The 61095-nt window shown below is 39.0% G+C and overlaps 1 protein-coding gene and 2 long non-coding RNA genes across 7 annotated transcripts; all 3 read left to right on the forward strand.

Moving 5' to 3' along the window:
• The first annotated feature begins 1069 nt into the window (after positions 1-1069).
• On the forward strand, positions 1070-4142 carry LOC133154834 (uncharacterized). Its single transcript, XR_009714547.1, has 5 exons — positions 1070-1274; positions 1714-1857; positions 2251-2378; positions 2550-3307; positions 3810-4142. It is a non-coding gene; the product is annotated as an uncharacterized LOC133154834 (long non-coding RNA).
• Positions 4143-51753: 47611 nt separating this feature from the next.
• LOC133154285 (uncharacterized) lies at positions 51754-54417 on the forward strand. Of its 4 annotated transcripts, none has more exons than XM_061278876.1 (4): positions 51754-51974; positions 52036-52139; positions 52380-53372; positions 53569-54417. In XM_061278876.1, exons 2-4 carry the CDS (start codon positions 52057-52059, stop codon positions 53624-53626), a joined length of 1134 nt encoding a protein of 377 aa, XP_061134860.1. In that variant the 5' UTR covers positions 51754-51974; positions 52036-52056; the 3' UTR covers positions 53627-54417. The 4 variants fall into 4 exon arrangements, with proteins under 4 accessions (XP_061134860.1, XP_061134861.1, XP_061134859.1 ...); XM_061278877.1 differs by having other exon boundaries at positions 52036-52243; positions 53569-54410; XM_061278875.1 differs by lacking the exon at positions 51754-51974 and having other exon boundaries at positions 51990-52139.
• A 232-nt stretch (positions 54418-54649) lies between these two features.
• LOC133154346 (uncharacterized) lies at positions 54650-56321 on the forward strand. 2 transcript variants are annotated; one of them, XR_009714458.1, is made up of 6 exons: positions 54650-54857; positions 54942-55530; positions 55618-55707; positions 55798-55895; positions 55986-56083; positions 56167-56321. It is a non-coding gene; the product is annotated as an uncharacterized LOC133154346 (long non-coding RNA). The 2 variants fall into 2 exon arrangements; XR_009714459.1 differs by having other exon boundaries at positions 55991-56083.
• Positions 56322-61095: the final 4774 nt, after the last annotated feature.

Raw genomic sequence — 61095 nt, forward strand, 5'->3', positions numbered from 1 at the left:
ATTGTTTATTTTTTTTATTAAATTGAATTAATTCAGGTCGGCTTGGTGGCGCACTGGGTAGCACGTCCGCCTCATAGTCAGGAGGGTGTGGGTTCGATTTCACCTCCGGCCCTCCCTGTGTGGACTTTACATGTTCTCCCCGGGCCCGCGTGGGTTTTCTCCAGCTACTCCGGTTTCCTCCTACATCCCAAAAACCTGCTTGGTAGGCCGATTGAAGACACCAAAATGTCCCTAGGTGTGAGTGCGAATGGTTGTTTGTCTCTGTGTGCCCTGCGATCGGCTGGCAACCGGTTCAGGGTGTCCCCCTCCTACTGCCCGATGACAACTGGGATAGGCTCCAGCACTCCCATGACCCCCGTGGGGACTAAGCGGTTCAGAAAATGGATGGATGAATTAATTTATTCTAAATTATGAAAATATATATCACCACTTAGTTATATTTAGTTGTCCGTGTATAAATTGTGTGTTGAGTCATTATAATAAATGTATTAGTTGTATCAATTCAATAGATGCTTTCCTTTTTTTTCTCCCCATATTTTTCCAACTATTTTTTAAAATTATGATAAATTATTATTGACAATTGCTACACCAAAATACAACTTACATATTTAGTTGTCCTTTCATGGTCTGGCTTGATAACCACATAAACTACAACAAAACCAGGAAAAAAGTAACTAGGTTTTTACTAAACATTGCTAAATGTGCACTATATTGGCACTATATTCCGTCCGCGTATTTAAGTGACCTAGTTTTATTATATTTCTATTGCAAATACTATCTTGATTCAGTCGCTCGACACTGACACTTAGTGGCTGTATAAAATAATTACAAGCAAAGTCTTCCGTGGATTTAAGTTTTATTAAATTACCGTATTTATTCCAATTATCACCCATTATTGTCCGATTGCCAAGGGGCACTGAAAAGGGCGATAATATGTATATTTTCCTTATGTAGTATCTCACTGGTGTTCTTAACACGAGGACAGCGGCTGTTTTGAGCTACCTCTAACAGCGGGGTGCGTCAATTGACGCCGCCATCGATGCGACACGCTACCGTCGCACATCACGTGTTGTACACGTCATATTAACGCGATCGTCTTGTTCGAGCCCATGCACCGAGAACGTAATTGTGTGAGGATATTGTTGCGGAGTGACGAGTGTAATTGTATCATAGTTTATGGAGAAAAACAAATTAAAAGGGACGTTCAACGCGCTGTCAAATCAGTCATATTTAAACTTGCGCAAAGACGTCGGCATGTGGTCGCGGAGGAAAACGTAAGTTTTGGGGGGAATTTTTTAGCAGCATGGGCGATAATTAGAGGTATCAGTGTTTTATTTATGCTATCGCTAACACACACAGGGCGGTTATTAGAATATGGGCGATAATTATTAGAATAATTACGGTATTGCAAATACAATTGCAAAGAAACAATTGGTTGAGGAGCAGTTTTATAGCAGATTTTTGTTGTTGTATTGCGATAGCGTATTGCTAATGCTAATCTGTTGATTGTGGAGAGAGAGAGAGAGAGAGAGAGAGAGAGAGAGAGAGAGAGAGAGAGAGAGAGAGAGAGAGAGAGAGAGAGAGAGAGAGAGTCTCAGTAAAGATATCTGTCACACTCTCATTTCACCTGAGTAAGGTCCCTTAGGGCATCATGTTGCCTTAGCCTAGATCTACATTTCAACAACTAATACTAATTTGTCATTTTCATTACAGGATCAAAGAGAAATTAAGGTCCTCACATGGCGCGAAACCAACTTTTTCCATGTCAAACTTGGACAGCGGCTGTCCATGACACACATGACAACATCATCTTCTAGTGGCGTAGAGCTCCACTCCACAGAAAATACTGTAATAAAGGTACCTAAAGCAAGCAGTTTTTTATGTGTATAAACAAAGGTGTTCTCAATTGAATCAATACTGTTATTTACTTGGGATGCACTGCTATCAGTGGCTCACCATCATTAAGGTTGAAGTCAGATTCATGCTTTAGGAGTTTTCTCAAAATCTGGATCACCAACTTTGTAGGATATTGTCTCAGATACAGCTGTCTGTCTGTCTATCTGTCTGTCTTTCTGTTTATATATCTATATCTAACCAAGCTACATACCTACCTACCCAACCCCATCCATCCATCCATCCATCCATCCATCCATCCATCCATCCATCCATCCATCCATCCATCCATCCATCCATCATGTTTTCTCGTGGTGTTTCAAACATAATAAATTGTCATGAAATTTCTTTGCGCAGGAACTGGAAGAAGAGCCCTTTCGCTTTGTGGCCTTTAAAATCAATGGTGAATTTGAACAAGGAGTTTGTGGACGCCACCAATGCCACCAGAATGTTTCCATTAGAGGAGTGGAAGAGGGGTTTTTGTGGTAATTTTTTTTTTTTGTTCTGTTGTTTGTATTTTGTGTTACTTGTTTGTTCTGGTTAAAATGTTCTACTATTAAAGTTTAAAGTTAAATGCACAAAATAATTTATTTTATTCATTTTTATTAAATTATGATAATATATTTAACCACTTCATCAACATTTGCCCCCTATAGAGACCACCCTCAGAGGCCGGCCTCTTCGACCTGCGACCAGAGATGCTGGTGTGGCTCCACGACACCAAGTTGGAGAGAGAGAGAGAGAGAGAGGCAACGTCATATGCCGATTTAGGTGACCCAGTTTATTATTTTGTTTATAGCAAATACAGTCGCAAATATATTGTTTCAATGTGTAGTTAATGGTATTAATGTATTGTATAGTATATGATTTCAATCTATTTTAATCTATAGTAATGGTATTTTACCCATGTCTTATTTTGGGATATTTGTAACTTCAGCTGTCTTTATTTTAGTATTCTGGAATACTATGGTTTATTTTGAAAATGTTGCTCAGATGTCGCATGTATTCCCATTCTAGATTGATAGATAGAATTTACGGTAGCGTTCTTTGGCCTGCTGTCCAAAGAACATAGAAAACAATACGGAATGCGATCATCTCATGTGCGGTGGCACCACAAAGTAGATTGCAGAAGTTAACTCAGCAGCATGGACGCGTTCCAGGCAGTTACTGCGACCGCAAGGGGGTAAGTATTACTAAAAAGAAGCACACAAGTTTCAAACTTGCCGAGTGGACAGTGAAGCAGAAAATAGATTTGTCAAAAAGTGTGAGGAAAATATGCACTGTCTGCCGACTCACATTTTCCATAGTCCATGTGGAACTGACTCACCTTAAGCAACACTGTGGACACGAACGAAAAAACGCACAACTAAGGAAGGGGGAACCTGGACAGATCCATCAGGCAACGACAAAGATGGTACGTAAATATTTTTTTAAACCCTCTCAAGGTTAATATGAGAATGTACAATGGATGTCTATCGTATAGAAAAAGCTATATTTGCTTTTGGGTGTAATAAACGGCCAGGTAAATGGATAGATAATACATAAAAACCATTCGTTTACATACATTGATAAATAAAAGATCAACATTATGTGGCACTTGCCTCCCCAGAACTTTTGGTTTATAGGAAGGTTTGTTTTCTATTTAGAGGAAGAAACGCATGCGCCCAAGTGCAATATGTATTTTTGCCAGTAGAGGACGCTGAAACTAAATATGTTGCATAGCGGATGAGCTGTCTTAATCATTTCTGTCTGTAACAATTGCACACACAGCCTTACATTTGTAACAAGTTTCAAGAGATGTGCATATTTTTTCATTAGACATGCAATGTAATTCTGTCAACTTTTAAATACACTATGTTATTTTACTTTTAATGTGGATAGAGGATTTATTTTTGGTGTTTTTGATTTTACTGCAGATTATCCAGACATCCCCAACGTCAAAGCAACACGTCTTTGGCCTCAGCATCCTTATTTTCCAATGGGATTTGTGGACAGGAATGTCTTTTTCGACATGTTCCAACTTTAAACTGTTCATCTCATGCTTAATAACTGTCACTCAGCACTGACACCTGGTGGACGTTATGTTGTCATGCAGATTTCGTTATGCCTAATAAGAACAGATTCAGATTTGATTCTTAGTAGTTACCTTGCTGACTGTTTCTTGTTGACTAATACTTCTTGCGTATGTACTGTTTTTACTCGCTTATTGGTTTTCTTGCTTACTGCTTTTTCTAAAATGTACATATTCACCTGCAGTTTCCAAATGTTTTTAACCTATTTGTATTGTCCCAACATCAACAGGTTCAGCTAAATCCCACTTCATGTATACGTCATTCAGTGTCATTTAACAGCGTTTTTCCTTTCTAACTTATTCATTTTGCCACCAATTCAACCCGTTTCAACATTTAGCTCATGCATTTTATGCCTAACTATTCCACAACTTCTCACTTACCAATAATTCGAAATTCTCTAAAATTTGGTTTTTCTACTCTAATTTCTACCATTTTCAACCGATTCTACCTAGTCCAACTTTCAACTGTTCATCTTTTGCCTACCTATTCCACAACTTCCCACTTACCAAAATTCCAAACTTGAAATTCAACCAAATTCTCCAAAATTTCATTTTTCTATTCTAATTTCTACATTTTTCAACCGATTCAACCCATTCCAATTTTCAACTGTTCATCTTTTGCATACCTATTCCACAACTTCCCACTTACCAAATATTCCAAACTTTCAATTTTGAAATTCACCACAAATTCTCCAAATTTTCTCAAGTAATTCAACACGTTTCAACATCGTTCGGCAGCATTCCCCGAAAAAGTTATTCATACATTTCGCCTTCACACGCAATTTCTCCAGAAATTGCAAAATTCTAGTTGTGTGAAGGCGAAGGCCTTCACACATTGATATTGTACTTTATTATTAAACAACTTATTCCTCCCACTTTTTTGACATCTAACTACTCCCACATGCTTCAACCCATTCACCTCGTTCAAACTTTCACACATTCCAAAAATTCATGGCACGCTTGCCAGTATTTTCCGCGTTCATAACATTTACCGTTTTTAAGTAATTAGCAAATTTGTGCCTTTTATTTCCCCATTCATTCTTAATGGCAATGTCAACCCGAGCCAGTTTCCTGTAGTGGGTTCGATTCCCACATTGGGCGTCATTAATTATTTTACTCTTTATTCTTCCCGCTTATCATTTTCAACGCTTATCATTTGTAACTAACATTCGCATTCAACATTCATTACATTAAGCAATTTCCACCACTTTGATTACGTATTCGCATTCAACAAACACATTCATTACATTAACCAAATTCAACCAGTATGTAGACAGGGACACAATTAGCTCGTGGGAAACACAAGTGATTCCAGTACACGAGCATCTTTCCCGAGTGGTATCAAATCCCGCGTCAGTTCGATTCCCACATTGGGCGTCATTATGTATTTTACTCTTTATCCTTCCCCTTATCATTTTCAACGCTTATCATTTGTACCTTTTTTGTAACATTTGTAACATTTCATTTTTAACGCTTATCATTTGTACCTTTTTGTAACATGTATTTGTAACATTTTCCCATTTATTTCACAATTATTTCTTTCCCTTTTCATTCTTCCCGCTCATCATTTTTAACGCTTAACGTTTCTAAATTAACATCTGCCTTCGCCTTCACACGCAATTTCTTCCGAAATTGCAATTCTAGTTGTGTGAAGGCGAAGGCCTTCACACATTGATATTGTACTTTATTATTAAACAACTTATTCCTCCCACTTTTTTGACATCTAACTACTCCCACATGCTTCAACCGATTCACCTCGTTCAACCTTTCACACGTTCCAAAAATTCATGGCACGCTTGCCAGTATTTGTCGCGTTCATAACATTTACCGTTTTTAAGTAATTAGCAAATTTGTGCCTTTTATTTCCCCATTCATTGTTAATGGCAATGTCAACCCGAGCCAGTTTCCTGTAGTGGGTTCGATTCCCACATTGGGCGTCATTAATTATTTTACTCTTTATTCTTCCCGCTTATCATTTTCAACGCTTATCATTTGTAACTAACATTCGCATTCAACATTCATTACATTAAGCAATTTCCACCACTTTGATTACGTATTCGCATTCAACAAACACATTCATTACATTAACCAATTGCAACCACGACATAGTAAGGGACTCAATTAGCTCGTGGGAAACACAAGTGATTCCAGTACACGAGCATCATTCCCGAGTGGTATCAAAACCCGCGTCAGTTCGATTCCCACATTGGGCGTCATTATTTATTTTACTCTTTATCCTTCCCGGTTATCATTTTCAACGGTTATCATTTGTAACTTTTGTCATTCGCATCCAACATTCATTACATTAAGCAATTTCCACCACTTTGATTACGCATTCGCATTCAACAAACACATTCATTACATTAACCAAATTCAACCAGCAAGAAGGAAGGATCCTCATTAGCTCAGTCGGAAACACAATGGAAATGTCAACCCGAGCCAGTTTCCTGTAGTGGGTTCGATTCCCACATTGGGAGTCATAAATTATTTTACTCTTTATTCTTCCCCCTTATCATTTTCAACGCTTATCATTTGTACCTTTTTTGTAACATTTGTAACGTTTCATTTTTAAAGCTTATCATTTGTACCTTTTTGTAACATGTATTTGTAACATTTTCCCATTTATTTCACAATTATCTATTTTCCCTTTGTATTCTTCCCGCTCATCATTTTTAACGCTTAACGTTTGTAACTTAACATCTGCCTTCGCCTTCACACGCAATTTCTTCCGAAATTGCAATTCTAGTTGTGTGAAGGCGAAGGCCTTCACACATATGTTATTCTACACCATTCTCTATTATTATTATTATTATTATTCTCTACGTTTCTCCACACTTTTTTGACACGTTTCATCTTCCACATAATTCATCCGATTCACTCCATTCCACTTTTCACGTATTCCAAATATTCACGCGACGAGCGCTTGTATTTTGCTCGTTCCGAAAATTTTCCGATTCCGCAAAATTCCCAAAATTCCGACAAATTTTTCCCCATTCATTCTTAATGGCACATTCGACATTTCACATTTACGTCGTTCCAATTTGAAATTCACATCATTCAGCACATTCTAATCACATTCGGAAGGATTCTCGACATTCCCAAAATTCCCAAATTCGAAAATTTCACGTTTTCACGTTAAAAATTCCGACAAATTTTCACAAAATTTCGTTTTTCACCTCTAACTTCTACATTTTTCAACCGATTCAACTCGTTCCAACTTTCAACTGTTCATCTTTTGCCTACCTATTCCACAACGTCCCACTTACCAAAAACTTCACATCTTTTATTTTGAAATTCAACCAAAATTCTCTAAAATTTCGTTTTTCTACTCTAATTTCTACATTTTTCAACCGATTCAACCCATTCCAACTTTCAACTGTTCATTATTTTTCTACTGATTCCACAACTTCCCACTTACCAAAAGCTTCACATCTTTTATTTTGAAATTCACACCCAATTCCTTTTCCCTTCTCATTTCTACATTTTTCAACCGATTCAACCCATTCCAACTTTCAACTGTTCATCATTTTTCTACCTATTCCACAACTTCCCACTTACCAAAAACTTCACATCTTTTATTTTGAAATTCACACCCAATTCTCCAATATTTCCGTTTCTCCTTCTCATTTCTACATTTTTCAACCGATTCAACCCATTCCAACTTTCAACTGTTCATCATTTTTCTACCTATTCCACAACTTCCCACTTACCAAAAACTTCACATCTTTTATTTTGAAATTCACACCCAATTCCTTTTTCCCTTCTCATTTCTACATTTTTCAACCGATTCAACCCATTCCAAATTTATTCACTTAATTCACCTTATTCTTCCCACATTCACTCCCATTCACCCCCACTTCCACTATGCTTACACAATTCAACCCTTGACCCCCAATTCCAGTGTGGCGGCCATCTTGGATGACCCTGAAGTGCCACCAATGAACCCAGAATGAACCGGAAGTGGCCCAAATCAAACCGAAAGTGACCCCAAATAGACCGGAAGTGACCTCAGGTAAACCGGAAGTGACCCCAAATCAAACCGGAAGTGACCCCAAATGTACCGGAAGTGACCTTTTTAGACCGGAAATGACCCCTAATAAACCGGAAGTGACCCAAATTAAACCGGAAGTGACCCCAGATAGACCGGAAGTGACCCCAAATAGACCGGAAGTGACCTCTGGTAAACCGGAAGTGACCCCAAATCAAACCGGAAGTGACCCCAAATGAACTGGAAGTGACCTTTTTAGACCGGAAATGACCCCAAATAAACCGGAAGTGACCTCAGCTAAACCGGAAGTGACCTGTTTTAAACCGGAAGTGACCCAAATAAACCGGAAGTGACCCAAACTAGACCGGAAGTGACCCGAATCAAACCGGAAGTGACCTTATTTCAACACTGAGTTGCCCAAATAGCTACATTTGCGCTAACTTTTTCGTTTTTTGTCTGATTTAACCCGTTTCAACTTTCAACTGTACATCTTTTGCCTACCTATTCCACAACTTCCCACTTACCAAAAATTCCAAATTCGAAATTCAACCAAATTCTCCAAAATTTCGTTTTTCTACTCTAATTTCTACATTTTTCAACCGATTCAACCCATTCCAACTTTCAACTGTTCATCTTTTGCCTACCTATTCCACAACTTCCCACTTACAAAATATTCCAAACTTTCAATTTTGAAATTCACCACAAATTCTCCAAATATTCTACATTTCTCAAGTAATTCAACACGTTTCAACATCGTTCGGCAGCATTCCCCGAAAAAGTTATTCATACATTTCGCCTTCACACGCAATTTCTCCAGAAATTGCAAAATTCTAGTTATTATTATTATTCTATTTTATTCTCCACACTTTTTTGACACGTTTCATCTTCCACATAATTCATCCGATTCACTCCATTCCACTTTTCACGTATTCCAAATATTCACGACATGAGCGCTTGTATTTTTCTCGTTCCGAAAATTTTCCGATTCCGCAAAATTCCCAAAATTCCGACAAATTTTTCCCCATCCATTCTTAATGGCACATTCGACATTTCACAAAATTTCGTTTTTCACCTCTAATTTCTACATTTTTCAACCGATTCAACCCATTCCAACTTTCAACTGTTCATCTTTTGCCTACCTATTCCACAACTTCCCACTTACCAAAAATTCCAAATTTTCAAATTTGAAATTCAACCAAAATTCTCTAAAATTCCGTTTTTCCACTCTAATTTCTACATTTTTCAACCGATTCAACCCATTCCAACTTTCAACTGTTCATCTTTTGCCTACCTATTCCACAACTTCCCACTTACCAAAAATTCCACATTTTCAAATTTGAAATTCAACCAAAATTCTCTAAAATTCCGTTTTTCTACTCTAATTTCTACATTTTTCAACCGATTCAACCCATTCCAACTTTCAACTGTTCATCTTTTGCCTACCTATTCCACAACTTCCCACTTACCAAAAATTCCACATGTTCAAATTTGAAATTCAACCAAAATTCTCTAAAATTCAGTTTTTCTACTCTCATTTCTACATTTTTCGACCGATTCAACCCATTCCACATTTATTCCCCTTATTCACCTTATGCTTACCACATTCACTCCCATTCACCCCCACTTCCACTATGCTTCCCACATTCACTCCCATTCACCCCCACTTCCACTATGCTTACACAATTCAACCCTTGACCCCCAATTCCAGTGTGGCAGCCATCTTGGATGACCCTGAAGTGCCACCAATGAACCCAGAATGAACCGGAAGTGCCCCAAATCAAACCGAAAGTGACCCCAAATAGACCGGAAGTGACCTCAGGTAAACCGGAAGTGACCCCAAATCAAACCGGAAGTGACCCCAAATGTACCGGAAGTGACCTTTTTAGACCAGAAATGACCCCTAATAAACCGGAAGTGACCTCAGACGAACCGGAAGTGACCCAAATTAAACCGGAAGTGACCCAAATAAACCGGAAGTGACCCCAAATAGACCGGAAGTGACCCCAAATAGACCGGAAGTGACCTCTGGTAAACCGGAAGTGACCCCAAATCAAACCGGAAGTGACCCCAAATGAACCGGAAGTGACCTTTTTACACCGGAAATGACCCCAAATAAACCGGAAGTGACCTCAGCTAAACCGGAAGTGACCTGTTTTAAACCGGAAGTGACCCAAATAAACCGGAAGTGACCCAAACTAGACCGGAAGTGACCCGAATCAAACCGGAAGTGACCTTATTTCAACACTGAGTGCCCCAAATAGCTACATTTGCGCTAACGTCTTTGTTTTTTGTCCGATTTAACCCGTTTCAACATTTTTACCCCAAAAGTGAACCTCCTGAGGCCGTTTTTTTTTGTTTTGTTCCAAATTTAGAAAGATTTTGGCGCAATTGCTTTTTTTTATTTTCCCATTCATTCTCTATGGGGATTCAACATTTGCTCTAACTTCTACATTTTTTAACTGATTCAACCCGTTCCAACTTTCAACTGTACATCTTTTGCCTACCTATTCCACAACTTCCCACTTACCAAAAATTCGAAATTTGAAATTCAACCAAATTCTCCAAAATTTAATTTTTCTACTCTAATTTCTACATTTTTCAACCGATTCAACCCATTCCAACTTTCAGCTGTTCATCTTTTGCCTACCTATTCCACAACTTCCCACTTACCAAATATTCCAAACTTTCAATTTTGAAATTCACCACAAATTCTCCAAATATTCTACATTTCTCAAGTAATTCAACACGTTTCAACATCGTTCGGCAGCATTCCCCGAAAAAGTTATTCATACATTTCGCCTTCACACGCAATTTCTCCAGAAATTGCAAAATTCTAGTTATTGTGTGAAGGCGAAGGCCTTCACACATATGTTATTCTACACCATTCTCTATTATTATTATTGTGTGAAGGCGAAGGCCTTCACACATATGTTATTCTACACCATTCTCTATTATTATTATTATTGTGTGAAGGCGAAGGCCTTCACACATATGTTATTCTACACCATTCTCTATTATTGTGTGAAGGCGAAGGCCTTCACACATATGTTATTCTACACCATTCTCTATTATTATTGTGTGAAGGCGAAGGCCTTCACACATATGTTATTCTACACCATTCTCTATTATTATTATTATTATTATTATTCTCTTTTATTCTCCACACTTTTTTGTCCACTTTCATCTTCCACATAATTCATCCGATTCACTCCATTCCACTTTCCACGTATTCCAAATATTCACGCGATGAGCGCTTCCATTTTTCTCGTTCCGAAAATTTTCCGATTCCGCAAAATTCCCAAAATTCCGACAAATTTTTCCCCATCCATTCTTAATGGCACATTCGACATTTCACAAAATTTCGTTTTTCACCTCTAACTTCTACATTTTTCAACCGATTCAACCCATTCCAACTTTCAACTGTTCATCTTTTGCCTACCTATTCCACAACTTCCCACTTACCAAAAATTCCAAATTTTCAAATTTGAAATTCAACCAAAATTCTCTCAAATTCCGTTTTTCTAATCTAATTTCTACATTTTTCAACCGATTCAACCCATTCCAACTTTCAACTGTTCATCTTTTGCCTACCTATTCCACAACTTCCCACTTACCAAAAATTCCAAATTTTCAAATTTGAAATTCAACCAAAATTCTCTCAAATTCCGTTTTTCTAATCTAATTTCTACATTTTTCAACCGATTCAACCCATTCCAACTTTCAACTGTTCATCTTTTGCCTACCTATTCCACAACTTCCCACTTACCAAAAATTCCAAATTTTCAAATTTGAAATTCAACCAAAATTCTCCAAAATTCAGTTTTTCCACTCTAATTTCTACATTTTTCAACCGATTCAACCCATTCCAACTTTCAACTGTTCATCTTTTGCCTACCTATTCCACAACTTCCCACTTACCAAAAATTCCGAACTTTCACATTTGAAATTCAACCAAATTCTCCAAAATTTCGTTTTTCCACTCTAATTTCTACATTTTTCGACCGATTCAACCCATTCCACATTTATTCCCTTTATTCATCTTATGCTTACCACATTCACTCCCATTCACCCCCACTTCCACTACGCTTACACATTCAACCCTTGACCCCCAATTCCAGTGTGGCGGCCATCTTGGATTGACCCTCAAGTGCCCCCAATGAACCCAAAATGAACCGGAAGTGCCCCAAATCAAACCGAAAGTGACCCCAAATAGACCGGAAGTGACCTCAGGTAAACCGGAAGTGACCCCAAATCAAACCGGAAGTGACCCCAAACGTACCGGAAGTGACCTTTTTAGACCGGAAATGACCCCTAATAAACAGGAAGTGACCTCAGACGAACCGGAAGTGACCCAAATTAAACCGGAAGTGACCCAAATAAACCGGAAGTGACCCCAAATAGACCGGAAGTGACCTCTGGTAAACCGGAAGTGACCCTAAATCAAACCGGAAGTGACCCCAAATGAACCGGAAGTGCCCTTTTTAGACCGGAAGTGACCCCAAATAAACCGGAAGTGACCTCAGCTAAACCGGAAGTGACCTGTTTTAAACCGGAAGTGACCCAAATAAACCGGAAGTGACCCAAACTAGACCGGAAGTGACCCGAATCAAACCGGAAGTGACCTTATTTCAACACTGAGTGGCCCAAATAGCTACATTTGCGCTAACTTTTTCGTTTTTTGTCTGATTTAACCCCTTTCAACATTTTTACCCCAAAAGTGAATCTCCTGAGGCCGTTTTTTTTGTTTTGTTCCAAATTTAGAAAGATTTTGGCGCAATTGCTTTTTTTATTTTCCCATTCATTCTCTATGGGGATTCAACATTTGCTCTAACTTCTACATTTTTTAACTGATTCAACCCGTTCCAACTTTCAACTGTACATCTTTTGCCTACCTATTCCACAACTTCCCACTTACCAAAAATTCCAAATTCGAAATTCAACCAAATTCTCCAAAATTTCGTTTTTCTACTCTAAATTCTACATTTTTCAACCGATTCAACCCATTCCAACTTTCAACTGTTCATCTTTTGCCTACCTATTCCACAACTTCCCACTTACCAAATATTCCAAACTTTCAATTTTGAAATTCACCACAAATTCTCCAAATATTCTACATTTCTCAAGTAATTCAACACGTTTCAACATCGTTCGGCAGCATTCCCCGAAAAAGTTATTCATACATTTCGCCTTCACACGCAATTTCTCCAGAAATTGCAAAATTCTAGTTATTATTCTCTTTTATTCTCCACACTTTTTTGACACGTTTCATCTTCCACATAATTCATCCGATTCACTCCATTCCACTTTTCACGTATTCCAAATATTCACGCGACGAGCGCTTGTATTTTTCTCGTTCCGAAAATTTTCCGATTCCGCAAAATTCCCAAAATTCCGACAAATTTTTCCCCATTCATTCTTAATGGCACATTCGACATTTCACATTTACGTCGTTCCAATTTGAAATTCACATCATTCAGCACATTCTAATCACATTCGGAAGGATTCTCGACATTCCCAAAATTCCCAAATTCGAAAATTTCACGTTTTCACGTTAAAAATTCCGACAAATTTTCACAAAATTTCGTTTTTCACCTCTAACTTCTACATTTTTCAACCGATTCAACTCGTTCCAACTTTCAACTGTTCATCTTTTGCCTACCTATTCCACAACGTCCCACTTACCAAAAACTTCACATCTTTTATTTTGAAATTCAACCAAAATTCTCTAAAATTTCGTTTTTCTACTCTAATTTCTACATTTTTCAACCGATTCAACCCATTCCAACTTTCAACTGTTCATTATTTTTCTACTGATTCCACAACTTCCCACTTACCAAAAGCTTCACATCTTTTATTTTGAAATTCACACCCAATTCCTTTTCCCTTCTCATTTCTACATTTTTCAACCGATTCAACCCATTCCAACTTTCAACTGTTCATCATTTTTCTACCTATTCCACAACTTCCCACTTACCAAAAACTTCACATCTTTTATTTTGAAATTCACACCCAATTTCCTTTTCCCTTCTCATTTCTACATTTTTCAACCGATTCAACCCATTCCAACTTTCAACTGTTCACTATTTTTCTACCGATTCCACAACTTCCCACTTACCAAAAGCTTCACGTCTTTTATTTTGAAATTCACACCCAATTCCTTTTCCCTTCTCATTTCTACATTTTTCAACCGATTCAACCCATTCCAACTTTCAACTGTTCATCATTTTTCTACCTATTCCACAACTTCCCACTTACCAAAAACTTCACATCTTTTATTTTGAAATTCACACCCAATTTCCTTTCCCCTTCTCATTTCTACATTTTTCAACCGATTCAACCCATTCCAACTTTCAACTGTTCATTATTTTTCTACCGATTCCACAACTTCCCACTTACCAAAAGCTTCACGTCTTTTATTTTGAAATTCACACCCAATTCCTTTTCCCTTCTCATTTCTACATTTTTCAACCGATTCAACCCATTCCAACTTTCAACTGTTCATCATTTTTCTACCTATTCCACAACTTCCCACTTACCAAAAACTTCACATCTTTTATTTTGAAATTCACACCCAATTTCCTTTTCCCTTCTCATTTCTACATTTTTCAACCGATTCAACCCATTCCAACTTTCAACTGTTCATCATTTTTCTACCTATTCCACAACTTCCCACTTACCAAAAACTTCACATCTTTTATTTTGAAATTCAACCAAAATTCTCTCAAATTCCGTTTTTGTACTCTAATTTCTACATTTTTCAACCGATTCAACCCATTCCAACTTTCAACTGTTCATCATTTTTCTACCTATTCCACAACTTCCCAAATACTTCACATCTTTTATTTTGAAATTCACACCCAATTCCCTTTTCCCTTCTCATTTCTACATTTTTCAACCGATTCAACCCATTCCAACTTTCAACTGTTCATCATTTTTCTACCTATTCCACAACTTCCCACTTACCAAAAACTTCACATCTTTTATTTTGAAATTCACACTCAATTCCCTTTTCCCTTCTCCTTTCTACATTTTTCAACCGATTCAACCCATTCCAACTTTCAACTGTTCATCATTTTTCTACCTATTCCACAACTTCCCACTTACCAAAAACTTCACATCTTTTATTTTGAAATTCACACCCAATTCCCTTTTCCCTTCTCATTTCTACATTTTTCAACCGATTCAACCCATTCCAACTTTCAACTGTTCATCATTTTTCGACCTATTCCACAACTTCCCAAAACCTTCACATCTTTTATTTTGAAATTCACACCCAATTCCTTTTTCCCTTCTCATTTCTACATTTTTCAACCGATTCAACCCATTCCAACTTTCAACTGTTCATCATTTTTCAACCTATTCCACAACTTCCCACTTACCAAAAACTTCACATCTTTTATTTTGAAATTCGCCACAAATTCTCCAAATATTCTACATTTCTCAAGTAATTCAACACGTTTCAACATCGTTCGGCAGCATTCCCCGAAAAAGTTATTCATACATTTCGCCTTCACACGCAATTTCTCCAGAAATTGCAAAATTCTAGTTATTATTATTCTTCTATTTTATTCTCCACACTTTTTTGACACGTTTCATCTTCCACATAATTCATCCGATTCACTCCATTCCACTTTTCACGTATTCCAAATATTCACGACATGAGCGCTTATATTTTTCTCGTTCCGAAAATTTTCCGATTCCGCAAAATTCCCAAAATTCCGACAAATTTTTCCCCATTCATTCTTAATGGCACATTCGACATTTCACATTTACGTCGTTCCAATTTGAAATTCACATCATTCAGCACATTCTAATCACATTCGGAAGGATTCTCGACATTCCCAAAATTCCCAAATTCGAAAATTTCTCGTTTTCACGTTAAGAATTCCGACAAATTTTCACAAAATTTCGTTTTTCACCTCTAACTTCTACATTTTTCAACCGATTCAACTCGTTCCAACTTTCAACTGTTCATCTTTTGCCTACCTATTCCACAACGTCCCACTTACCAAAAACTTCACATCTTTTATTTTGAAATTCAACCAAAATTCTCTAAAATTTAATTTTTCTACTCTAATTTCTACATTTTTCAACCGATTCAACCCATTCCAACTTTCAACTGTTCATCATTTTTCTACCGATTCCACAACTTCCCACTTACCAAAAGCTTCACATCTTTTATTTTGAAATTTACACCCAATTCCTTTTCCCTTCTCATTTCTACATTTTTCAACCGATTCAACCCATTCCAACTTTCAACTGTTCATCATTTTTCTACCTATTCCACAACTTTCCACTTACCAAAAACTTCACATCTTTTATTTTGAAATTCACACCCAATTTCCTTTTCCTTTCTCATTTCTACATTTTTCAACCGATTCAACCCATTCCAACTTTCAACTGTTCATCATTTTTCTACCGATTCCACAACTTCCCACTTACCAAAAGCTTCACATCTTTTATTTTGAAATTCACACCCAATTCCTTTTCCCTTCTCATTTCTACATTTTTCAACCGATTCAACCCATTCCAACTTTCAACTGTTCATCATTTTTCGACCTATTCCACAAATTCCCACTTACCAAAAACTTCACATCTTTTATTTTGAAATTCACACCCAATTTCCTTTTCCCTTCTCATTTCTACATTTTTCAACCGATTCAACCCATTCCAACTTTCAACTGTTCATAATTTTTCTACCTATTCCACAACTTCCCACTTACCAAAAACTTCACATATTTTATTTTGAAATTCAACCAAAATTCTCTCAAATTCCGTTTTTGTACTCTAATTTCTACATTTTTCAACCGATTCAACCCATTCCAACTTTTAACTGTTCATCATTTTTCTACCTATTCCACAACTTCCCAAATACTTCACATCTTTTATTTTGAAATTCACACCCAATTCCTTTTTCCCTTCTCATTTCTACATTTTTCAACCGATTCAACCCATTCCAACTTTCAACTGTTCATCATTTTTCTACCGATTCCACAACTTCCCACTTACCAAAAGCTTCACATCTTTTATTTTGAAATTCACACCCAATTCCTTTTCCCTTCTCATTTCTACATTTTTCAACCGATTCAACCCATTCCAACTTTCAACTGTTCATCATTTTTCTACCTATTCCACAACTTCCCACTTACCAAAAACTTCACATCTTTTATTTTGAAATTCACACCCAATTTCTTTTTCCCTTCTCATTTCTACATTTTTCAACCGATTCAACCCATTCCAACTTTCAACTGTTTATCATTTTACTACCTATTCCACAACTTCCCACTTACCAAAAACTTCACATATTTTATTTTGAAATTCAACCAAAATTCTCTCAAATTCCGTTTTTGTACTCTAATTTCTACATTTTTCAACCGATTCAACCCATTCCAACTTTCAACTGTTCATCATTTTTCTACCTATTCCACAACTTCCCAAATACTTCACATCTTTTATTTTGAAATTCACACCCAATTCCTTTTTCCCTTCTCATTTCTACATTTTTCAACCGATTCAACCCATTCCAACTTTCAACTGTTCATCATTTTTCTACCTATTCCACAACTTCCCACTTACCAAAAACTTCACATCTTTTATTTTGAAATTCACACCCAATTCCCTTTTCCCTTCTCATTTCTACATTTTTCAACCGATTCAACCCATTCCAACTTTCAACTGTTCATCATTTTTCTACCTATTCCACAACTTCCCACTTACCAAAAACTTCACATATTTTATTTTGAAATTCACACTCAATTCCCTTTTACCTTCTCATTTCTACATTTTTCAACCAATTCAACCCATTCCAACTTTCAACTGTTCATCATTTTTCTACCTATTCCACAACTTCCCACTTACCAAAAACTTCACATCTTTTATTTTGAAATTCACACCCAATTCCCTTTTCCCTTCTCATTTCTACATTTTTCAACCGATTCAACCCATTCCAACTTTCAACTGTTCATCATTTTTCGACCTATTCCACAACTTCCCAAAACCTTCACATCTTTTATTTTGAAATTCACACCCAATTCCTTTTTACCTTCTCATTTCTACATTTTTCAACCGATTCAACCCATTCCAACTTTCAACTGTTCATCATTTTTCGAGCTATTCCAAAACTTCCCACTTACCAAAAACTTCACATCTTTTATTTTGAAATTCGCCACAAATTCTCCAAATATTCTACATTTCTCAAGTAATTCAACACGTTTCAACATCGTTCGGCAGCATTCCCCGAAGAAGTTATTCATACATTTCGCCTTCACACGCAATTTCTCCAGAAATTGCAAAATTCTAGTTATTATTCTCTTTTATTCTCCACACTTTTTTGACACGTTTCATCTTCCACATAATTCATCCGATTCACTCCATTCCACTTTTCACGTATTCCAAATATTCACGACATGAGCGCTTATATTTTTCTCGTTCCGAAAATTTTCCGATTCCGCAAAATTCCCAAAATTCCGACAAATTTTTCCCCATTCATTCTTAATGGCACATTCGACATTTCACATTTACGTCGTTCCAATTTGAAATTCACATCATTCAGCACATTCTAATCACATTCGGAAGGATTCTCGACATTCCCAAAATTCGAAAATTTCTCGTTTTCACGTTAAAAATTCCGACAAATTTTCACAAAATTTCGTTTTTCACCTCTAACTTCTACATTTTTCAACCGATTCAACTCGTTCCAACTTTCAACTGTTCATCTTTTGCCTACCTATTCCACAACGTCCCACTTACCAAAAACTTCACATCTTTTATTTTGAAATTCAACCAAAATTCTCTAAAATTTCGTTTTTCTACTCTAATTTCTACATTTTTCAACCGATTCAACCCATTCCAACTTTCAACTGTTCATTATTTTTCTACTGATTCCACAACTTCCCACTTACCAAAAGCTTCACATGTTTTATTTTGAAATTCACACCCAATTCCTTTTCCCTTCTCATTTCTACATTTTTCAACCGATTCAACCCATTCCAACTTTCAACTGTTCATCATTTTTCTACCTATTCCACAACTTCCCACTTACCAAAAACTTCACATCTTTTATTTTGAAATTCACACCCAATTCTCCAATATTTCCTTTTCTCCTTGTCATTTCTACATTTTTCAACCGATTCAACCCATTCCAACTTTCAACTGTTCATCATTTTTCTACCTATTCCACAACTTCCCACGTCCCAAAAACTTCACATCTTTTATTTTGAAATTCCCACCCAATTCCTTTTTCCCTTCTCATTTCTACATTTTTCAACCGATTCAACCCATTCCAACTTTCAACTGTTCATCATTTTTCTACCTATTCCACACCTTCCCACTTACCAAAAACTTCACATCTTTTATTTTGAAATTCACACCCAATTCCTTTTTCCCTTCTCATTTCTACATTTTTCAACCGATTCTTCTCATTTCTACATTTTTCAACCGATTCAACCCATTCCAACTTTCAACTGTTCATCATTTTTCTACCTATTCCACAACTTCCCACGTCCCAAAAACTTCACATCTTTTATTTTGAAATTCCCACCCAATTCCTTTTTCCCTTCTCATTTCTACATTTTTCAACCGATTCAACCCATTCCAACTTTCAACTGTTCATCATTTTTCTACCTATTCCACAACTTCCCACTTACCAAAAACTTCACATCTTTTATTTTGAAATTCACACCCAATTCCTTTTTCCCTTCTCATTTCTACATTTTTCAACCGATTCAACCCATTCCAAATTTATTCACTTAATTCACCTTATTCTTCCCACATTCACTCCCATTCACCCCCACTTCCACTACGCTTACACAATTCAACCCTTGACCCCCAATTCCAGTGTGGCGGCCATCTTGGATGACCCTGAAGTGCCACCAATGAACCCAGAATGAACCGGAAGTGCCCCAAATCAAACCGAAAGTGACCCCAAATAGACCGGAAGTGACCTCAGGTAAACCGGAAGTGACCCCAAATCAAACCGGAAGTGACCCCAAATGTACCGGAAGTGACCTTTTTAGACCGGAAATGACCCCTAATAAACCGGAAGTGACCTCAGACGAACCGGAAGTGACCCAAATTAAACCGGAAGTGACCCAAATAAACCGGAAGTGACCCCAAATAGACCGGAAGTGACCCCAAATAGACCGGAAGTGACCTCTGGTAAACCGGAAGTGACCCCAAATCAAACCGGAAGTGACCCAAAATGAACCGGAAGTTACCTTTTTAGACCGGAAATGACCCCAAATAAACCGGAAGTGACCTCAGCTAAACCGGAAGTGACCTGTTTTAAACCGGAAGTGACCCAAATAAACCGGAAGTGACCCCAATTAGACCGGAAGTGACCCCAAATAGACCGGAAGTGACCTCTGGTAAACCGGAAGTGACCCCAAATCAAACCGGAAGTGACCCAAAATGAACCGGAAGTGACCTTTTTAGACCGGAAATGACCCCAAATAAACCGGAAGTGACCTCAGCTAAACCGGAAGTGACCTCAGCTAAACCGGAAGTGACCTGTTTTAAACCGGAAGTGACCCAAATAAACCGGAAGTGACCCAAATTAGACCGGAAGTGACCTTATTTCAACACTAAGTGCCCCAAATAGCTACATTTGCGCTAACGTCTTCGTTTTTTGTCCGATTTAACCCGTTTCAACATTTTTACCCCAAAAGTGAACCTCCTGAGGCCGTTTTTTTTGGTTTTGTTCCAAATTTAGAAAGATTTTGGCGCAATGGTTTTTTTTTATTTTCCCATTCATTCTCTATGGGGATTCAACATTTGCTCTAACTTCTACATTTTTTAACTGATTCAACCCGTTCCAACTTTCAACTGTTCATCTTTTGCCTACCTATTCCACAACTTCCCACTTACCAACAATTCCAAATTTAAAATTCAACCAAATTCTCCAAAATTTCGTTTTTCTACTCTAACTTCTACATTTTTCTACCGATTCAACCCATTCCAACTTTCAACTGTTCATCTTTTGCCTACCTATTCCACAACTTCCCACTTACCAAATATTCCAAACTTTCAATTTTGAAATTCACCACAAATTCTCCAAATATTCTACATTTCTCAAGTAATTCAACACGTTTCAACATCGTTCGGCAGCATTCCCCGAAAAAGTTATTCATACATTTCGCCTTCACACGCAATTTCTCCAGAAATTGCAAAATTCTAGTTGTGTGAAGGCGAAGGCCTTCACACATATGTTATTCTACTCCATTCACTTTATTATTATTATTGTGTGAAGGCGAAGGCCTTCACACATATGTTATTCTACTCCATTTACTTTATTATTGTGTGAAGGCGAAGGCCTTCACACATTGATATTGTACTTTATTATTAAACAACTTATTCCTCCCACTTTTTTGACATCTAACTACTCCCACATGCTTCAACCGATTCACCTCGTTCAACCTTTCACACGTTCCAAAAATTCATGGCACGCTTGCCAGTATTTTTCGCGTTCATAACATTTACCGTTTTTAAGTAATTAGCAAATTTGTGCCTTTTATTTCCCCATTCATTCTTAATGGCAATGTCAACCCGAGCCAGTTTCCTGTAGTGGGTTCGATTCCCACATTGGGCGTCATTAATTATTTTACTCTTTATTCTTCCCGCTTATCATTTTCAACGCTTATCATTTGTAACTAACATTCGCATTCAACATTCATTACATTAAGCAATTTCCACCACTTTGATTACGTATTCGCATTCAACAAACACATTCATTACATTAACCAATTGCAACCACGACATAGTAAGGGACTCAATTAGCTCGTGGGAAACACAAGTGATTCCAGTACATGAGCATCATTCCCGAGTGGTATCAAAACCCGCGTCAGTTCGATTCCCACATTGGGCGTCATTATTTATTTTACTCTTTATCCTTCCCGGTTATCATTTTCAACGGTTATCATTTGTAACTTTTGTCATTCGCATCCAACATTCATTACATTAAGCAATTTCCACCACTTTGATTACGCATTCGCATTCAACAAACACATTCATTACATTAACCAAATTCAACCAGCAAGAAGGAAGGATCCTCATTAGCTCAGTCGGAAACACAATGGAAATGTCAACCCGAGCCAGTTTCCTGTAGTGGGTTCGATTCCCACATTGGGAGTCATAAATTATTTTACTCTTTATTCTTCCCCCTTATCATTTTCAACGCTTATCATTTATACCTTTTTTGTAACATTTGTAACGTTTCATTTTTAACGCTTATCATTTGTACCTTTTTGTAACATGTATTTGTAACATCTTCCCATTTATTTCACAATTATCTATTTTCCCTTTGTATTCTTCCCGCTCATCATTTTTAACGCTTAACGTTTGTAACTTAACATCTGCCTTCGCCTTCACACGCAATTTCTTCCGAAATTGCAATTCTAGTTATTATTGTGTGAAGGCGAAGGCCTTCACACATATGTTATTCTACTCCATTCACTTTATTATTATTATTATTATTATTATTCTTCTATTTTATTCTCCTCACTTTTCTGTCCCGCTTCTTCTTTCACAAAATTCATCCGATTCACTCCATTCCACTTTTCACGTATTCCAAATATTCAGGAAAGGGTGGCTTGTATTTTTCTCATTCCGAAAATTTTCCGATTCCGCAAAATTCCCAAAATTCCGACAAATTTTTCCCCATCCATTCTTAATGGCACATTCGACATTTCACAAAATTTCGTTTTTCACCTCTAACTTCTACATTTTTCAACCGATTCAACCCATTCCAACTTTCAACTGTTCATTTTTTGCCTACCTATTCCACAACTTCCCACTTACCAAAAATTCCAAATTTTCAAATTTGAAATTCAACCAAAATTCTCTAAAATTCCGTTATTCCACTCTACTTTCTACATTTTTCAACCGATTCAACCCATTCCAACTTTCAACTGTTCATCTTTTGCCTACCTATTCCACAACTTCCCACTTACCAAAAATTCCAAATTCTCAAATTTGAAATTCAACCAAAATTCTCTAAAATTTCGTTTTTCTACTCTAATTTCTACATTTTTCGACCGATTCAACCCATTCCACATTTATTCCCCTTATTCACCTTATGCTTCCCACATTCACTCCCATTCACCCCCACTTCCACTATGCTTCCCACATTCACTCCCATTCACCCCCACTTCCACTATGCTTACACAATTCAACCCTTGACCCCCAATTCCAGTGTGGCGGCCATCTTGGATGACCCTGAAGTGCCACCAATGAACCCAGAATGAACCGGAAGTGCCCCAAATAGACCGGAAGTGACCCCAATTAGACCGGAAGTGACCTCAGGTAAACCGGAAGTGACCCCAAATCAAACCGGAAGTGACCCCAAATGTACCGGAAGTGACCTTTTTAGACCGGAAATGACCCCTAATAAACCGGAAGTGACCTCAGACGAACCGGAAGTGACCCAAATTAAACCGGAAGTGGTCCAAATAAACCGGAAGTGACCCCAAATAGACCGGAAGTGACCCCAAATAGACCAGAAGTGACTTCTGGTAAACCGGAAGTGACCCCAAATCAAACCGGAAGTGACCCCAAATGAACCGGAAGTGACCTTTTTAGACCGGAAATGACCCCAAATAAACCGGAAGTGACCTCAGCTAAACCGGAAGTGACCTGTTTTAAACCGGAAGTGACCCAAATAAACCGGAAGTGACCCAAACTAGACCGGAAGTGACCCGAATCAAACCGGAAGTGACCTTATTTCAACACTGAGTGGCCCAAATAGCTACATTTGCGCTAACTTTTTCGTTTTTTGTCGGATTTAACCCGTTTCAACATTTTTACCCCAAAAGTGAACCTCCTGAGGCCGTTTTTTTTGTTTTGTTCCAAATTTAGAAAGATTTAGGCGCAATTTCTTTTTTTTATTTTCCCATTCATTCTCTATGGGGATTCAACATTTGCTCTAACTTCTACATTTTTTAACTGATTCAACCCGTTCCAACTTTCAACTGTACATCTTTTGCCTACCTATTCCACAACTTCCCACTTACCAAAAATTCCAAATTTGAAATTCAACCAAATTCTCCAAAATTTCGTTTTTCTACTCTAATTTCTACTTTTTTCAACCGATTCAACCCATTCCAACTTTCAACTGTTCATCTTTTGCCTACCTATTCCACAACTTCCCACTTACCAAATATTCCAAACTTTCAATTTTGAAATTCACCACAAATTCTCCAAATATTCTACATTTCTCAAGTAATTCAACACGTTTCAACATCGTTCGGCAGCATTCCCCGAAAAAGTTATTCATACATTTCGCCTTCACACGCAATTTCTCCAGAAATTGCAAAATTCTAGTTATTATTATTATTCTATTTTATTCCCGCCACTTTTTTGTCCCGCTTCTTCTTCCACAAAATTCATCCGATTCACTCCATTCCACTTTTCACGTATTCCAAATATTCACGACATGAGCGCTTGTATTTTTCTCATTCCGAAAATTTTCCGATTCCGCAAAATTCCCAAAATTCCGACAAATTTTTCCCCATCCATTCTTAATGGCACATTCCACATTTCACAAAATTTCGTTTTTCACCTCTAACTTCTACATTTTTCAACCGATTCAACCCATTCCAACTTTCAACTGTTCATCTTTTGCCTACCTATTCCACAACTTCCCACTTACCAAAAATTCCAAATTTTCAAATTTGAAATTCAACCAAAATTCTCTCAAATTCTGTTTTTCTACTCTAATTTCTACATTTTTCAACCGATTCAACCCATTCCAACTTTCAACTGTTCATCTTTTGCCTACCTATTCCACAACTTCCCACTTACCAAAAATTCCAAATTTTCAAATTTGAAATTCAACCAAAATTCTCCAAAATTCAGTTTTTCCACTCTAATTTCTACATTTTTCAACCGATTCAACCCATTCCAACTTTCAACTGTTCATCTTTTGCCTACCTATTCCACAACTTCCCACTTACCAAAAATTCCGAACTTTCACATTTGAAATTCAACCAAATTCTCCAAAATTTCGTTTTTCCACTCTAATTTCTACATTTTTCGACCGATTCAACCCATTCCACATTTATTCCCTTTATTCATCTTATGCTTACCACATTCACTCCCATTCACCCCCACTTCCACTATGCTTACACAATTCAACCCTTGACCCCCAATTCCAGTGTGGCGGCCATCTTGGATGACCCTGAAGTGCCACCAATGAACCCAGAATGAACCGGAAGTGCCCCAAATCAAACCGAAAGTGACCCCAAATAGACCGGAAGTGACCTCAGGTAAACCGGAAGTGACCCCAAATCAAACCGGAAGTGACCCCAAATGTACCGGAAGTGACCTTTTTAGACCGGAAATGACCCCTAATAAACCGGAAGTGACCTCAGACGAACCGGAAGTGACCCAAATTAAACCGGAAGTGACCCAAATAAACCGGAAGTGACCCCAAATAGACCGGAAGTGACCCCAAATAGACCGGAAGTGACCTCTGGTAAACCGGAAGTGACCCCAAATCAAACCGGAAGTGACCACAAATGAACCGGAAGTGACCTTTTTAGACCGGAAGTGACCCCAAATAAACCAGAAGTGACCTCAGCTAAACCGGAAGTGACCTGTTTTAAACCGGAAGTGACCCAAATAAACCGGAAGTGACCCAAATTAGACCGGAAATGACCCGAATCAAACCGGAAGTGACCTTATTTCAACACTAAGTGCCCCAAATAGCTACAATTGCTAACTTTTTCGTTTTTTGTCCGATTTAACCCGTTTCAACATTTTTACCCCAAAAGTGAACCTCTTGAGGCCGTTTTTTGTTTTTTTTCCAAATTTAGAAAGATTTTGGCGCAATTGCTTTTTTTATTTTCCCATTCATTCTCTATGGGGATTCAACATTTGCTCTAACTTCTATATTTTTCAACTGATTCAACCCGTTCCAACTTTCAACTGTACATCTTTTGCCTGCCTATTCCACAACTTCCCACTTACCAAAAATTCCAAATTCGAAATTCAACCAAATTCTCCAAAATTTCGTTTTTCTACTCTAATTTCTACATTTTTCAACCGATTCAACCCATTCCAACTTTCAGCTGTTCATCTTCTGCCTACCTATTCCACAACTTCCCACTTACCAAATATTCCAAACTTTCAATTTTGAAATTCACCACAAATTCTCCAAATATTCTACATTTCTCAAGTAATTCAACACGTTTCAACATCGTTCGGCAGCATTCCCCGAAAAAGTTATTCATACATTTCGCCTTCACACGCAATTTCTCCAGAAATTGCAAAATTCTAGTTATTGTGTGAAGGCGAAGGCCTTCACACATATGTTATTCTACACCATTCTCTATTATTATTATTATTATTATTATTCTCTTTTATTCTCCACACTTTTTTGTCCACTTTCATCTTCCACATAATTCATCCGATTCACTCCATTCCACTTTCCACGTATTCCAAATATTCACGCGATGAGCGCTTCCATTTTTCTCGTTCCGAAAATTTTCCGATTCCGCAAAATTCCCAGAATTCCGACAAATTTTTCCCCATCCATTCTTAATGGCACATTCGACATTTCACAAAATTTCGTTTTTCACCTCTAACTTCTACATTTTTCAACCGATTCAACCCATTCCAACTTTCAACTGTTCATCTTTTGCCTACCTATTCCACAACTTCCCACTTACCAAAAATTCCAAATTTTCAAATTTGAAATTCAACCAAAATTCTCTCAAATTCCGTTTTTCTACTCTAATTTCTACATTTTTCAACCGATTCAACCCATTCCAACTTTCAACTGTTCATCTTTTGCCTACCTATTCCACAACTTCCCACTTACCAAAAATTCCAAATTTTCAAATTTGAAATTCAACCAAAATTCTCCAAAATTCAGTTTTTCCACTCTAATTTCTACATTTTTCAACCGATTCAACCCATTCCAACTTTCAACTGTTCATCTTTTGCCTACCTATTCCACAACTTCCCACTTACCAAAAATTCCGAACTTTCACGTTTGAAATTCAACCAAATTCTCCAAAATTTCGTTTTTCCACTCTAATTTCTACATTTTTCGACCGATTCAACCCATTCCACATTTATTCCCTTTATTCATCTTATGCTTACCACATTCACTCCCATTCACCCCCACTTCCACTATGCTTACACAATTCAACCCTTGACCCCCAATTCCAGTGTGGCGGCCATCTTGGATGACCCTGAAGTGCCACCAATGAACCCAGAATGAACCGGAAGTGCCCCAAATCAAACCGAAAGTGACCCCAAATAGACCGGAAGTGACCTCAGGTAAACCGGAAGTGACCCCAAATCAAACCGGAAGTGACCCCAAATGTACCGGAAGTGACCTTTTTAGACCGGAAATGACCCCTAATAAACCGGAAGTGACCTCAGACGAACCGGAAGTGACCCAAATTAAACCGGAAGTGACCCAAATAAACCGGAAGTGACCCCAAATAGACCGGAAGTGACCCCAAATAGACCGGAAGTGACCTCTGGTAAACCGGAAGTGACCCCAAATCAAACCGGAAGTGACCCCAAATGAACCGGAAGTGACCTTTTTAGACCGGAAATGACCCCAAATAAACCGGAAGTGACCTCAGCTGAACCGGAAGTGACCTGTTTTAAACCGGAAGTGACCCAAATAAACCGGAAGTGACCCAAACTAGACCGGAAGTGACCTGAATCAAACCGGAAGTGACTATATTTTAACACTGAGTGGCCCAAATAGCTACATTTGCGCTAACTTTTTCGTTTTTTGTCTGATTTAACCCGTTTCAACATTTTTACCCCAAAAGTGAACCTCCTGAGGCCGTTTTTTTGTTTTGTTCCAAATTTAGAAAGATTTTGGCGCAATTGCTTTTTTTTATTTACCCATTCATTCTCTATGGGGATTCAACATTTGCTCTAACTTCTACATTTTTTAACTGATTCAACCCGTTCCAACTTTCAACTGTACATCTACCTATTCTACAACTTCCCACTTACCAAAAATTCCAAATTCGAAATTCAACCAAATTCTCCAAAATTTCGTTTTTCTACACTAATTTCTACATTTTTCAACCGATTCAACCCATTCCAACTTTCAGCTGTTCATCTTTTGCCTACCTATTCCACAACTTCCCACTTACCAAATATTCCAAACTTTCAATTTTGAAATTCACCACAAATTCTCCAAATATTCTACATTTCTCAAGTAATTCAACACGTTTCAACATCGTTCGGCAGCATTCCCCGAAAAAGTTATTCATACATTTCGCCTTCACACGCAATTTCTCCAGAAATTGCAAAATTCTAGTTATTATTATTATTCTCTTTTATTCTCCACACTTTTTTGTCCACTTTCATCTTCCACATAATTCATCCGATTCACTCCATTCCACTTTCCACGTATTCCAAATATTCACGCGATGAGCGCTTCCATTTTTCTCGTTCCGAAAATTTTCCGATTCCGCAAAATTCCCAAAATTCCGACAAATTTCTCCCCATCCATTCTTAATGGCACATTCGACATTTCACAAAATTTCGTTTTTCACCTCTAACTTCTACATTTTTCAACCGATTCAACCCATTCCAACTTTCAACTGTTCATCTTTTGCCTACCTATTCCACAACTTCCCACTTACCAAAAATTCCAAATTTTCAAATTTGAAATTCAACCAAAATTCTCTCAAATTCCGTTTTTCTACTCTAATTTCTACATTTTTCAACCGATTCAACCCATTCCAACTTTCAACTGTTCATCTTTTGCCTACCTATTCCACAACTTCCCACTTACCAAAAATTCCAAATTTTCAAATTTGAAATTCAACCAAAATTCTCCAAAATTCAGTTTTTCCACTCTAATTTCTACATTTTTCAACCGATTCAACCCATTCCAACTTTCAACTGTTCATCTTTTGCCTACCTATTCCACAACTTCCCATTTACAGAAAATTCCGAACTTTCACATTTGAAATTCAACCAAATTCTCCAAAATTTCGTTTTTCCACTCTAATTTCTACATTTTTCGACCGATTCAACCCATTCCAAATGCATTCACCTTATGCTTCCCACATTCACTCCCATTCACCCCCACTTCCACTACGCTTACACATTCAACCCTTGACCCCCAATTCCAGTGTGGCGGCCATCTTGGATTGACCCTCAAGTGCCCCCAATGAACCCAAAATGAACCGGAAGTGCCCCAAATCAAACCGAAAGTGACCCCAAATAGACCGGAAGTGACCTCAGGTAAACCGGAAGTGACCCCAAATCAAACCGGAAGTGACCCCAAATGTACCGGAAGTGACCTTTTTAGACCGGAAATGACCCCTAATAAACCGGAAGTGACCTCAGACGAACCGGAAAAGACCCAAATTAAACCGGAAGTGACCCAAATAAACCGGAAGTGACCCCAAATAGACCGGAAGTGACCCCAAATAGACCGGAAGTGACCTCTGGTAAACCGGAAGTGACCCCAAATCAAACCGGAAGTGACCACAAATGAACCGGAAGTGACCTTTTTAGACCGGAAGTGACCCCAAATAAACCGGAAGTGACCTGTTTTAAACCGGAAGTGACCCAAATAAACCGGAAGTGACCCAAATTAGACCGGAAATGACCCGAATCAAACCGGAAGTGACCTTATTTCAACACTAAGTGCCCCAAATAGCTACAATTGCGCTAACTTTTTCGTTTTTTGTCCGATTTAACCCGTTTCAACATTTTTACCCCAAAAGTGAACCTCTTGAGGCCGTTTTTTGTTTTTTTTCCAAATTTAGAAAGATTTTGGCGCAATTGCTTTTTTTATTTTCCCATTCATTCTCTATGGGGATTCAACATTTGCTCTAACTTCTATATTTTTCAACTGATTCAACCCGTTCCAACTTTCAACTGTACATCTTTTGCCTGCCTATTCCACAACTTCCAACTTACCAAAAATTCCAAATTCGAAATTCAACCAAATTCTCCAAAATTTCGTTTTTCTACTCTAATTTCTACATTTTTCAACCGATTCAACCCATTCCAACTTTCAGCTGTTCATCTTCTGCCTACCTATTCCACAACTTCCCACTTACCAAATATTCCAAACTTTCAATTTTGAAATTCACCACAAATTCTCCAAATATTCTACATTTCTCAAGTAATTCAACACGTTTCAACATCGTTCGGCAGCATTCCCCGAAAAAGTTATTCATACATTTCGCCTTCACACGCAATTTCTCCAGAAATTGCAAAATTCTAGTTATTATTATTATTCTATTTTATTCCCGCCACTTTTTTGTCCCGTTTCATCTTCCACATAATTCATCCGATTCACTCCATTCCACTTTTCACGTATTCCAAATATTCACGACATGAGCGCTTGTATTTTTCTCATTCCGAAAATTTTCCGATTCCGCAAAATTCCCAAAATTCCGACAAATTTTTCCCCATCCATTCTTAATGGCACATTCGACATTTCACAAAATTTCGTGTTTCACCTCTAACTTCTACATTTTTCAACCGATTCAACCCATTCCAACTTTCAACTGTTCATCTTTTGCCTACCTATTCCACAACTTCCCACTTACCAAAAATTCCAAATTTTCAAATTTGAAATTCAACCAAAATTCTCTCAAATTCCGTTATTCCACTCTAATTTCTACATTTTTCAACCGATTCAACCCATTCCAACTTTCAACTGTTCATCTTTTGCCTACCTATTCCACAACTTCCCACTTACCAAAAATTCCAAATTCTCAAATTTGAAATTCAACCAAAATTCTCTAAAATTTCGTTTTTCTACTCTAATTTCTACATTTTTCGACCGATTCAACCCATTCCAAATGCATTCACCTTATGCTTCCCACATTCACTCCCATTCACCCCCACTTCCACTACGCTTACACATTCAACCCTTGACCCCCAATTCCAGTGTGGCGGCCATCTTGGATTGACCCTCAAGTGCCCCCAATGAACCCAAAATGAACCGGAAGTGCCCCAAATCAAACCGAAAGTGACCCCAAATAGACCGGAAGTGACCTCAGGTAAACCGGAAGTGACCCCAAATCAAACCGGAAGTGACCCCAAATGTACCGGAAGTGACCTTTTTAGACCGGAAATGACCCCTAATAAACCGGAAGTGACCTCAGACGAACCGGAAGTGACCCAAATTAAACCGGAAGTGACCCAAATAAACCGGAAGTGACCCCAAATAGACCGGAAGTGACCCCAAATAGACCGGAAGTGACCTCTGGTAAACCGGAAGTGACCCCAAATCAAACCGGAAGTGACCACAAATGAACCGGAAGTGACCTTTTTAGACCGGAAGTGACCCCAAATAAACCGGAAGTGACCTCAGCTAAACCGGAAGTGGCCTGTTTTAAACCGGAAGTGACCCAAATAAACCGGAAGTGACCCAAATTAGACCGGAAATGACCCGAATCAAGCCGGAAGTGACCTTATTTCAACACTAAGTGCCCCAAATAGCTACATTTGCGCTAACGTCTTCGTTTATTGTCCGATTTAACCCGTTTCAACATTTTTATCCCAAAAGTGAACCTCCTGAGGCCGTTTTTTTTGTTTTGTTCCAAATTTAGAAAGATTTTGGCGCAATTGCTTTTTCTTATTTTCCCATTCATTCTCTATGGGGATTCAACATTTGCTCTAACTTCTACATTTTTTAACTGATTCAACCCGTTCCAACTTTCAACTGTACATCTTTTGCCTACCTATTCCACAATTTCCCACTTACCAAAAATTCGAAATTTGAAATTCAACCAAATTCTCCCAAATTTCGTTTTTTACTCTAATTTCTACATTTTTCAACCCATTCCAACTTTCAGCTGTTCATCTTTTGCCTACCTATTCCACAACTTCCCACTTACCAAATATTCCAAACTTTCAATTTTGAAATTCACCACAAATTCTCCAAATATTCTACATTTCTCAAGTAATTCAACACGTTTCAACATCGTTCGGCAGCATTCCCCGAAAAAGTTATTCATACATTTCGCCTTCACACGCAATTTCTCCAGAAATTGCAAAATTCTAGTTATTATTATTCTTCTATTTTATTCTCCTCACTTTTTTGTCCCGTTTCATCTTTCACATAATTCATCCGATTCACTCCATTCCACTTTTCACGTATTCCAAATATTCAGGAAAGGGTGGCTTGTATTTTTCTCATTCCGAAAATTTTCCGATTCCGCAAAATTCCCAAAATTCCGACAAATTTTTCCCCATCCATTCTTAATGGCACATTCGACATTTCACAAAATTTCGTTTTTCACCTCTAACTTCTACATTTTTCAACCGATTCAACCCATTCCAACTTTCAACTGTTCATCTTTTGCCTACCTATTCCACAACTTCCTACTTACCAAAAATTCCAAATTTTCAAATTTGAAATTCAACCAAAATTCTCTCAAATTCCGTTATTCCACTCTAATTTCTACATTTTTCAACCGATTCAACCCATTCCAACTTTCAACTGTTCATCTTTTGCCTACCTATTCCACAACTTCCCACTTACCAAAAATTCCAAATTCTCAAATTTGAAATTCAACCAAAATTCTCTAAAATTTCGTTTTTCTACTCTAATTTCTACATTTTTCGACCGATTCAACCCATTCCAAATGCATTCACCTTATGCTTCCCACATTCACTCCCATTCACCCCCACTTCCACTACGCTTACACATTCAACCCTTGACCCCCAATTCCAGTGTGGCGGCCATCTTGGATTGACCCTCAAGTGCCCCCAATGAACCCAAAATGAACCGGAAGTGCCCCAAATCAAACCGAAAGTGACCCCAAATAGACCGGAAGTGACCTCAGGTAAACCGGAAGTGACCCCAAATCAAACCGGAAGTGACCCCAAATGTACAGGAAGTGACCTTTTTAGACCGGAAATGACCCCTTATAAACCGGAAGTGACCTTAGACGAACCGGAAGTGACCCAAATTAAACCGGAAGTGACCCAAATAAACCGGAAGTGACCCCAAGTAGACCGGAAGTGACCCCAAATAGACCGGAAGTGACCTCTGGTAAACCGGAAGTGACCCCAAATCAAACCGGAAGTGACCCAAAATGAACCGGAAGTGACCTTTTTAGACCGGAAATGACCCCAAATAAACCGGAAGTGACCTCAGCTAAACCGGGAGTGACCTGTTTTAAACCGGAAGTGACCCAAATAAACCGGAAGTGACCCAAATTAGACCGGAAATGACCCGAATCAAGCCAGAAGTGACCTTATTTCAACACTAAGTGCCCCAAATAGCTACATTTGCGCTAACGTCTTCGTTTTTTGTCCGATTTAACCCGTTTCAACATTTTTACCCCAAAAGTGAACCTCCTGAGGCCGTTTTTTTTGGTTTTGTTCCAAATTTAGAAAGATTTTGGCGCAATTGCTTTTTTTTATTTTCCCATTCATTCTCTATGGGGATTCAACATTTGCTCTAACTTCTACATTTTTTAACTGATTCAACCCGTTCCAACTTTCAACTGTTCATCTTTTGCCTACCTATTCCACAACTTCCCACTTACCAACAATTCCAAATTTAAAATTCAACCAAATTCTCCAAAATTTCGTTTTTCTACTCTAACTTCTACATTTTTCTACCGACTCAACCCATTCCAACTTTCAACTGTTCATCTTTTGCCTACCTATTCCACAACTTCCCACTTACCAAATATTCCAAACTTTCAATTTTGAAATTCACCACAAATTCTCCAAATATTCTACATTTCTCAAGTAATTCAACACGTTTCAACATCGTTCGGCAGCATTCCCCGAAAAAGTTATTCATACATTTCGCCTTCACACGCAATTTCTCCAGAAATTGCAAAATTCTAGTTATTATTATTCTACTTATTCTGCCCACTTTTTTGGTGCTTAACTACTTCCACATACTTCAACCGATTCACTCCATTCCACTTTTCACTTATTCCAAATATTCATGGCATGGGCGCTCACATTTTTCTCGTTCCAAAAAATTTCCGTTTTCGCAAAATTCACAAATTTACGGCGATTTTTGCCCCATTCATTCTTAATGGCAGATTCAACATTTCACATTTACGTTGTTCCAGTTTGAAATTCACATCATTCAACACATTCAAATCACATTGGGGACATTCCCAAACTTGCCTAATTCAACATTTTCACGTTTTCATCTTTTATTTTGAAATTCACACCCAATTCCTTTTTCCCTTTTCCCTTCTCATTTCTACATTTTTCAACCGATTCAACCCATTCCAACTTTCAACTGTTCATCTTTTGCCTACCTATTCCACAACTTCCCACTTACCAAAAACTTCACATCTTTTATTTTGAAATTCAACCAAAATTCTCTAAAATTTCGTTTTTCTACTCTAATTTCCACATTGTTCAACCGATTCAACCCATTCCAACTTTCAACTGTTCATCATTTTTCTACCTATTCCACAACTTCCCAAAAACTTCACATCTTTTATTTTGAAATTCACAATATTCCCTTTTCCTTTCTCATTTCTACATTTTTCAACCGATTCAACCCATTCCAACTTTCAACTGTTCATCATTTTTCTACCTATTCCACAACTTCCCACTTACCAAAAACTTCGCGTCTTTTATTTTGAAATTCACACCCATTTCCTTTTTCCCTTCTCATTTCTACATTTTTCAACCGATTCGACCCATTCCAACTTTCAACTGTTCATCTTTTTTTTTCCTATTCCACAACTTACCAAAAACTTCACATCTTTTATTTTGAAATTCACACCCAGTTCCTTTTCCCTTCTCATTTCTACATTTTTCAACCGATTCAACTCGTTTCAACATCATTCTGCAGCATTCCTTAAATATTTATTCAACTTCTTCACCTTCACACGCAATTCCTTCAGGAATTGCAAATTCTAGTTATTATTATTATTCAACTTATTCCGCTCACTTTTTCGGCACTTAACTACTTCCACATACTTCAACCGATTCACTCCATTCCACTTTTCACTTATTCCAAATATTCATGGCAACACTGCTTAGATTTTTTTCCTTCCAAAAATTTTCCGTTTTCGCAAAATTCACAAATTTACGGCGAATTTTGCCCCATTCATTCTTAATGGCAGATTCAACATTTCACATTTACGTTGTTCCTGTTTGAAATTCACATCATTCAACACATTCAAATCACATTGGGGACATTCCCAAACTTGCCAAATTCAACATTTTCACGTTTTCATCTTTTATTTTGAAATTCACACCCAATTCCTTTTTCCCTTTTCCCTTCTCATTTCTACATTTTTCAACCGATTCAACCCATTACAACTTTCAATTGTTCATCTTTTCTCTACCTATTCCACAACTTCCCACTTACCAAAAACTTCACATCTTTTATTTTGAAATTCAACCAAAATTCTCTAAAATTTCCTTTTTTCTACTCTAATTTCTACATTTTTCAACCGATTCAACCCATTCCAACTTTCAACTGTTCATCATTTTTCTACCTATTCAACAACTTCCCACTTACCAAAAACTTCACTTCTTTTATTTTGAAATTCACACCCAATTCCTTTTTCCCTTCTCATTTCTACATTTTTCAACCGATTCAACCCATTCCAACTTTCAATTCTTCATCATTTTTCTACCTATTCCACAACTTCCCACTTCCCAAAAACTTCACATCTTTTATTTTGAAATTCACACCCAATTCCTTTTTCCCTTCTCATTTCTACATTTTTCAACCGATTCAACCCATTCCAACTTTCAACTGTTCATCATTTTTCTACCTATTCAACAACTTCCCACTTCCCAAAAACTTCACATCTTTTATTTTGAAATTCACACCCAATTCCTTTTTCCCTTCTCATTTCTACATTTTTCAACCGATTCAACCCATTCCAACTTTCAACTGTTCATCCTTTTTCTACCTATTCCACAACTTCCCACTTACCAAAAACTTCACATCTTTTATGTTGAAATTCACACCCAATTCCTTTTTCCCTTCTCATTTCTACATTTTTCTACCGATTCAACCCATTCCAACTTTCAACTGTTCATCATTTTTCTACCTATTCCACAACTTCCCACTTACCAAAAACTTCACATCTTTTATTTTGAAATTCACACCCAATTCCTTTTTCCCTTCTCATTTCTACATTTTCCAACCGATTCAACCCATTCCAACTTTCAACTGTTCATCATTTTTCTACCTATTCCACAACTTCCCAAAAACTTCACATCTTTTATTTTGAAATTCACACCCAATTCCTTTTTCCCTTCTCATTTCTACATTTTTCAACCGATTCAACTCGTTTCAACATCATTCTTCAACATTCCTTAAATATTTATTCAACTTCTTCACCTTCACACGCAATTCCTTCAGGAATTGCAAATTCTAGTTATTATTATTAGTGTGAAGGTGAAGACCTTCACACTATTGTTATTCCTGTCCTTTATTAGTGTGAAGGTGAAGACCTTCACACTATTGTTATTCCTGTCCTTTATTATTATTAGTGTGAAGGTGAAGACCTTCACACTATTGTTATTCCTGTCCTTTATTATTATGCAACTTATTCCGCTCACTTTTTTGGCGCTTAACTACTTCCACATACTTCAACCGATTCACTCCATTCCACTTTTCACTTATTCCAAATATTCATGGCAAGTGTGCTCACATTTGTCTCGTTCCAAAAATTTTCCGTTTTCGCATAATTCACAAATTTATGGCGATTTTTGCCCCATTCATTCTTAATGGCAGATTCAACATTTCACATTTACGTTGTTCCAGTTTGAAATTCACATAATTCAACACATTCAAATCACATTGGGGACATTCCCAAACTTCCCAAATTCAACATTTTCACGTTTTCATCTTTTATTTTGAAATTCACACCCAATTCACTAATATTTCCTTTTTCCCTTCTCATTTCTACATTTTTCAACCGATTCAATCCATTCCAACTTTCAACTGTTCATCAATTTACTACCTATTCCACAACTTCCCACTTACCAAAAAATTCACATCTTTTATTTTGAAATTCACACCCAATTCTCCAATATTTCCTTTTTCCCTTCTCATTTCCACATTTTTCAACCGATTCAACCCATTCCAACTTTCAACTGTTCATCATTTTTCTACCTATTCCACAACTTCCCACTTACCATAAACTTCACATCTTTTATTTTGAAATTCACACCCAATTCCTTTTTCCCTTCTCATTTCTACATTTTTCAACCGATTCAACCCATTCCAACTTTCAACTGTTCATCATTTTTCTACCTATTCAACAACTTCCCACTTCCCGAAAACTTCACATCTTTTATTTTGAAATTCACACCCAATTCCTTTTTCCCTTCTCATTTCTACATTTTTCAACCGATTCAACCCATTCCAACTTTCAACTGTTCATCATTTCTTTACCTATTCCACAACTTAACAAAAACTTCACATCTTTTATTTTGAAATTCACACCCAGTTCCTTTTTCCCTTCTCATTTCTACATTTTTCAACAGATTCAACTCGTTTCAACATCATTCTACAACATTCCTTCAATATTTATTCAACTTCTTCACCTTCACACGCAATTCCTTCAGGAATTGCAAATTCTAGTTAGTGTGAAGGTGAAGACCTTCACACTATTGTTATTCCTGTCCTTTATTATTATTATTATTCAACTTATTCCGCTCACTTTTTCGCCGATTAACTACTTCCACATACTTCAACCGATTCACTCCGTTCCACTTTTCACTTATTCCAAATATTCATGGCATGGGTGCTCATATTTTTCTCGTTCCAAAAATTTTCCGTTTTCGCAAAATTCACAAATTTACGGCGATTTTTGCCCCATTCATTCTTAATGGCAGATTCAACATTTCACATTTATGTTGTTCCAGTTTGAAATTCACATAATTCAACACATTCAAATCACATTGGGGACATTCCCAAACTTGCCAAATTCAACATTTTCACGTTTTCATCTTTTATTTTGAAATTCACACCCAATTCCTTTTTCCCTTTTCCCTTCTCATTTCTACATTTTTCAACCGATTCAACCCATTCCAACTTTCAACTGTTCATCTTTTCTCTACCTATTCCACAACTTCCCACTTACCAAAAACTTCACATGTTTTATTTTGAAATTCAACCAAAATTCTCTAAAATTTCCTTTTTTCTACTCTAATTTCTACATTTTTCAACCGATTCAACCCATTCCAACTTTCAACTGTTCATCGTTTTTCTACCTATTCAACAACTTCCCACTTACCAAAAATTTCACTTCTTTTATTTTGAAATTCACACCAAATTCCTTTTTCCCTTCTCATTTCTACATTTTTCAACCGATTCAACCCAATCCAACTTTCAACTGTTCATCTTTTTTCTACCTATTCCACAACTTCCCACTTTCCAAAAAATTTACTTCTTTTATTTTGAAATTCACTCCCAATTCCTTTTTCCCTTCTCATTTCTACATTATTCAACCGATTCAACCCATTCCAACTTTCAACTGTTCATCATTTTTCTACCTATTCCACAACTTCCCACTTACCAAAAACTTCACGTCTTTTATTTTGAAATTCACACCCACTTCCTTTTTCCCTTCTCATTTCTACATTTTTCAACCGATTCAACCCATTTCAACTTTCAACCGTTCATCATTTCTTTACCTATTCCACAACTTCCCACTTGCCAAAAACTTCACATCTTTTATTTTGAAATTCACAGCTAATTCCTTTTTCCCTTCTCATTTCTACATTTTTCAACCTATTCAACCCATTCCAACTTTCAACTGTTCATCATTTTTCTACCTATTCCACAACTTCCCACTTAACAAAAACTTCACATCTTTTATTTTGAAATTCACAGCTAATTCCTTTTTCCTTTCTCATTTCTACATTTTTCAACCGATTCAACCCATTCCAACTTTCAACTGTTCATCATTTTTCTACCTATTCCACAACTTCCCAAAAACTTCACATCTTTTATTTTGAAATTCACACAATTCCCTTTTCCTTTCTCATTTCTACATTTTTCAACCGATTCAACCCATTTCAACTTTCAACTGTTCATCATTTCTTTACCTATTCCACAACTTCCCACTTACCAAAAACTTCACATCTTTTATTTTGAAATTCACACCCAATTCCTTTTTCCCTTCTCATTTCTACATTTTTCAACCGATTCAACCCATTTCAACTTTCAACTGTTCATCATTTTTCTACCTATTCCACAACTTACCAAAAATTTCACATCTTTTATTTTGAAATTCACAGCCAATTCCTTTTTTCCTTCTCATTTCTACATTTTTCAACCGATTCAACTCGTTTCAACATCATTCTGCAGCATTCCTTCAATATTTATTCAACTTCTTCACCTTCACACGCAATTCCTTCAGGAATTGCAAATTCTAGTTATTATTATTATTATTCAACATCTTCCGCTCACTTTTTTGTCCATTAACTACTTCCACATACTTCAACCGATTCACTCCATTCCACTTTTCACTTATTCCAAATATTCATGGCATGGGTGCTCACATTTTTCTCGTTCCAAAAAATTTCCGTTTTCGCAAAATTCACAAATTTACGGCGATTTTTGCCCCATTCATTCTTAATGGCAGATTCAACATTTCACATTTACGTTGTTCCAGTTTGAAATTCACATAATTCAACACATTCAAATCACATTGGGGACATTCCCAAACTTGCCAAATTCAACATTTTCACGTTTTCATCTTTTATTTTGAAATTCACACCCAATTCCTTTTTCCCTTTTCCCTTCTCATTTCTACATTTTTCAACCGATTCAACCCATTCCAACTTTCAACTGTTCATCTTTTCTCTACCTATTCCACAACTTCCCACTTACCAAAAACTTCACATCTTTTATTTTGAAATTCAACCAAAATTCTCTAAAATTTCGTTTTTCTACTGTAATTTCTACATTTTTCAACCGATTCAACCCATTCCAACTTTCAACTGTTCATCCTTTTTCTACCTATTCCACAACTTCCCACTTCCCAAAAACTTCACATCTTTTATTTTGAAATTCACACCCAATTCCTTTTTCCCTTCTCATTTCTACATTTTTCAACCGATTCAACCCATTCAAACTTTCAACTGTTCATCATTTTTCTACCTATTCCACAACTTCCCACTTCCCAAAAACTTCACATCTTTTATTTTGAAATTCACACCCAATTCCTTTTTCCCTTCTCATTTCTACATTTTTCAACCGATTCAACCCATTCCAACTTTCAACTGTTCATCTTTTCTCTACCTATTCCACAACTTCCCACTTACCAAAAACTTCATATCTTTTATTTTGAAATTCAACCAAAATTCTCTAAAATTTCGTTTTTCTACTCTAATTTCTACATTTTTCAACCGATTCAACCCATTCCAACTTTCAACTGTTCATCATTTTTCTACCTATTCAACAACTTCCCACTTCCCAAAAACTTCACATCTTTTATTTGGAAATTAACACCCAATTCCTTTTTCCCTTCTCATTTCTACATTTTTCAACCGATTCAACCCATTCCAACTTTCAACTGTTCATCCTTTTTCTACCTATTCCACAACTTCCCACTTACCAAAAACTTCACATCTTTTATTTTGAAATTCACACCCAATTCCTTTTTCCCTTCTCATTTCTACATTTTTCAACCGATTCAACCCATTCCAACTTTCAACTGTTCATCTTTTTTCTACCTATTCCACAACTTCACAAAAACTTCACATCTTTTATTTTGAAATTCACACCCAATTCCTTTTTCCCTTCTCATTTCTACATTATTCAACCGATTCAACCCATTCCAACTTTCAACTGTTCATCATTTTTCTACCTATTCCACAACTTCCCAAAAACTTCACATCTTTTATTTTGAAATTCACACCCAATTCCTTTTTCCCTTCTCATTTCTACACTTTTTCAACCGATTCAACCCATTCCAACTTTCAACTGTTCATCATTTTTCTACCTATTCCACAACTTACTAAATAATTCACATCTTTTATTTTGAAATTCACACCCAATTCTCCAATATTTCCCTTTTTCCTTCTCATTTCTACATTTTTCAACCGATTCAACCCATTCCAATTTTATTCACTTTGTTTACCTTATGCTTACCATATTCACCCCCACTTCCACTATGCTTTCCCAATTCAACCCTTGATCCACACTTCCAGTGTGGCGGCCATCTTGCATTGACCCTGAAGTGACCCAATGAACCCAGAATGAACGAGTGCCCCAAATCAAACAGGAACTGACCCCAAATGCACTGGTAGTGACCTTAGCCCAACCGGAAGTGCCCTTAGGCCAGTGCTTCTCAAATAGTGGGGCGCGCCCCCCTTGGGGGGCGCGGTGCTATTCCTGGGGGGGCGCGTGTGACCCTGGGGAACAGGCTTTTTTCTTGGCAGTACTAGAATAAAGTGTAATTGCGCGTTTACTACAGCAGGGGGCAGTGGCGCTCTCATTGTTACTTCTGTCACGTTTGCGACAGTGCAACATTTTACGACTTACAAGACAAGTTAGGATAGTCACGGTGGGGAGGGGGGGCGCGAATAGTTTTCTTCTTGCTAGGGGGGGGCGTAACAGAAAATAATTGAGAAGCACTGCCTTAGGCAAACCGGAAGTGCCCCCAAATCAAACGTCAGTGACCCCAAATGAACCGGAAGTGCCCACCAGAGTGCCCCAAAACAAACAGGAAGTTACCCCAAATGCACCGGTAGTGACCTTAGCCAAACCGAAAGTGCCCTTAGGCAAACCGGGAGTGCCCCTAAATCAAACCGGAAGTGACCCCATATGAAGCGAAAGTGCCCTTTTTTAAACCGGAAGTGACCTCAGCTACACCGGAAGTCAGCTATATTAAACCGGAAGTGACCAAAATAAACCCGAAGTTATCCAATTTCAACTGGAAATGAACTCATTTCAACAATAAGTGCCCCAAATAGCTACATTTACGCCAACTTTTGCCATTTTTGTCTGATTATACCCGTCCCAACATTTTAACCACAAAAGTGAACCTCCCCAAGCCGTTTCTTTTTCGTGACCTTATTTCATTACAAGGTGTCCCAAATAGCTACATTTGCGCTAACTTTTGCAACAGCACGACAGATGCTCAATTCCATCGCTGCAGACATCTCCAGAGATGCCTGGCTGCCAGCAGCTTGGAAGCAGGATTGGGAGGCAGCTGGCCCCTCCCTCATGCACCGTTATGTCTGGCAACCAGGAGACGGCGCCATAGGAGGAGACGAATTACCTCGCCAGCAGTGGACCACACTGAACCGCTTAATAAGATAAGATAAGATAAGATAAGATAAGATAAGATAATCCTTTATTATTCCCTCAATGGGGAAACTCCTATGTTAGCAGCAGTACACGTAACATATACACACACGCATGCGGGGAAGGGGGTAAAAGATTTAAGTAGAAGGTATATATAATTAAAAAAATATGGACAGTGTATACAAAATACACAATATACAGTGGAGATAAAAAAAAAAAAAAAAAAATATTAGATAAAAAAATAGTGCAAAAAAAGTGCAAAGAAAGCAGGTAAAAGAGTGTGAGGTAGACAGATATTGCACATAGTGTGATTGCACATATGGTTATTGCACGTTATTGCATGTTATTTTGTCCGTTAGCTACGATGGTCGGCCTGGTTGTACAGTCTGATGGCAGCAGGGAGGAAGGACCTGCGATGCCTCTCGGTGGTGCATCGTGGGTGACGAAGCCGGTCGCTGATGGAGCTCTCCAGGGCTCTGACAGTCTCATGAAGGGGGTGGAAGACATTGTCCATGATGGAGGACAGCTTAGCCACCATCCTCCTCTCCCCCACCACCTCCACCCGGTCCAGACTGCAGCCCAGGACAGCGCCGGCTTTCTTCACCACCTTGTCCAGCCTCTTCCTCTCCGCTGCAGTGATGCCGCTGCTCCAGCAGACCACCCCATAAAAAATGGCGGACGCCACCACAGAGTCATAGAAGGTCCTCAGGAGGCCGTCCCTCACTCCGAAGGACCTCAGTCTGCTGTTGGGCGCTTCAACACGCCTATGCGGCAGTGGGGACTGGCGGACAGTGCGGCATGCGAGTGTGGAGCCCCCGAGCAGACAGCCCACCACATCATCAACACCTGCCCCCTATATAGACAACCTTCAGAGGCCGGCGTCTTCGACCTGGGACCAGAGATGCTGGCGTGGCTCTACGACACCAAGTTGGAGCTCTGACGTTACACGACAGAGAGAGTATGCCACAAAGATATCGAACACAATGGTTTTCATTATTCTTAAGCATACTGTCAAATATATACATTTTGATGTTTAGTAGACAAACAACGCATCTTGACAACGGGTAGTGTTTCAGTGTCCTATGTTAAAAAAACAATGTCTATTTTGGGGTTCAATTGTCGCGTTGGAAAGTTACGTCACCACGCCAAGTCTCGCGTGAGTTATAAGCGCTTATCGCGATTGTTGCAGCCCGCGCGCAGTGTTCTGTCACAGACGGCGCGTATCGAGAGAGACCGTTGCTGTGAACGCGTGCGTGTTTGCCAAAAAGTGAGTTATACATTTAAGTGTTACTCCTGTTTACTTTTGTGCTGTTTGTCTGATTCCACATTGTTTCGTGTATGCGCCGTTTAGTTGGTAGCTTCGGTGATGCTTTACATAAGTCGTTTATTTGGTTTATTTTCTCAGTGAAGCATTGCCGCTAGCTAGCTAGCATTAGCGAAACGTCCAATAGCAACTTCCTTGGTTGCAGCTCGGCTCCGGAGTTCAATAGGCGTAAATATGGTTCAACATAAGAGGCGGTTGCTGTGTCGAATTAAATAATTTCTATTAAACTTTGAGTCTTTCAATAATCGCAATTATATGTATATAAATGTCTGTATTTAGTGGCGCACGGCGAGCGGATATGACGTCACATTGTAGTTTTACCCCGTCGCGTTTACTTCGATGCAACAAATATATCGAGCACAATGGTTTTCACTATTCTTAAGCATACTGTAATATAAATACAAAATAATGAAATGTTGAAAAATCAATGTACATTTTGGGGTTAAATTGTTGCTTTCGACAGTGACGTCACCACGCCTAGTCTCACGTGAGTTATATCGGCTTATCGCGATTGTTGCGTCCCGCGCGCAGTGGTCAGTCACCGACGGCGGCTATCGACAGAGACTGTTGCTGTGATTGTGTGCGTGTTTGCCAAAAAGTAAGTATAGACATTTAAGTGTTACATTGTTTACGGTTGTGCTGTTTGTGCGCCGTTTCGTTGGTAGCTTCGGCGGTGCTTCACATAGGAAGTAGTTTATTTGTTTTTTTTATTCTCAGTGAAGCATCGCCGCTAGCTAGATAGCATTAGCAACTGCCTTGGTTGCAGCTCTGCTCCGGAGTTCAATAGGCGTAAAGAGGTTCAACATCAGAGGCGGTTGCTGTGTCGAATTTAATATTTTATATCTAACTTTGATTCATTCAATAATCGCAAGAATATGTATATAAATGACATTATTTCATCCGGACTTTTACGGTGGCGCACGGTGACCGGATATGTCGTCACATTGTAGTCCCCCCCCCCTCGCGTTTACTTGTTGGCCACACATCGGCGACCAAATATGACGACATATTGTATTTTTTTTTCCCCCTCGCGTTTATTTAGATGCCACAAATATGTTTTTAAATCATGAAGGGATTAAAAGTGATCATATGGCATCATGCTGACATTTGAGCCTGTCATGACATTAAATATCGTGTCTACATTTACATATAAAGTACACATGGAAATCTAGGTCTCTTTTCTCATGCCAGATGACTCAATTACTTGTACCTGATCTCGTACAAAATAACCATCCAGGAGCAAATGATTAGTTTCTCAATTGTGCGTTTTTTGTACTGTTGAAGTTTGGAATAAAGTCAAATAACATTAATTAAAAAATATGATGATGAATTATCATTAGTACTACAGTTGTGCATTGTGACTACTGTATCATTAAAAGCTGTTTTTGACTAGTTAGGAAATATTGACTTTCAATCTCGCCACCGTATTTCTCTGTTTGTAATCATAAGACATTCAAAGCATTGTGGAAATGTCACTTAATTATTTGTTTCCCACTTTCTGTTATTTCTTTCCCTGCAGTACATAACTCTACTTCCAAGGTGAGGCATGATTCAGTCAGTCAATTTTATGTTATCGTTACAAAGTGATTGTATTTCAAGTTCCTGTGATGATAGCTTTGGAATCGTGATTACATTTGGCTACTGTTTATGTATTTTAGTCAACGGTTTCTTTAATTTTGATTACTATGCTTATGTATTATTGTGCTTTTGGTTGAGTAGTGAGCACTGAAGTTCACAACCTGTGTGTCTTTTCCCATGCTGGATGACAAAATTACTTATACCTGATCTGATACAAAAGAAGCATCCAGGAGCAAATTGTTAGTTTAACATTCTTTTACGTTATAATTGGGGTCACTGTACCATTTACATTTGTACATTGCGGTAACATTGTATACTGTAAGTTCCGCCATAATCAAAGTTTCATTTTCTCCATCTCATAAACTCAAGTGCCACACAAACCGTCACTGTACATCATTACATTGTGCCTTAATTTTTTCTACATGTGCTATACCACCCACAAATTCATTTGTACCACATTCTTCTCACTAATAAGCCTCTTGTATACAAGTTAAAACTAGAGTTAAAAAAATTTTACGCCTGATTTTTCCAATGTTATGTAATGTCTTATTTTAAGAAATAACTTCATCAATTATAATGTAATTTTGCTTTCAGTTCGTTGTAAATCGAAAGTATGACTAATTACATTGTAGCTTATTGATATATGTTTTTTTTGTTTCCTGCAGAGCTCTGTGACCTGCGGTTCTGGCACGCTCCGTGGACCTGTATCTCTGAGACGCTCCGTGGCCTGTAGTTCTGTGACGCTCCAGGGACCCTGTGGCTGACCCCCTATACCCTCTCTTGTGGCTGCTCTATCTTTTGTCTTCTGTCTTCCTTCTATCTCACATCCATCATAACTTGCCATGCCGAGGAAAGGAAGGCGATCCCAGGCTGTAAAGTTGAGCTGGGAGCGACGTTTAAATCGTCGATGCTCCCCGCCGCCAGTTACATGCAGTGATCCAACCTTACCTACCCGGCATAATGACGTCACAAGTGCAGATTCTGCACGTTTTGAAACTCCTGACACATGTGCCAATACTGCACTTTTTGAACCTACTGCACTTTTTGAACCTGAACATGGCCTTGAGCCACACTTTGAAACTGAACGCGGTCATGCTCCACGCTCTCAAACTTACGCACGTGGTCATGATCCGCCTTTTGAAACTGACGCACGTGCCCTTGATGCACATTTTGAGATTGATCATCACCGTGCCAATATTGCACAATTTGAGACTGATTCCTGTGACACTGGGCCTGACATTCCCGCTGCAGCCACGGCTTCTGTGCAACCTCATTTGGTAACGTATGTGTTGGCATCTCACAGCCAAAATCATCCCAGATATGGAGAATTCAGAAACAGTCAATGTGTGGCTAACTCTGTTACATTTCTGGCTTTCTTGCAGGAGTTAAATCACCTGACCAGCTCTGATCTTGATGCTGTTCTTACTGTTGGCAATGAACTGTATACATGTACTGTTGCTGCACTGAAAGCCCAAGGATGCTTCTTGGACAGATTTCTGACGGCTGATGAACTTCCAGGGATTGTGCGTGGTTTATCCAAGCAGCATGTCTTAATAAAGAGTCAGTCAATGGGTGGTTTGTTCACCTCTTTCTACGGAGATGAGCTGTTTCTGAACCTTCGTGACAGACTCCGGTGCTTGACCTCAGGGGTCAATTGTGCGCTTCTGATTATGCGGTTAATGTGCATTGCTGTTTTCCGAGACCACCAAGGCAGGTATGGTTTTTTTGATCCCCACTCTAGAGGACGAGATGGCCTCCATGCTGACAACGGCACAGCGATCATGATGCTCTTCACATGTGTGTCTGACCTGATCGATAAGTTGATGGAGGTTTATACAAGTTTGAGGTGCTCTGGCGATGAGCCGTATGAGCTTGTACCGATCTGCTTTGAACCTGTTGAAGTTCCCGTAAGTAACCATGAGATGGCGCCATGTACACAGTTACCTCCCGTGATGCACATCGATGACGCTGCCGCAAGCAGACCTGTTGCTGAGATTGTCTCATGTGTTGAGACGAGCGAGACTACACCGTGCTCAGGTGAAGGTCACTACCAAGAATTTACCGATAACGACAGTGAAGTGGTTTTCCCAACAACAGGTAAACAGCTGCCAAATATGTCAAAAATTCCAAAATCTCGTCGGAAAAAGTTACAACGACAAATAAAAGCACAGGAAAAGTTAAAAGAAAAATCTCAAGTGAGACGTACAAAACAGCAACTAAAGAGAATGATGAGGAAGTCTAAAGAGAAGGAACGGTACAGTCAAAATGCAGAGGTAAGACAAAGGAAATTGGGTAATTTTACAACCCGTTATCATCAGGACAAGCGCTTTTGTTCCAAACATAAGTCCTATTTTACACAACGTTGTCAGACGGATCATGAGTTTAAGAAGAAAAACCTTTCCCGTTTCTCACGTCGTTATAGGACAGATGAGTGTTTTACGATGAGACGACGCGCTTACATTACAGAACGTTACCGTGACGATGTTGCGTTTAAGAACCGACAGCGTTCTTACATCAATGAACGTTACCGTGACGATGTTGCGTTTAAGAACCGACAGCGTTCTTACATCAATGAACGTTACCGTGACGATGTTGCGTTTAAGAACCGACAGCGTTCTTACATCAATGAACGTTACCGTGACGATGTTGCGTTTAAGAACCGACAGCGTTCTTACATCAATGAACGTTACCGTGACGATGTTGCGTTTAAGAACCGACAGCGTTCTTACATCAATGAACGTTACCGTGACGATGTTGCGTTTAAGAACCGACAGCGTTCTTACATCACAGAACGTTACCGTGATGATGTTGAGTTTCGAAACAGGCAGCGCTATTACATGACACGCCGTTATTCAAACAACCCTGAATTCCGATTAAAACATCAGGAAATCATGAGGCGCATAATGAAAAAAAAATCTGATTCACTGAGGACCAAAACAATGCGCAGAGTAAGTACGCTTTTGAAAAAATACAAAGTTATAAACCGACTATGTAGGGAGCGAAATGACTGTGTGCTTATGAAAGCTGTTGAGCTATTCAAAGCCCAAATTAAGAATGGCCCCACATTTGTCTGCACTGTTTGCCACAGAGCATTGTTTCCGAACCAAGTACGCGCTTGTCAACATAGATTTTATAAGAAAAACAGACATGTTGTTGCAACTTGTCTCACGGGACAATTTGTCCATATCTGTGATGATGAATGTCAGCCCTCGTGCAGCGTACCAGCTGAAAGAAAACTGGAGTGGATATGTCACACTTGCTTTAGTCACCTCAAAGATGGTAAAATGCCTGCACTTGCTGTTGCGAACAATCTGACACTCTCTGATATTCCAAAGGAACTGTGTGGATTGAACATACTGGAGAGACACCTCATTTCCAAATGCATATCATTTGCCAAAATTGTACCTCTTCCCAAAGGTCAACAACGAGCCATTCGTGGAAATGTGGTGTGCGTGCCATCGGAAGTACAAGAGACGGTCAATGTCTTGCCCAGACTAAGAAGTAAGTCACAGATGTTGAGAGTGAAACTGAAGAGACGGCTTTGCTACAAAGGCCATCAGTTTTTTCAAACCGTCACTTGGTCCAAGCTAATGAGCGCTCTGATGAAACTGCAACAAGTCCATCCACAGTACAGAGACATAACTATTCGCGACGATGCGGACCTTTGCGTCCCAACCCTCACTGACGATGAGAGCAGCTCCGATGAAGCGCAAATGAGCGACAGTGAGTACAATGAGGAAGCTCTGGAGGAGATATACCGATTTGAGAGTGATGCTCTGTGTGGGATGAACAGTGACTCACAACATGACAACAGTGGTAACAAACAGCAACAAGAAAATTCGGAAGACGGTGATCAACCAAATGGTGGAGTGATACTTGAATCATGTCTCCAACCCAATGATGTGTCGGAGGAAATTATGAGTTTTACAGAGGGCATTTATTGTGTTGCTCCTGCAGAAAGAAACAACCCAGTAAGCTTTTTCAAGACTCCCAAGCTTGAGGCCATGGCTTTTCCAGTGCAGTTTCCCACTGGTCAAAACACCCTCGATGAAGAGAGAGCAATAAAACTCACACCAAGCAAATATTTCAAAACCCGTCTGTGTTGTGTGGATGAACGCTTTGCTCGAGATACCAACTACTTGTTCTTTGCCCAATTTGTGACTGAAATTTACCAGGCGACGTCGAGCATGACAATACAGCTGCGCAAAGGTAAGCCTTTTACCAGGGATGGTCGAAGGATAAACAATGCCATGCTTCAGGACAAACGTGAAGTTGAGAAACTGGTGCGCAGCAAAGATGCTGTCCGATTCATGACACCGCTGAGAGGTACGCCGGCCTATTGGGAGAGAACCACCAAAGATCTTTTTGCTATGATCCGACAGCTGGGCACACCCACGTTCTTTTGCACATTTTCTGCTGCCGAAATGCGTTGGGAAGAGGTCATCACCGCCATCAAAGCGCAACAGGGTGAAGTCGTGAATTTCGCCCAACTTGACTGGGCTACCAAGTGTGAGATCCTACGCAGCAATCCTGTGACGACGATGCGCATGTTCGACAAGCGTGTGGAAGCTCTGTTCAGAGATTTGATCCTCTCTCCGGCGCAACCGATTGGTGAGGTCGTCGACTACTTTTACCGACTGGAGTTTCAACACAGAGGAAGTCCTCACATTCATTGCCTCATTTGGGTTCGAGGTGCCCCTGTATTTGAGGAAGCCACGGATGAAGCCATCTGTCATTTTGTGTCTCGCTACATCTCGGCTGAGCTGCCGGACCCGCAGAAGGAACCGGAATTGTACAAAAAGGTCACAGAGGTTCAGATGCACAGCAAAAGTCACTCCAAATCGTGCGTCAAACACCAAGGTGCAAATTGCCGCTTTGGATTCCCCAAACAACCGTGCCATGAAACAATGATCGTCAGACCTGCGCCCGTCGACGACGACAATCGAGATCAACGCAATGACGATCGGTTGGCGTCAAATGCCAAGCTTGTTCCCGTGCTAAATCTGCTGAATGAGCCTGAAACGTCATCCCTGACTTTGCCTCAGCTACTGGCTAAATGTAAGCTCACCGGTGATGAGTACATGAACTGTTTGCGCATGACGGCCTCGTCCAGTTCTGTCGTGCTTAAGCGAGAACCCAAAGACTGCTGGGTCAACAACTACAACCGTCATTTGCTTCTTGCCTGGGATGGTAACCTGGACATCCAATACATCCTGAATGCCTACTCTTGCATCGCATACATCTGCAGCTACATCAGCAAAGCTGAACACGGTCTGAGCCAATACCTGAAATCGGTCATTGAAAACTCCCGCTGCGCAAATGTCAACGAGAGCGATGAAATGAAGCAAATTATGCAAGCGTACTCCAAGAAAAGAGAAGTGAGTGCTCAGGAATGCGTCGCACGTGCGTGCGGCTTGCATATGAAACAGTCCTCCCGCATGGTGGTATTTGTACAAACGAGTGACAATGCGCTGAAAATGAGTTATCCTCTCTCGCTCCTTGAGGGCAAAACGCAGGAATCTCATGAAGTGTGGATGACTGGCCTGCCGGAAAAATACAAATCCAGACCTCAAACAGAGGAATTCGAAGTCATGTGCTTGGCTGATTTTGCATCAATGTGCAGAATTGTTTATGGCAAACAAGCCAAAGGTAAGAATGTTTTGCCTCTGCTGAACGACATGGGCTTTGTCCAGAAAAGAACAGAAAAACATGCGGTCATCAAATACTGCAAATACTCTGAACAAAAGAATCCGGAGGAATATTACTGCTGCTTGCTCAAGCTGTACCTGCCTCATCGTGCTGATTGCCAATTAAAATCTGAACGCTGTCCTTCCTATCAGTTGTTTCATGATAACGCCTGTGTGCAGTTACCGTATAACGACTCTGTGGAGCGCGTGTGCCAAATTGTCAGAAGGAACAGAGAAAGGTATGAGAAATACAGTCGAGACATTGACAACGCCATCCAAGAGGTGGAGGAGAGTGGGCTCGTCATAAACGAATGGTGCCACCTGGCTCCCGAGAGTGAGTTGCAAAGACTCGAATGCGTTGAGGAAATGAACGCGAGAGATGAACCGAACGACAACGTGGAGGAAAATGTCCCGGACTATAACGTCAGGTCCAAAACAACGCAAATGTCCATCGTGACAGAGCCTGCTGCCATCGATCCCGCGGTGTTACGCGACATGTACCGTAACCTGAACCAAAAGCAAGCGTCCGTCTTCTACAAGGTCAGAGATTGGTGCATAAAACGTGTGTGTAGCTCAAAGCCCATTGAGCAGTTCTTCTACCACATCAACGGTGGCGCCGGGACCGGCAAATCTCATCTCATCAAGTGTATCCACGCTGACGCTACCAAAATACTGCAGAGACTACCACGACTGGCTGAGGAGGCCGACATTTCCAAGCAAACGGTTGTTCTCGCAGCTTTCACTGGCACGGCGGCGTTCAACATTTCCGGGGCAACATTGCATTGTCTACTCAAACTGCCGAGAAGTCTCAAACCCCCGTACCACGGGCTGGGCAATAAACTGGACGAAGTCCGAGCCGAGCTGTCCATCGCCGAAATACTCATCATCGATGAGATTTCCATGGTGTCGAAAGACCTTTTCGCCTACGTGAATGCCAGGTTGAAACAAATCAAAGGAATTAATTTACCTTTCGGTGGCATGTCTGTTCTTGCTGTTGGAGATTTCTTTCAGCTCCCTCCCGTGAGACAGTCCAAACCTCTGTGCGTGTACGATCCTACGCGGCTGGACCACTGGCGTGACGACTTCAAAAAGATCACGCTCACCGCCATCATGAGGCAGAAAGACGATGTCGCCTTTGCCGAACTGCTGAACCGACTCCGCGTCAAAGAAAAGTCAGATGAACTGTCGGAAATGGACAGAGCTCTCCTTGCCACGAGGTACACTTCCCCAGAAATGTGTCCAAAGCATATTCTGCATGTTTTTGCCACCAATAAACAGGTGGATGGCCATAACTCTGCGATGCTGGAACTGCTTCATAAGGACATTGTGCAGATTGACGCGGATGACTACAAGAAAGACAAAGGAACTGGCAGAATGGCAAGGCAAGCTTCCCCTGTGCAAGGCGCTAAGAATGAGCTCCCGGACTCCATCAAAGTTGCCCTGGGTGCTCGTGTTATGATCACACGGAACGTTGATGTTCAATCAGGTCTGTGCAACGGGATGTTTGCAAAAGTTGTCAAATTGGTGAACTATCCAAATGAAGCCCGTGTCCAGAAACTTGGGTTGGAACTCGATCATGTGAGTAACACAGCGCGTGCTGCTAACCCCGTGTACATTGACAGACTGGAGGAGAAGCTGAACAAGGCTGGAGTGACGCGCCGACAGTTTCCCATCAAGCTTGCTTTTGCCTGCACGATCCACAAGGTACAAGGCATGACAACGTCACAGGCTGCAGTTTCGCTGAAAGGTGTTTTCGAACACGGCATGGGGTACGTAGCTCTGAGTAGAGTGACTTCGCTCAGTGGTCTGCATATTCTGCATATGGATGAGAGAAGGCTTCATGCAAATCCACAAATCACTGCTGCTCTTGCTGAGATGGCAGAGGATTCTTTGGAGAGCGTCATGCCCCTCCTTCACGTGATGCCGTCGGTAGATCGGGCAAATCACCTGGTTGTCGTCCATCATAACACCGAAGGGCTGTCTTGTCACGTGCAAGATATCGTGTCTCATCACGAACTGCTTTTCGCTGATGTTTTGTGCTTCACAGAGACACACCTCCAAGGATCAGTGGCCGATGGACGTGCTTGCTTGGAAGGCTACACGATGTTTTGCAGGAACCGAAGTGATTCTTACACAAACTGTCCTGACTTGGCGACAAAACGTGGTGGCGGCGTAGGTATTTGTGTCAAAAGTCACATCGCGGCCCAGGAAAAGAAATACGTTCAGGGTGTGACTGACATTGAATTTGTTGTGGTGAAACTTGAAGATCCCCTCAATGTGTTGATTGCTGCCGTTTACAGGCCTCCAGGCAACAGTCTGCGCACTTTTCTGCCAAGCTTGGGAAATCTCTTGCGGTACCTTGAAGTAATGGAGCATCATCAGATCTTGGTATGTGGAGATTTTAATGAAGATATGCTATCTGCCTCATTCAAGCCCATTCTTGATTTGTTCCGCTCGAAAGGCTACACGCAACTCATAGCCACTGCTACCACTGACAAAAACACATTGCTTGACCTCATTTTTGTCTCTCGACCTCAGTGTGCCCTTCATTCAGGTGTCCTGCAAACGTACTACAGCTATCACAATCCTGTTTTCTGTGTTTTGACCAGTGAAAGGTAAGTCACAGCTAAATCAGCATTTTGTAAAACAACAAGGATGGAAATCGAAACGTCAACGGTGTCGTAAGTGTATAATAATAGTGGTGGGATGCGGTGGGTGATTTGTTGACTTGAGGAGAGATGGGATCCAGAGTGGAAGTGCTCATTACTTGACCTCTTTTTCTTTCTCTTGACCTCTGTGCTCTTTATTCAGGTTCCGTGCGAACATACAACAGCTATCACAATCCTGTTTTCTGTGTTTTGACCAGTGAAAGGTAAGTCAAATCTATATCATGTTTTTCAGTAGTTGGAAAAACAACGAGGACAGACGTCGAATGGCGTAAGTGTATAATATTAGTGGTGGGATGTGGTGGGTGATTTGTTGACTAGAGATGAAATGGGATCTGGGGCTCAGAATGGTAAACGTAATGTTGCCATTAGCCTCACAATTTCCACATAGAAAATAACTACCAACCCATGTGGATAGCGATAGCTGGAAAAGCAGCTTTATACTGATAATATAAATTGGTGGCAATGAAATCCACCCCTATTTTGGACACTGAGGTTTGTGCATGATGCTAGCAATAAACCTGTTGCCTGGCTGGCATTACAAATGGAGAAAACATCGAATTGGAAAATACTTATCGATGGCAAAGGTTTGCTTGACGCGAGAAACATGCTTCAGAGTGAGTGAAGGGGAGACGGAGAGGAGTGGCCTTTTTAACTTGGATTCACTTTTATCATTTTTAAATGGTCCCAGGCAAATCATAGAAGAGTGATAAATGGAAACAAACCGTGAGTAAAGCCTTACATGAAACTGTCATTAAAAAGTATCATGAGTAAAGGTGGTCATACATGTAAAGACAAGGACAGTTGATGTAGCTGAACTCATGTCTGTGGTGGTAAGTTGAGATGGGCCTGTATGTTGAGATGGAATGGGGGTTGTTGTGGACTCAAGTTCAGTTAAGGGAAGGCCAAGGCTTTTGAAATTTTCTACAAGCCTTCCCTTAACTTGATGTAACTTTTTAAAATTTTTAACTTTTTAGACTTTTTAATTAGCTTTCAAAAAGTCTTCCCTTAACTCAAGTTGATTTAACTTTTTAACTTGTAACATTTTTAACTTTTTAAACTTTTAACTTAAAATGCTCACTTTCTAAATTTTTAACTCTTGGAACATTTTTAACTTTTTAAACTTTTAACTTAAAATGCTCACTTTCTAAATTTTTAACTCTTGTAACATTTTTAACTTTTTAAACTTTTAACTTCAAATGTTTCACTTTCCAAATTTTTAACTTTTGAAACTTTTACATTTTTTAAACTATCTTAGACGAGTTAAGGGGAGACTTTTTAACGTTTTACATGTTTTTATTTCTGATTTTAGTTATAGAAAGGCCTTTTAAACTTTTTTTTTTTGAATTGTTTTTCACATTAATTACTTCATTTTTTTATGTATTATATTTTTTCTACGTCATAATCGTGAGGCGACAACAGAAAACAGACGAGGTAAGTTTCTCATCATTAGACATGTTTTATCTTTCTTTCAAAAGACACTAAATGCTGCTATTTCACTCTTCTGTATTTTAACAGTTCATTTTATGTGGCGAAAGCAGCTCATCCACAGTCCACTGACCAAAGACATCCTCTCTTCGGCCATGTACCAGCCAAATGCCGCCTTAAGTCCAGGAAAAGTTTTCTGAAAAGTGTCCCACCCCTCAGAACGCCGAACACAGACAGTGAAAGAGTCACTCGGCGGGAAGAAAGACTTGACAATCTTCCACCAGAAACTACAATGGAGCTTAAAGCAAGCGAGGCAATGACCCCAGGAGCAGACACCAACTATGTATGCAACGTGGAAATGCCTAAATAGACTAAGATCTGGTGTTGGACGTGCAAAAGTCACTCTCGCCAAATGGGGACATCTGGAGGATCGGAACAGCGAGTGTGACTGTGGCACTGAACCACAGACCATGCAACACCTCCTCATGTGCCCCTGCTGGAACATCCCTGCACAGCATCGAATTTAGCAGAGTTTAACGAGAAGGGACAGAAATGTGTTCAGCTGTGGCTCAACCACATCTAGCCAAGCCTGTAACTAACTGCCTTGTAGCCACGATAAGAAGAAGCTCATCCCAGAATCGAGGCCAGAGGTAGCCATGACATATTACTTTATTGTAATGTAAGTGTAGAAACTCAATGTTTTTTTGATGAGAACCCACCTAACAGACCAAACAGAACTACTTTACAGGCTTTCTTGTCGTCACAGAGGGCAACAGTTTCAAGAACACCTGTACAAGGGAGGCCTGCATCATGGAACACAAACTCCCAAACACACATGACTTCTCCTGCTTCTTCTGTGAGTAGCCAAGACGGTAATTTGTCAGGAAGCGCTCTTTAATTTTACCGCTTCTCCTCAACATGAATTGATTAACATATTATGTTGCAGCACAGCGAGAGCCACGCATTTCAAGAAGACTTGTACAAGGGAGGCCTGCATCATGGAACACAAACTCCCAAACACACATGACTTCTCCTGATTCTTCTGTGAGTAGGCAAAGAGGAAATTTGTCAGGAACCACTTTTTAATTTTACCGCTTCTCCTCAACATGAATTGATTATGATATTATGTTGTAGCACAGCGAGAGCCACGCATTTCAAGAAGACTTGTACAAGGGAGGCCTGCATCATGGAACACAAACTCCCAAACACACATGACTTCTCCTGCTTCATCTGTGAGTAGCCAACAAGGAAAATTGTCAGGAAGCACTCTTTAATTTTACCCCTTCTCCTCAACACCTCTTTCATGTTCCTCTAGTATGTTCCTGGGTCTTGCCTGTGGTTCTACATGCATCCAGTCATGCAGACAGAGAACACCTTAGCCTTTAACTGTCGGAAGCTGTCCCTCTGCGAGGCCTCATAGTATAGTCTGTTTTCTGTTCTCATTCATTCATTTATTTATTTATTTATTTATTTATTTATTTATTGATTGATTGATTGATTGATTGATTGATTGATTGATTGATTGATTGATTTATTGGCCTTTCTATATTTCTTTGCCTTAAATTTTGTTTATTAAGTTTTGTGTTTCCAATATGTGCATGTTCATTTCATCACATACAAGTCCAGTCCAATGTATACGTTCTTGTTTGTCATTTTGTATGTTCAGTATTTATTGAGTCAGTTAAACATTTTATCTATTTTTTTTATTATTTATAAGATTTCACGCATTATATATTCCATTCTGCCCAAAACAACTAATATCATGCTGTATTTTGGTTCCAAAAAGCACCATGCAACTGTTTTTTTTCCTTCTTGTTTAGAAGGAAAAGTGTAAAGTGTATGTTGACAACTTATGTTGTGATTTGTCGTATAAAATAACCTGTTTTGAATGACATTATTCATAATTGACATTTATTTAATTCTTTCTTTAATAGAAAATAGGTCTTTTCTGTGTTGATATGAAACTGTAATTAAATACTTATTTTTGATTTTAACTCTGCATGTTCATTCATTACTTTCACACTACTCACTAAATATTTTAATGTGATGTTATCATTATTCATCAGCCAATGCATGCATCAGGGGGGAAGTGGGTTGTTTTTGGGGAAATGAGACAATTATTGAAAGTTTATTAATATATTGTCTTGTGATCATAGTTTATTGTTATGTTGTCTTGTATGTATGTTGTCTTGTATGTACATTCTATAAGTTGATATAGTGTCCATTATTTTATCTTCGCGATTGTACTGATCACGTTGCATTGAAATACTTTGAAAACAAATCGGAAACCTCAGAAACCGTGGCGATTATAGTTATTACCATTACTGTAAGGCTATTTTATTACTATCATGATCAGATTTTAAATATACTGAAATATCGCCACTCAATCGTATCGTCACGTATCGCGTGATTTTACTTTTTCTGTCTTTACTTAAAGTGGACGCTACCATTTTTCACCTTTTAAGGGGGGGTGGGGGGGGGTGGGCTCGAAAAGCGTTGAGTTCACGTAAATATAAACATGCACATGTTCACTCAATTGTGTAATCATATTTCACACGAATTTAGAGCGATGTGTTCCGGTCTCAGTGTTTTTTTTCTGTATGTACTAAAGTTTTGACGCTACGACTAAAAGTTACCCTCTCTTTTCAGACTTCGCTCAGACCTTTCGCGCCGACCTTTCGCGCCGACGAAAAGTGGGGAGGGATAATGACTTTACACCGTCTCATTATCCAGTTGAAGACGAGATAGGTAAGTGGCAACATGAGATTTTGTCACAACAATATTAAAAACCCTAAGTATATACTTACATTTTAACCAGGATTGTTGCGTTAGTGGGGAAAGTAGCACTTCCCCACTTCTAATTACGATCGTCACAGTTCTATTACTGTGCTATTACATGTTATTACTCATTAACTGTACATATAGAAAAAAATAGTCTCCTGTTCTCACGACGGACTTTTGCGGAGTTGTTTCTCGGTGAATTTAGTATGGATTAATTCCATCGGTTGATGAACGTGAACATTATTCGCGGCACAAGTATTGTATTTTCAGTGACCACATCTTTGGTTTGCGTCGAGCAAAAAAAAAAAAAAAAAAAAAGGCCGCCATTACGAAATGCGCATATAGCAAATGAACTTGTAATTATTAATTAACTAGTCAGTCGAAAATACATGTTTGTTTTGCGTTCCTATTTATGACGGAGGATTCCCCATTTTATTGCTCTTGCGTTTAAGTATTATACACTATCGTCCGCCGTGTGCATTTGCCATCTAACAAGATGGACGCATGATGCTTGCACTTTGCGTTACGGAGTAACGACATTTCTGGAAAGATACACGACGCGTAATTCATTTATTTCAGACGACACCTCGTAGTCGCCACACGCAAATGGATAAAAATGGTTTACGGTGTTCTTTTATTAAAATCTTTGTTTTAGGTTAGCCCCCCCAAAAAACGCACAGGCGCCATTATGAAATGTGCTTCCAAATTTATATAGCAGATGACATTGTAACTGTAACCACTGATATGCACTGACCGAGTAAGATCAGTAGTATTCATTGCCCAGTGTTAATTTGTAGCAGTCTTGATATGCTCCACACCAATGAACTATTGACTTTGGCACTCTGCAGTGACATCTGGTGGATGTTAAAATCATTGCTGGCAAACTCTTTCTTTTTTCAGTATAACATTTAAATAATTGTTGTTGTTTTTATTATACGTGGTATCCATTTATTTTTATCCAATTTGAATATGGTAATGATATCTTGTGTCGCTAATAAAATAATCTCAAAGTCAGTCAGATGTATTATAATATTTATTATTAAATGAATAATTTGCCATTTGCCATCTACTAACTAAACAAGTCAATTTATCTCTTTTTTTTCTCTTTCAGAATGGCGACAAAAATGATTGCTGCTAAAGCCGTTGCTATAAGGAGTGCTGTTCGAGCGCGGAGCTGGATTTGTGGTGCGGATGGCACCTTGTCCATGCAAGGACAGCATAATAATGTAACTGTTGCCCTCTGTGACGGCAAGAAAGCCTATCAAGTCGTTCTGTTTGAACACTTGGCAGCCCTTGTCACAGAGGGCAACAGTTACATATTTTTAAACTTTGGTGTTGACGAACGGGGCGTTTTGCTCCTCACTAAACCCGGCTCCAAGATCTTCATCGGGGCGGAAGTGCAGACCAGCCCACAGTTGGAGGAAGAGGCCAGGGCCCTGGTCTACCCCAACTCAGTGGCATCATCTCCTCAAGAAGTAGTGAAAAAACTACCTGAAGAGATGGTGTCACTGGATGGCATAATTACAGATGTAAGTCACCTGCACCCACAAATGCACATATACACACATGTATTTGTGTACACCTGTGAAGACATGATGCATGTGCAATAATGTACATGCATGCGTATGCAAAGCCAACCAACCGACCCACCCACCCACCGACCCACACGCACGCACACACACACAATATCATTGAAATCCTCTGTTTAGTATTAAGGTACCAATTTTTTTTTTTTTTTTTTGTCATCGTTAAGGTTGTGTACACTGACACATGACACGCTCATTGTCAAACATAATTATTCTAATTGTGATATCAATTTGGTTCACTTTAGATGCGTCCAATCCGCATGGTGCGCCAAAGGGGGAACCACCTTGCGCCTTTTCGGCATTTGACACTTAAAAAGGTAAGTAGCCATTTGTACTTCCCCTGTTGTAGCACTTTGCACACATACTTTTTTTAAACTACCGCAGGATGATGCCACTGTCAAAATTGGCCTTTGGCGGGAGGCGAATCTCATGGAGTTGAAAGTAGGGGGTTCCTTCCTCTTCACCCACCTGAGTGCCCGGGTGACCGATTCTGGAGTAATGCTCCACTCCACTATATACACAGATATAACGGTTAGTAAATGGCTTCATAGCAGTGGAATTGAAAAGGTGCTTGCTTATTATTTTTTTTGCTCATTTTTGCAGTTGCAATTGCAGCCTTCCGCCCAGCGCGTAACCGTAGCCCGCTGCCGACCGCGCAACTGCTCCGCGCTGGTTGCATTATTGTGACAGAGTCGTCGCTGAAATTTAGAAATGATTTGTAACGTCCTGATGTACTTTCCAAAATTGAAGTGTACCTCAGTGCGCAGGGCGCTTAATTTGGTCCGATCGCGCAACCGCCCGCAGCGCGCCAGGCGCTCACTGTCGCATTGTCTTTGTGTTTTAGGATGGCTTTACTGCTCCCACTTGCTTTTTTTGGAGGCATGATTAGCCTTTGGTAAACGTTGTTTTCCATTCATAAAAACTAATTTGCTTTTTATTTTATTCAACAGGCCTGCAACTCCAGCCTCATCGTCACGGTCGTTGGTATCCTCTATGGGGAAGAGGTGGTGGAGGTTGTCTCGGATTTGGGAGAAGTCACAAGCATCAAGCTGGATATCTGGCTAAAAACGTTCAGCCAGCCCCCCCATATCCCACAAGATGGGATGCCCATTATTGTCACTCGTGTGCAGGGTGACGTGACTAAGATCGAATGTGTGAATGAATGCATGCATGAATGAATGTATGAATGTATGTATGTATGTATGTATGTATGTATGTATGTATGTATGTATGTATGTATGTATGTATGTATGTATGTATGTATGTATGTATGTATGTATGTATGTATGTATGTATGTATGTATGTATGTATGTATGTATGTATGAATGAATGAATGAATGAATGAATGAATGATGCATAATTGAATGAATTGTTGAAATTTATTGAATGGTTGAAATTAATTGAATGTGTGATTGAATAAATGTTACATGTTTACTTTTCTAACAACAATTGTTCATCATATTTCTACCTATTCCACAACTTCCCACTTACCAAAAACTTCACATCTTTTATTTTGAAATCCACACCCAATTCGCCAATATTTCATTTTTCCCTTCTCATTTCTACATTTTTCAACCGATTCAACCCATTCCAACTTTCAACTGTTCATCATTTTTCTACCTATTCCACAACTTCCCACTTACCAAAAACTTCACGTCTTTTATTTTGAAATTCACACCCATTTCCTTTTTCCCTTCTCATTTCTACATTTTTCAACCGATTCAACCCATTCCAACTTTCAACTGTTCATCATTTTTTTTCCTATTCCACAACTTACCAAAAATTTCACATCTTTTATTTTGAAATTCACACCCAGTTCCTTTTTCCCTTCTCATTTCTACATTTTTCAACCGATTCAACTCGTTTCAACATCATT

Source organism: Syngnathus typhle, linkage group LG5 (assembly GCF_033458585.1).
Source record: "Syngnathus typhle isolate RoL2023-S1 ecotype Sweden linkage group LG5, RoL_Styp_1.0, whole genome shotgun sequence".
Classification (NCBI taxonomy): Eukaryota; Metazoa; Chordata; class Actinopteri; order Syngnathiformes; family Syngnathidae; genus Syngnathus; species Syngnathus typhle.

Coding starts and splice junctions, on each gene's coding strand:
- LOC133154285 (XM_061278875.1), top strand. CDS start 51,991: ATGTGTCCAAAGCATATTCTGCATGTTTTTGCCACCAATAAACAGGTG. Junction 52,140..52,379: donor GGAACTGGCAGAATGGCAAG/GCAAGCTTCCCC, acceptor GTACATTGACAG/ACTGGAGGAGAAGCTGAACA. Junction 53,373..53,568: donor TGTGTTTTGACCAGTGAAAG/GTAAGTCACAGC, acceptor CTCTTTATTCAG/GTTCCGTGCGAACATACAAC.